The sequence below is a fragment of the Rhodamnia argentea genome, chromosome 1 (assembly GCF_020921035.1).
Source record: "Rhodamnia argentea isolate NSW1041297 chromosome 1, ASM2092103v1, whole genome shotgun sequence".
NCBI lineage: Eukaryota > Viridiplantae > Streptophyta > Magnoliopsida > Myrtales > Myrtaceae > Rhodamnia > Rhodamnia argentea.
This window is the reverse complement of record NC_063150.1, coordinates 20,480,443-20,552,531: the sequence shown is the minus strand read 5'-3', so window position 1 is coordinate 20,552,531 and position 72,089 is coordinate 20,480,443. Positions and strand designations below refer to the sequence as shown.

Sequence of the window (72,089 nt, the reverse complement as noted above, 5' to 3'; positions counted from 1 at the left end):
TGGAAATCCGAACTTGTGATTGAACACATTTCCTTCACAAATACACTTTGAAAATTTGTCTAGAATTCTTAAGTTTCTCCCCAGAACTTAGAATTGTCATCCTAATGATATTTGATTGAACTTTCTGCGGGTTCACTGGTGATCCCAAATCCTCGGAAAAGTTACATTTTAAAGATTTGATTAACTTGGATTTTCTGCGGGTCTTTTGGCATCCCCGGGTTCTCGGATCCCTAATTTGAAAATTTGAAATAGGGTTTGAGTTTCTGTAGGTACACTAGTCAACCTAGGTCCTCGGATGGCACCCTTTCGGACGGTGAGTAGCTTCCTAGATGAAAGCCGATTTGCATTTTAGAAAATTTGAAATAGGGTTTGGGCTTCTGTAGGTACACTAGTAAACCTAGGTCCTCAGATGGCACCCTTCCAGACGGTGAGTAGCTTCCTAGATGAAAGCCGATTTGCATTTTAGAAAATTTGAAATTGGGTTTGAGCTTCAGTAGGTACACTAGTAAACCTAGGTCCTCGGATGGCACCCTTCCGGACGGTGAGTAGCTTCCTAGATGAAAGCCGATCTGCATTTTAGAAAATTTGAAATAGGGTTTGAGCTTCTGTAGGTACACTAGTCAAGCTAGGTCCTCAGATGGCACCCTTTCGGACGGTGAGTAGCTTCCTAGATGAAAGCCGATCTGCATTTTAGAAAATTTGAAATAGGGTTTGAGCTTTTGTAGGTACACTAGTCAACCTAGGTCCTCAGATGGCACCCTTCCGGACGGTGAGTAGCTTCCTAGATGAAAGCCGATCTGTGTTTTAGATGGTGAGTCCCTTCATAGAGGATAGCCAATCTCTTTTGAATAAGTGAAACCCCTTTGTTACAAGGGTGAACCTCCCTTCCAGACGGTGAGTAGCTTCCTAGATGAAAGCCGATCTGTGTTTTAGATGGTGAGTCCCTTCATAGAGGATAGCCAATCTCTTTTGAATAGGTGAAACCCCTTTGTTACAAGGGTGAACCTCCCTTCCAGACGGTGAGTAGCTTCCTAGATAAAAGCCGATCTGTATTTTAGATGGTGAGTCCCTTCATAGAGGATAGCCAATCTCTTTTGAATAGGTGAAACCCCTTTGTTACAAGGGTGAACCTCCCTTCCAGATGGTGAGTAGCTTCGTAGATGAAAGCCGATCTGCGTTTTAGATGGTGAGTCCCTTCATAGAGGATAGCCAATCTCTTTTAAATAGGTGAAACCCCTTTGCTACAAGGGTGAACCTCCTTTCTAGACGGTGAGTAGCTTCCTAGATGAAAGCCGATCTGTGTTTTTTAGATGGTGAGTCCCCGCATAGAGGATAGCCAATCTCTTTTAAATAGGTGAAACCCCTTTGTTACAAGGGTGAACCTCCCTTTCAGACGGTGAGTAGCTTCCTAGATGAAAACCGATCTGCTTTTTTAAATGATGAATCCCCAGTGGATAGTCAAACCCATTTTGAATAGGTGAAACCCCTTTGTTACAAGGGTGAACCTCCCTTCTAAATCTTTCGACCACAACTCGACACCATACCGATGCTGACCGTTGCAAAATCACGCGAATCGTTCAAAGGTAATTCCATACACCGAATCTTTCAACCTCGGATCAACAAATCTCGGACCATAAACAGGTGAGCTACATGTAAGTCTCTCTCTTCTTATCTCTCTTTCATATAAAATGAGCATGAGCTCAAACAATTTCCCACGGAGTTAGAGCTTTAATGGCGGAGGTAAGGCAATTGAATGTTAAGATTAGTTTTCTTCAAATTTTTCCCCAACAGAGTCGATTAAGGATCCAGGTGTCACCTTGTCTTTGAAAGCAATCTCTAACCGAGATTACTTTCAAAGAGGGGCAACTGTTGACACCCGATTTTTAATCAATTTCTTTTAGTTTTATTTTCTAAAAAAATTCTCGAAAATTCATAAAAAATCAAAAAAATTAAAAAATAAACATTGGAAGCCTTGGCCAAGCATAATGAACCAATTTGGAACAAAAAATAAATTTTCATATTTTTCACATTTTTTAATATTTTCGAAAAATAGGAAAATATTAGAAAATTCATAAAGAATACGTTTCGAGGTCGCAAAAATACACAAAAATGTCCAATATTTTTATTTTAATTCCCTTTTTAATATTGACTTCAATAAAAATTGAAAATTGAATTCAATTTTGGGTGTTCCTTCACAACGCCTAAGGTTGAATTTGCATAAAAAATGCCAATTGAGTCTTTTTATTTGCAACTTTTGCACATTTTAGGTCTAGACATTCAATTGCAGTCCCTTTGAACTTCAATTTGATCAATTGCACCCTCAATTGCATGAATTGCGCGAATTAGACAAAATCCCCAAATTCTTTGCAATTTAGTCCCTCAATTTGCCAATTTTTGAAATTACTTTAAATTGAGAGACTATCGTGGTAAAATTGGACTGTCACCCTATGTTTTCATGCATTTAAAATCGATTGGCATAGGTCTCATAGTCCAATTTAATCGAATTGGCATCCAATTGAACTTTTCCCCAATTTGGACAAATAGAAAAATTTGGGGTTTTTGTGCAAATTGATGAGAACTTTTGGGCGAAATCACATTTTTATATAGAATTCAGGCCCTTAAGTCCAATTTTGAGGTTTAATTTCAAAAATTCCCAGTCAATTTTGGTTAATTTTGAAAATTTGGGAAAGTTCATCGTCTGAACCGGTTCGGGCCGGTCTGACCGCAGGTCGGACCGGTCGAACCGGTCCAAAGACATGTCTTCTTCCTCACGGAATGACTCGCGCGAATGAACAGTTCTTGGACGAATTTTGACGAACAAATTGGCAAGGCAATCGGTGATAATCGAGTCAATTAACCCGGGCGTTTTGTTCCTCAGGCGATTACGCGTCGATTGAGCCCGACTCCGAGGACAATGGTCGCCGGAGAAGCGCCGGCGGAGCAGTCAAACCTACGGCAACGCAGAAAGTCAACATTCAGCAAGTTAAGTGCAATTCGCGTGTAATTGACATCGCCGGAGTGCCAAACGGAGCTGGACGGAATTCTATTCCGTTCCGGTCTCCGTCCAACTCACTTCGCACGCTTGGGCACGTGCGAAGTGAGTCGGTGAACCATCACCGTGCGCGCCTAAAATTCAAAAGGGGAGTATAAAAGGAACGAGAAGATTCCGGACTAAGGGGAGGTTCATTTTGGCTCGCTCACCAACCGAATAGAGAGAGAAAGCGAGAGAGATAGAGAGAGAAGCTCTCGGGGACGCCATAGACGAAGCTTCGGACCGAAGCTTCATAACTTCGTCCCAGGCGATTCGTACCAAACAGAGGCCGCGGATCTTCACCGGAAGCTCGCCCGAGCTTAGAGGAATCCATCGCATCAGCTCAAGCCGCCAGAAACCTCCTGGATTGGTGAGTCATCTCTTCGATTGTCTCTCCGTGCGATCATGGCATATCACCACCTCATGTTCGATTTCTTAAATTGATGTGTGTCTTTTACTACTTGGACATCGCTAATCACGATCGCAACTCGTTTCTGCATTGACTTTGCTTAAACCACCCGAGTCGAGCCTCCAACTTATGCCGGTCCGGTCGGACTTCGGCCAAGCTATTCCGGACCTTGCGAGCTCGATCTGAGCTCGAGGTAAGTTTCCTTACCTCCTCTTCTGGCTTCTGTGTGATAGAATTTGATTGTTATGCTCTATATTACGTGATTGAAGTTTTGGATATCGCGACTATGCGTGATCCGATTCTCGCGATTCTGCGAATGAAATGGTTTGATCTTGAGATATGTTAATCTAGAAAGTGAGACGAGTAATATGGCGTTGGTTTGGTGTCATTCCGGCGAGATCTCACTGTCGGATCTCGCCGGAACGTTCTCAGCCGTTCATTAGGTGTCGTCGAGAGGTTGAAGAAGACGCTGACGTGGCATAGTCAACGGGTCAAAGATCCTAGGTGGCGATCGGTGATTGGTCCATGTCATCGCTAACTCGGCCTAGTCGTTGGCGCGAATAGGCCGAGTTAGCCCCGATCCGACGGCTAAGAAAAATAGATGAGTTTGATTTAGAACCGTCGGATCTGATTTTTGTATTTTTAGTTATTAGTATATTAGGCAGAAAAACAGAAAATGTAAAACTGCGTCGTTTAAGGTCGATGATGCGGCGTCGTTTTGGTATTAGACAAGACGAACGGCCCAGATTAGCTCTAGAATAGATCGTGACCGTTGAAAATCTTAATTGGTGCGACGTCGTTTCATGCGTTAAGGCCGAGTGCGTCGTCGTTTTAGTCATAGAAGGAATAGACGGCTAGGATTAGGTCTAGGTTAGATCGTGACCGTCCACGCTTTTAATGAATCCGGCGTCATTTAGGCATAAGTTGATTAGACGGTCCGGATTGGTTCCAATTTTAATCGTGACCATCCGTTAAATGGTTAGATACGTCGTCGTTTCATTTAGTATGGGTTCGACGGCTGAGATCAATCTTAGGTTTGATCCTGGCCGTCCGTTTATTTTTAGTATATTCGGATATTAGGAATTAGTATTAGAAAATCAAAAAAATATATATTAGAAATTAGAATACGGCACCGTATGGTGTTTTGAGCGGGACTGTGGGCGATCGGACCGGGTTGATCGGTCGTTGACCGGTTTGATTCAGTCCAAAATATTAATAAAAAATAATAAAAAATAAAAAAGAAATTTCCAAAAATCCAAAAAAATTGCAAAAATACTTAGAAAATTCATAAAAATTCCCAGATTTTCACAAAATTTTTTTAAAAATTTATAGATCGATTCGGGACTCATAAAGTCTGGATTGAAATTTTTCGTGACTTCGAGGGTCGATCTATATTGATCCGGAAAATTTCCAATATTTTTAGAAAATAAATAAAAAATTCAAAAATTAGAAAAATTAGAAAAATTCTAGAAAATCACAAAAAATGGGAAATGGCCACATTCAACTGGTTCGATCCCGATTTTGTGATTTTCGGGTCCCGAACTCCAAAAATGACCGTTCTACCCTTTTGGGCCTTCCGCTCCAAACTTTCGTCAAACCACCCCGAAACCCAAATTTTACTTTTGTGTGGGCCGATAGGGCCATTTTTAGACACATCGAACCTTGATTGATTGATTTGATTGCTTGTGATGATTTTGATTGCGCATTGAATTTTCCGAGTGTGAATGTTAAGATAGAAAATTCCCATCCGCATGAATACTTAGGATTATTAGGGCCTACCTCACCCGAAAGTCCATCTGCATGAATTCCTAGGTTAGAAAAACACTCGACGTCGGTAACCGAAAGGGCGTCAATATGAAATTTGGCGTAACCAAGTCCCCGGACCCACAAAAATCTCTGGTTTTCGTAGAACCGAACGGTTTCTCCCGACCGCTCGGTAAGGTTTTCCGATCGTACCTTCCAATAAACCGATCGGTGGCGACTCCAAATTGCATGTACACACTGCACATGCCACCCGACCACACTAAGGTCGATATTGATATTTGATAAATTTTATCCGACATCGCGATTCGAGTAATGGGTCTTGGGAGAGACCCGCGATCCTGAAAAGATCCCGCCGACAACCGGGGTCCTCACCAATAAAAAATTAAGGATCGGCTCGTTAACCCTCACTCACTTCCCGCGCGCATTCCGACGACAGAGGAAGGGTCGCGACATTTCCGAGGCCGACGAAGGTCATCGGCCATAGGCAAGGGCTAGAATGGCCTTCCTAGGTCTCGCCTCCCTCAAATCTGTCGAGAGCTCCCGAAATCTTGCTGTGATCAGCACAACAAGGGCATTGGGCAAGGGCCTATGGTTGACAAAGAGAAAAAGGATAAAAAAGAAAAATGCTAGAAAAGAAAAGAAAAAAAAAGGAGAAGAAATTAATAAAAATTGCAAAAATCATCTACATGAGTGCCGGTTGTGCCACGTAAGATGGCTGATGTCTACATTAGCGATTTCTACCCAAAAAGGTTAGAAATGATTATATTGACAAATCGTCAAAAAATTTAAAATTGAATTGGCCGTCGTATTATGGGTTTATGAATTTTTAGACATTTATACCTGCAGAGAAACAAAAATATTTGATCGTATGAACATCTTCTACAATTAAACTCATTCATCTTATGTTGAACCATCTTGATTTTCAGATACCGATCTAGATTCCATGAATTTGTTTAGTTCCGTGCTCCTTTCCGACGACTATCCCCCCTCTAATAGTTAGCTTAAGGATCTTGCTAATAAGCAGCTCCGGAACACTCTTCGGCCATCCTCCATATGAAAAGACATTCATTTGTAATGTATGCATTGATGATACACAGCACTGCAGTGACATTTTATTAAAAAATGACAAACTTTCCTTACTTGGGAAAGAAAAAACTCCACGGGTTCTTTAAGGAGGGGGAACGAGAAAGAGAGCGGGATCCACATTCTCTATGGATCCTCCGTGATAGTTATCCATAACCAAATGATTAACCAATATGAGAAGCGAAGATGGTAAAACATTCACTAAGCACTAATGTGTGTGCTTGCGTCTCTTTAATCTACTACACAAAAGGCGCACCCACTTGAATTTTCTAAACAAAGCTCCGGCTAAGATTGTCGCAACCTAAAAATTTAGGAAATTTCTAGGTTAATGGATTATCAGGTTAATTATTTAATTAACCTAACTCGGACTCTCCCAAGTCCATATCAAATCGCAACTTAAGGTTCAATTCATTAATATGTAATGTATTTTAATTTTGAAGCTGCCACTAATCATTTATGATAGGTCAACTAGAAACCTAAATAAAAAAGCGGAAGAACTATTTTATTCCTACGAACCGGAGATTAAGAGTTCGGAGACTTGATTACGCTAGATTACTCTAACGCCATTTTGGTATAATTTTATTTTATGAAAAATCATTTGAGAAGGCAACATTAATTGATTTTAACCTAAGTCACTAACAAAGGTTATCATGCAGGGGCACGATCAATTAATGAACATCCAGAAGTTAATATAATCAAGAGAGCATGCGCCACAAAAATATTGTTCTCACTTTTTGATTTTTTTTTATATGGATGCATGAAAAACTATACTACATACAATGCGTGAAATTATTCTAGGATGCAATGACATGGTTTAAATGCAAAGCTAGGCTAGATGACATGCAAATTAAATTAAACGAATGTATAAGTGAGACTACAACTAAATTAACTACGAGACATGTAAATTAATTAAAACCTAGATATGCAATTCTAATATGCAATTTAAACTAACATGCAACACAATATGACATGGTAGGAATGATGACATGGCATAGATGATTTGGCAAGGATGACATGGCATAGATGACGTGGCAAGGATGACATGGTAAGGATGAATAGTTTTTTATTATTATTTTCGGATGAATTTATTTCCTAAAATAGAACTATGCCAAAATAATTTTTATCTTACATATTTTGGAGTTTACATTGACCTAAACCCTAATATATTAAGATAGATTATTTTAAACATCAAATTCTATTTAAAAATGCAATTTCTATCCTAAAATGCAATCTAACCTAAATATTTTACAAAAAAGATTCGATATGCAGTTATCTACATGATGCAATTTTTGAGATATGGAATTTTTAAATAAGGAAAATGAATGAATGTAAATTTTTTTTAGAATTTTCGAGATTACATCATGCAATGGGTATATTCTAAAAAATACGACAATCAAGCAATTCAAATCAAATGGGGAAAGTGAATATGCTAATCAATGTCAATCAAGAAAGTGGATATATCAATCAAGTTTTGAAATATTTCGTGAATAGTTGAGTCAATCTTTAATTCGTAATCCTACGATTAATGATTGAACACAAATCCTTGCCTAATCGAGTATTCCATCAATACTCCTATAGATGGACGTTCTCAATCATATGGGAAGTTGCGGACCCCTAACCCTAGAGCTAAGTTGTGTATTTATAGAGTAAGAGAGCCCCCTAATCCTAGTTGACATAGAGTTGATTTTGGACCGTCGGATTAGAAACACTTCGTACGATTCAATAAGGACCGTTCGATCAAAAATTCTAATCTTGTGGAGTCCCAACGGGCCGAAACACTTCAAAAGTTCAGCCATGAGGGAAAAAGGCCAGCCGCAAATTGCGTCCCAGTGGGCTTACTCGTGCGACTTCGAGTTCAAATCGGATAATTAATCAAAGGCCCCAAAAATTTGAATGAATAAAATTGGGCCAATCAAATTTAAGAATGTGTCCAAAATCCATCGAAATTTCAGCACATATGTCTTTTGCATTGCTGCAATTTTACTAATAATTCAATTCCAAATTGCCTGACAAAATTAAGCGCAATTCCCCTGCCGCTAGTCTAAATATGCGAATGCAATGTATGCTAAAAAAAAATGTGCTATGCATGAAAATTAAATTAATTATTTTTGGCAAGAACTAAAGCTTAATTCTCATCATTTTTATGAATGATGATTGAAAAAGTTTATTCAAAATTTAGGTGTCAACAAATATATATGCTTGTAGAGATCAACATGTAGAAGTAACTGTACAGCTCGTGGAAGCAGCTCATAAAATTTCTTTTCTACACATAACCGCTAATCACACGTGATCATAAGCCTTTTGATAAAATTTGCCAATAAAATTCTTCCAACCAATTTTGATAGGAAATCTTTGACGTAACGGTCCGATCAGCATTACTCATCTTACGTGGTGCGAGAGGCATTGAAGTGGTTGATTTTTTTTCAATTTTTTGATTTTGTTTTCTCTGTTTCTTTATTCTTTTTTTCTCTATTTTCCTCCTCTGGTCGCCAATTGCTGCTAATAGGTGAGGGCTGTGATGCCCCCACTAGATCTGTGCAACGTGAGGACCGTGGCACCCTAATCGAATTTTGGCGTTGCGGCCCTTGCAGCCCTCGCCTATGGCTAGCAACCTTCGCCAACTAACCATGAGGTCCCGACGAAGGGAAATAGGAAAAATATAAAAATAAAATAATAGCAAAGAAAAAAATAAAAAGGAACAAAAAAATTCTCACAATTTAAAAAATTCTTTTATGTCGGCTTTGGCCATACTACGTAGACAGTTGGCATCCACATCGGTAATTACCGACCAAAATTGGCAGGAAGAACCACATTGGTAACTCACAAAAGGCTTAAGACTAAATTGATCAAATTGAAAATTGTGATTGGATTGACCACTATGCAAAAAGACTTAAGATTTTTGGGGCATAAGGACACATCAAGTGTTAATATTTGTGCACGGCGCTCATTTTGGTGCCAATATTTTTTTTAGATCACTTAAGTGCCAAATCGGAGAAAAAACGATCACTTTAGTGCCATCGGTGAGAAATTCCGGCGACGTCACCAGAGTTGGCACTTAAATAATCTTTTTCTAAAAAAAATTGACACTTAAAGTGTTCTAGTATCAAATCGAAAAAAAAAATGATTACTTTAGTGCCAATGGTAAGAAATTCTGGTGACTTCACTAGAGTTGGCACTTAAATAATTATTTTTAAAAAGAAATTCGTACTTAAGTGATTAAAAAAAAATATTGACAACTAAAAGTGAGCACGGTACACAAACATTGACACTTGATGTGTCCTTTTGCTAATTTTTTGGACAATTATTGCTACTGCTCAACCATATATGTGCAGTGACTTATGTTACCATGATTTGTGTCATAATAATATTCAAAATGCTTATTTATGGGAGAAAAGAAAAGAAAGAAGAAAATTCTTCCAGCAATTGGCCTACATAATAGCACTTGAAATTTTTCGACCAAAAAAGTTAGTACTTGAAATTCGATGCAGGGAGCATTGGGCTCAATCAATCAACTTGCAAGCTCAACTTTGTCATCGTCGGTTAATCCTACTAATGATGTAGGAAACATCGATTCTAAGGCACAACCGACAAGTTTGGACATGATCCTGTTGGCTAGTCAAGCCATATCGATCTCTATTCATACTAAAATAGGGTCAGGCTCTATCTTGTGTCGATTGGTTCATGATGTGGGAGCATCCGAATCATCGGAACATTCCTTGAGTTCTGTTATGGTTCTATTGACGGATCCATCGGTGTCGATGTGTATTCAAGCCTATGCTAATTTTGAGTTGCTAAGGTGGTTTGAAGGTGTCGATCTAGCAAAGGATGATTCGATTCAGTGGACAAGTTGTTCATATAGTGCTAAGATGTTGATTTGCAAGTTTATTATAAATTCTAAGTCTACTGATCAACTACCTTGCATAAAAGGCTAATATGGACTTATCTAGCAGTGTTCATTCAAGCAAAGGCATATCTTGGTTAAAGCTTGCTGCATGGGTCACGAATAAGTTGTCAACTCTTCCTTGCAAGATTGAGTTTTCGATACACTAAGAAAGTTGCCGATTTTGAAGAGGACCATCAAAATAACCATGAGGTGCTGTTCTAAGTCATTTCCTTGCTCATTTGATGATATTTTAAGATGGTTATTTGCTAAACCAGACTAATGGACCAATTTTGAAGGAAAGCAGCAAAGTTGAAGAGTAAAGGGTTCAAGTCTATATGTCATAATTGCATTCCTAGTTCCTAGGTTTTTATGGTCTAAATTGTGTTAATAGTCTAAAGGCTGTTCAAGATGATTCCTCTCACTATTTGATGACATTTTATGGTGTCTTTAGGGCTATCCTAGGCTGTTGCATGAATTAAAAGTCTTTTCATGTTTCAATATGTTTAGTTAATTATATTTAATTATTGAGACTTTTAATTTACAGCTTTTTATGAGACTTTAGTGTGGAGTTGTTTTTAAGAGTCTTAACTAGCTGAATTCTCAAGAGTTTGTCGATTTTGGGAATTCTAAGAGTCTTTTTTGTTCTATTTAGTTTTATCTCTATAAATAGAGGTGTAGTATTTATTGTAAGACACATGACTTTAATGAATGAGAATATTATAGATTTGCTTCTATTTTTAAGCATATCTTAGAGAGTGGATACTCATATTTCGATTTTTTTATCCTCGAAGATTGGATTACTCGGTGATGGTGAGCCAAGAGGCCCTTAATCATTGGCTGGTGATTCATCATTTACGCCTTGGTGGTGAGCTTCTCTATCCCGAAATTCTATGTCCTTGGCTAGTGGCTTGTCCTTTAGGTCATGATGGTGAACTTCGTTGATCGTGGTTTTGATCTTTGGCTAGTGGTGCATCCTTTGGATCTTGACCCGATCGTTTTCTATCATGCATTTAGCATATATCCATCCACAACCATCCCCACACACTCTAACCTATCGACACTTCGTACGACAATCACTCAAAACACTCTCACCCCCCTACCACATCAAATTCTAAGATGGAAATATAAAAATACACATTTGACTCTTGTACTTTTTGCATTTTTACCCAATATGGAAAGTGGTATCTATTGATGAACGGTTATAAAACGGCAGTTTGTTTTTCGAATACTGCACTTGAATTTGTAGATTGTGTTGAAATTCAGAGTCGCGAAGCACGTCTCGATCCTCAAGATGATCGAAGACTATCGAAGGTGAAAGATTCTCTTCACAAGAGAAATTTTCAAGGGAGGAGATGGATGGACTCTATAATTTACTATATTCACCATACTTTCACCTTACCGAAACGATTACAAGACTCGCCTTTATATAGGCATCTTACATGACTCTTGACATATTCTAGGTACATGAAAAGACACATCTAGATACATAGCAATAATTGCACATTGGAATACTAAAAGACTCTTGAGACACACGACAAATAATGACTCTTAAAAAACTACAAAACAATAATGACACTAAACACGCGCGTCGGATAGACGTCCATTGGAAACCAAAAAGTCTATCGACAACCATAAGAATACGAAGAGTCACGCTATTGAAGATTCAAGAGTAGGCAGTGATATCTTCAATACTCCCCCTCACCGACTACTCTCTCATATGACGGATCTCGGGACCATACCAAGCTGAGTTCTAAACTCATTGAACTTTGCTGCTCCAAGACCTTTGGTGAAGATATCAGCAACTTGATCACTTGTCTTGGTGTATTCCATTTTGTTCTCGCCCTGCAAGACATTCTCTCGCAGAAAATGATAGTGTACTTCCACATGTTTTGTTCTAGCATGAAAAATTGGATTTTCTGCCAAGCTTATAGCAAATAGATTATCACAAAACAATGTTATCGAATAATCTACCGATTGATGGAGATCCTTCAATAACCGCACTAGCCACGAACTCTCTTGAGCTGCCATTGCTACTGCTCTGTATTCAGCTTCTGTCGTTGATAGAGACACGGTCGGCTGTCTTTTACCGCACCAAGATACTACTGCTGATCCAATATTAAACGAGTATCCAGTAGTCGAGCGCCTTGTGTATTGATCTCCAGCAAAGTCGACATCGCAATAACCGACTAACTCACCCAATGAGACTTTCTTGTACAAAAGGCCAAAATCAAACGTCTTCTTTACATACCTCGGGCTACGCTTGGCTGCATCCAAATGAGGCTTTTGTGGCTTCTCCATAAATCAACTTACGACTCCCACTGCAAAAGCGATATCAGGTCGAGTTATGGTAAGGTAAATTAGACTACCTACCGGTTGCCCGTATGTGGTCGAATCTTCTAACTCTTGACCTTCATCAGCACACAGCTTTGCATTCCCATCCAACGGAGTAAATATAGGCTTGCAATCGAGCATCCCGAACTTCTCCAAGAGATCTCGTGCATACTTCTGTTGACATAGGAATAATCCTTCCTTTGTCCGATCAATCTCGAGTCCCAGAAAGTGTTTCAGCTCTTCAAGCTCCTTCATCTGAAAACGAACAGAGAGATTGGCTCTAATTCGACATATCTCATCTTCATCATCTCCAGTAATGATGAGATCATCCACATAAACCAACACAGCTGCTATCTTTCCATCTTCTGCCTTCACGAACAAGCTCGAATCTGCTGGGGCTACTGAATAACCGCTTTTTAATAAGAATTCCGCAATCTTCCCATACCATGCTCTCGGGGCTTGCTTCAAGCCGTACAATGCTTTCTTTAGCTTGCAGACATATTCTAGATGATTTTTGCTCTTGAAACCATCCGGCTGCTCCATGTATATTTCTCGATCAAGCTCTCCACGCAAAAAGGCATTCTTCACATCCATTTGCCATAGATTCCACGACTTGCTTGCTGCAAGTGCTAACAGAACTCAAACCGTAGTAACCTTTGCCACCGGACTAAAGGTTTCTTCATAATCGACGCTATACTTTTGTGAAAATCCTCAAGCGACTAGATGTGCTTTATACCTCTCTATCGATCCATCTGGTCGAGTTTTCAATTTATAAACCCATTTGCAAGATATAGGATGTACCTCTTCGGGTTTCGACACCAAGTCTCACGTCTCATTCTTCTTTAGTGCGAGGATCTCTTCCTCTATAGCCTTCCTCCACTCTGCATCCTTCGATGCTTCCTCATATGTTGACGGCTCCACTACGCCAACATCTTCGATCAATGCTGCATTGGCATACTTGGGGTTTGGCCTCCTCTACCTCCGTGATCTCCGAAATCGAGGCCCCTCTTCTTCAGGTTCCTCTACCTCACTTGGCCGAAACTCTTCTGTTACTATTCGATGCTCACCGGATGAACTTGTCGAACCTTGTGACCGTGCTTCGACATCCTTTTCGACATCTTTTGCGATAGGCTGATCCTCATCGTATTCTTTCAGCCTTTCTTGAAACTCTTCTTCGATATGCTGTGAATCCGGCAATTCGACAGCTTGAGATGACTACCATGACGATAATTCGTTGAACACCACATTCCTTGAAATATAGCACCTCCCTATTGTAGGATCACAGCACTTCCACCCTTTTCGTTGATCATCATAGCCCACGAAAATACATCGAACCGCCTTCTTATCGAATTTGCTGCGAAGGTGTTACGGCACAAATGCATAACATACACATCCAAAAACTCTGAAATGACTTACCACAGGCTTGCAATTCCATAACCTCTCGTATGGTGACATAGAACCAAGCCTTACTTGTGGTAATCTGTTAATCACATGAGCCGTTGTCTTCATACATTCGGCCCAAAATTTAGGTGGAACATTCTTCGCATGTAGCATGCTCCTACATGTCTCTGCTAGATGCTAATTCTTCTTTTCAGCAACTCCATTTTGCTGTGGCGTATACGGACAAGTAAACTGTTGACGTATCTTGTATTCTCACAAATATTTCGTGAATTCATTAGAAGTATACTCTCCCCCGTTATCAGTATGAAGGCAAAGAATCTTCTTGCCTACTTCACTTTCTACCTTCTCCTTAAACTCCTTAAATTTGATAAATGCCTCAAATTTATCTTTCATAAAATCAACCCAAACATACCTGGAGAAGTCATCGATAAATGTGATCATATACTTTGATCCACCAATAGACGATTGCTTTATTGGACCAAACACATCCGAGTGAATGAGCTCGAGAGGTGTATGAGCTTTGAATGATGATTCCTTGTAAGGAAGCTTATGTGCCTTTCCATACTAGCATCCGGCACAAACCACATCTTCTTGAACTTCCAACTCGGGGAGGCCCTTCAGCATATTCTTCCGCATTATCACTTTCAACTTGTGATAACTTACATGCCCAAGCCGCGCATGCCACAAATCAGGTGTATCATTCCTTCGGGTTTTGTTTACGTATGCCGTTTGAGCAGACATCACATAAATGGACTCCGGTTGACGTCCCTCCATGATTGGTCGACTAGTGGGCTTCACACTTCGGTACACCTTAACATTTTGTGGATCGAATATAACATAATTACCCGAGTCTATGAGCTGGGACACAGACAATAAATTTTTCTTCATCCCCGGCACACGATACACATTTTTGAATTCACCTCTTGTGAATTGAATCGAGAAGTTATCATCATCTCACCAATATGAGAAATTGGTAACCTCGAGCCGTCTGCAGTAATAATTACACATCCATCGGTATAATCAAGCGTATTCGACAGCTTGCTTTGATCTCCGGTCATGTGATTCAAACACCCCGAATCAACAATCCAATCAACATCATAATTAATCGTCTTATCACTTACAGTGATTAAAGCCATCGAATGGTTCAACTCGGTAATGGTCGAGGCAGCGAGCTCGTCTTGCACCTCCGTTGCAACAGACGCATGAAAATCCCATTCCACATTGTCATCAAAATCACTCATCTTTGATGGTGCTGCAACATTTCCTTCAACTCTCTTTGCTCGACAATCTCTAGCGAAATAACCTTCTTTGCCACAGGCATAACATTGTCCACTACGTCTTTTGTCATTGCCATAGCGATTCCTCCAAGCTCCCCCTGATTGAAGGCTCGTCTCTCTTGGACGCTTTTTCCATTCTCCACAAGCTGGCTGCTTTTACCTTTCGACATGACTTTTTCCCGGCTTGTCATCTCTATTGTCAGCACCGATTCTCCTCTGGCCCTTGAACCCTCTTTTACCACTGAAGAGGACACTCTCATCTCCCTTAATCGAAAGCTTAGACATTTAATTATCTAAAGTTTCTTGGTTGGCCCAAATATTCTCCAATTTGGTCAACGTCGGTTGAGTTGCCCATCCACAAATAGCCGTAACAATACCATTATACTCCGGCTTTAACCCGTGAATAATAATCCTTCTCATTCTCGTTTCGGAGATGGCATTATTTGGATCTAGCTTCGAAATTTCGTCACTAATAGACTTAACTTTGGAGAAATATTGACTCACCGTCATATTTTGATGTCACATTGACAACAGCTCGTTCTCCAACCTTTGCAATTTGGCATCATTTGACCTCGCGAACAACGCTGCCAAGTTATCCCATGCCTCCTTGGGAGTCTGCGCACTCTTTGTATGCTGCAATCGATCATCTTCAACAGTCACAAGAAGAGCGCAAAGAGCCTTACCCGCTTTGATGTTCCATCTCCTCGGCTCACCATCGTTTGTGGGTGCCGTGGTGTTGCTGCTGCCAACAATATCCCACAAATCTTGGCCCCGCAAATAAAACCGCATGCGAGTACTCCAATTATTATAATTGGAATTGTTGAGCTTCTCAATACTATTCGTCGAACTTGATGCGTCTGCCATTTGATCGGAGAAAACCGTCCGGCTTGGTCCCAATCAATTAATCACAGTCCCTAACCGTACTCCGGCGGAACTTCGACGTACTCCGGTCCTCGACCGCTTGCCCATGAACAATGGTCGCTGGCTACCGTCTTCACGAACCACGCTCCGAAAGACTCGATTCACGGTCCCCGATAACCGTGCTCTGATATCAAATATTGAAACTCGTAGTCGCGAAGCATGTCTCGATCCTCAAGATGATCGAAGACTATCGAAAGTGAAAGATTCTCTTCACAAGAGAAATTTTCAAGGGAGGAGATGGATGGACTCTATAATTTACTATATTCACCTTACTTTCACCTTACCGAGACGATTACAAGACTCGCCTTTATATAGGCATCTTACATGACTCTTGACATATCCTAGGTACATGAAAAGACACGTCTAGATACATAGCAATAATTACACATCGGAATACTAAAAGACTCTCGAGACACGCGACAAATAATGACTCTTAAAAAACTACAAAACAATAATGACACTAAATACGCGCGTATGATAGACGTCTATTGGAAACCGAAAAGTCTATCGACAACCATAAGAATACGAAGAGTCACGCTATTGAAGATTCTAGAGTAGGCAGTGATATCTTCAATAGATTGTACAATCAAATCCCTCTACTTATTCGTACCGACCATATTCGTGATGTTGAAATCTGGGTGCCATCTTGGAATGACAAACCATTTAAATTTGCTCATTTCAGTGGTGCAAGTTGATTTTCCATGGTGCTGATTGTTTTCCACATCATATTTTCGGCTTGTATCAGCAAACACGTCAGCTTTAGTTTTTCCTGAATCTTATATCCAGGTGTTGACACCATAAAATAATTCGGTTGTCAATAAGCACATGTCTAACACATGAATGAAAATCAACACGTGGTAGCACGTGGGTACAGGCAATCATGTGCATGGCACGTGAGATTCACTCCACATATGTCCACTAAATCGGCGAGTGTAGGGATTCACGTATGCTAATTGACATTGATATTCATCAAACCACATATTCAATTGTTGGAATACGATGACGAGTGATCCGCAGCCACTCATATGAGCATCGGCAACGAATATATATTGAAAGAACATTGAAATGCAGCTTTGAAACTAAAAATCGGCAAGATCAGTTGAGGCAGAAGCACACGTTTTTGGGGGGGAACAGTTCAAGCAAGATCATGAGACAACCATGGCTATAAGAAAGAAGGTTACGGACCACTAGAGTTGACACGCAAAAAGGAACCGTTTGAGAACATGGGTGCAGGATTTGTGGAAATGAAGGAGGCCACGTAATACCACCATTGCTATGAGAAAAGAGATCATGGAGCAATTCACACGCAGCAAGGACAACTGTTTGAGAACATGGATTCGAGACTTGTGGAACTGTGAGAATGCGAAGGCGATCAATGGAAGTTACGTGAAGAAACAAAACTGTTGAAACCTGTGAGAAGGCAGTAATCATGGGACCATTATAAATACAACTAGTCATCCATCAAGTGCTATCTCCCCTTTCTCGCACGAATCAAGCAAGCAAATTTATCTTAATCTTTACTTTACTGTATCGCATTTTATCTTTCATAGTTGTAGTTTTTAGATTCACATTGTCGATTAAATTTCGGCTTGTCTCTATCATGGGTACTATGTCGTCGATTAAACTCTAGCATAGTTTGTTCGAGTCTTTATTGCTAAATCTTGTCGTTGATTAAATTCCGGTCGGTTTGCATCTGTACATTCTTGGTCAATTTGAAGTGATTATTGTTCGTTTGCCTGTGATACTTCATGTTCAGAGTTAGCCCAAGGATCTCATCCCTTTTAATTAAAAATCAAAGAACTACTTTCGACAAAAAATACTTCTTTTTCGCCAAGGGAGACATTTCCGGTGAAACACCGGAGAGACATGATTGGCAAAAAGTGTTACGTGTTCATTCGATAAATTTATCAAGCTAGAAAATACACGACCTTCGCCCCATGTTGACATGGGCTCTCGATTGAGGTATGGTACCTACTATAGACTATAGCCCATGATCTCCCACGGGAATGTTGAGTCATAAAATGTAAGCATAAAAAATTCCTCGTTATCTTAATAAAGTAATTATTTTAATCGGGTGGCCCGCACAAAGAGGAATCCAAGTTGCAGGCCTCGGATTGGGATGATACACCTTAGCTTATGATGTGATAATGTTAATTCCTATTTGGGCCATTAACCTTTATAGCATTTCATTTTGTCACGCCATTGCGAGCTTTACGACCTTATAAATAACATCGTGCCTTCACTCTTAATCTTCACTCCAAAACCAAGACATGTCTCGCCTCACATACTTCCTAGTCCCCCTTGGAGTGGTGGCTTTCGCCGCCACCGCCACCGCCACCACGGATGCTTGTCGTAACTTGCGAGACAAGGGCAACAACCCCCACGACCACCCTCCTCATCATAACGCCCTGGAGGATGATCAGAGAGGTCCCAGCCATGTGGAGCCCCCTCGCAAGCTGACCCGGGGGACGGCCATGATCCACTGCATTCTAACGGTACTCATGTTTATGGATGCTGAACGTTTGTTTCCATATATAGCAGCTAGGTAATTACATAGAAAAGAGCTAAATTGCAATATTATGTTGTCAATTAATCAACCGCAGTGTCTTTCACTTAATTAAAGTGATAAGGCAAATAACATCATATGATCGGTGAGAGTTTACTCATTAAACGTAGGAGCAGTTTGCTTAAACTTATAGAATATTATAACAGAAGTTCAGATATTTTGTACAATTTAAAAAATATTTTGTTAAAAAAAGTTTCTCAGGATATTTATTGAGTAACTATTGGGGGAATTATTATAATTTTTTCGCTGAAATAACTGGTCTCATGAAATAATCAATCATGACGCGGAAAAGTAATCACTGTTTCCGGAAAATTTGTAATATTCATACGCTTATGCTTCCACGAGTATTGTATTTCTAACATCATGTGTCTTGAGTGCATCACTTGCCATGCCAGTGACCATTTGTCACGAAATTAAGTGTATGGAGTCCATGTAACTTGTGCTGTCCCTTGATTCACAAACAAAGGATTGAATAGGTACTCAAAATTTGGTTTCATTTGAATCTTGTTCCTCCCTAGGTGATCGTCGCCACACCATGGAGGGTGGAGAGCGAAAACCTCGGGAGGAGAAATGACCATCACATCACGACCATGACCTCGGTGGTGACCACGACCAGCCTCCTCATCGTCATGCCTTAGAGGATGATCATGATCATCCTGGCAAACAGAGGGGTGATGAGCGAAAGCCACCGGAAGAGAAAGGACGATCGTGTCACGACCACGACCACGACCACAACCACGACCACGACCACGGTGACGATCATGACCATCCTCCTCATTGTCATGTCCTAGAGGATGATCATCGTGAATGTCCTGATGAGCACAAGAGCGATGAGCGAAAGCCTCCGGAGGAGCAAGGACCATCACGTCACGACCACGACCAAGACCACCACGGCAACCATGACCACCCTCCTCCTCGTCATGCCCTAGAGGATGGTCGCAATAAGGGTCAATGCAATGCCTTGATTTTCGATTATTAAGGAGGGTTTTTTCTCCTCAAAGTACTGCATTATTTCAGAAAAAAAAAACACATATACTTAGGTACCTAAATCTGTGCATAACGCGAAATTAGACGCATAAATTTAGAAATGAAAGTACTTGATAATTAGACAATACGGTTTCCATAAATCACACAAAAATCGAAAATAAAAAAAAAAAAAAACTTAAAAGTGAGAACCCGAAAGGGCAGTGAAAATTTTATTAATAGGAATAATCCTTTGATTGAATGCCAGCAAATATTATACTGTGAAATTGTATTATTAGGAATAATCTTTTGATTGATACGGTCATCAATTCACTTTAAAGAGTGGATTGGAAAGGATGAATAATGGCAGATTTTTTTTACTTTCCTTGCAAAAGGTTGACTGAAAGCCTAAAACTCTCGGGTGTTCGGTATAATTCCTGCTCTTGCTTTTTGCTTTTTGCTCTCTTTTTTCGTTTGCTTTTAGAGTTTTAGATTCTGACTTCATTTATTATGGAACGCCTCAACTCTTCGAAAAGAATATATGCCTGTCCGCACTTCTGACAAGTTTGTTGTCAAGAAAATAAATTGTACAAATTTGTACAAGTACGACTAGTGAAATTAATTAATTCTTATTACATGGGACATGATGGTGTTGGTCCGAGGTAACCCTTTGTTTCATTGTCCTGAGTGGGGCTATTTTTTATTGTTATTTGTTCTTTCTCAGTCCAATCGTCTCCTCGAGGGAGAAGGAGAAGACGAGGAGTCAGCGAGTTGGAGTCAACTCTGATATTCTGCGAGCTCTGGGGATGATGCGCAGCTTCTTGATTTTCTTTTGAGTATGGTTGCAGAGAAAACCGAGGGATTCCATGGCGCTCTCTCTCTCTCTCTCTCTCTTTCAGCTCGACTCGGAATCTGAACGCGCGCCTCTCTATCCATGATTTTTTTCGAATATGATTCTCCCCTCTTTCCCACTTCAAACCCATACCCTCCATTCCTAAAAGCCAAATTTCTCTCTCTCTCTGTCTGTCTCTCAAGCATGATGAGAATATATTGGACCCAAGCAGAACTGCAGGCGGACTATTAAAGTGGGTATTCTTGATCATCATCTTCTCTTTGTTGTTCGCTTTGGTTTGTGCTTCTTCCACTTCGAAGGGAAGTCTTTTGGGTTGGGCAGAGAGAGATGGAAACATCTGTTCTGAACTCCATAATCGAGAGGCTTCTCAGTGTCAGAGGCAAGCCAGGGAAGCAAGTGCAGCTCTCAGAAGAAGAAATCAAGCAGCTCTGTTTCGTGTCCAGGGACGTCTTCATGAGCCAGCCCAATCTCTTGGAGCTTGAAGCACCCATCAAAGTTTGCGGTACTTTACTCTTCGCTCTAATTCCTGTATTATTCGAGTCTCTGGTTCGTTTTCAAGTTCAAGGACTGACTGCATGTTAGCAATCACTAGAGTCTGTCTTTTAAATTTAAGCATGCTTTAACATCATAATTGAGGAACAGGTATACCATGTTGTCCACGTTTCTTCTCCTTTTCTGTTGCTATATGTTCACGAAAACAGAAGTAGATGTTTCCCTGGATTGAATATCAGGGAAACAGATGGTATGTTAAACTGCTGGATTGAATGATGAGTTTGAGAGACAGTCCAAACTAGTTTCAGCTGTCTGGTATGTGAATTCCGTGGCAGGGGAAGTTTCCTGGCCTCGGTTGTTTTGAGTGGAAGAATATGTTTGCTAGCATTGATTACTTAACTCGAAATAGATTGGTGTGGGCGACGATTTGTTGAATGGAAGAATCAAGCAACAATTACTGAGCATGACGAACTGGGATACATAAATCATGGTCAGAAAAAATGGTAGTTCGCTGGGCCTGTCTTTTGATCCCCTGGTTCGAGTCCAACTCGTGACAAGGCCTTCTTCCATCATATCCCTTCGGAGTGAGGAGATGGTTGCACTTTCTGACATAAAGCAGATTTCTGGATGATGATTCTGAAAACATGGTCTCTTCAATTCCTTTTTCAGCGATAGCCACTTGTTGTGCTCTCTTTCCATATCACAGACTTATTGGCTGATCAATCCGTCTTTCTGCAAATGATTGGCACTCCGCATGGTCTGCTTTCAGTAAATGAGGCATCATTATGGTTTGTGTACCAGAATGTGATACAATATTGCTGTTTCATTTCCCAGTATGCTGTCCCAATGTTATTTTGTTGCTATGTATTCACATGTCGATTTCATCAGTCTTGAAACTATGAAGTTTTGCATTATTTGAACTGAAGGTCTGCTAGTGTCAGTAAAATATTTATGTCCGTCGTCTTTTTGTCCTTGGAAGATGAAAGGTTCGAACCATCTCATTCTCTAATAGCATCACTTGTACTGCTGTACTATCCTGCAGCTGACAATTCGCCTTACAGAAATTTGGTTCCAGCACCATAGATGATACGCATCTAATTACTGCGAAGTATGCCATTGGGTAATATCTCTTTTTGTCTAACAGGAGATATCCACGGCCAGTATAGTGATCTCCTAAGGATTTTTGAGTTCAGTGGACTCCCACCTCGTTCAAACTACTTGTTCCTGGGAGATTATGTTGATCGTGGACAGCAAAGCCTGGAAACAATTTGCCTTCTCCTCGCCTACAAAATCAAGTACCCACAAAACTTCTTCCTCTTGAGGGGAAACCATGAATGTGCATCTGTGAACCGCATTTACGGATTTTACGACGAGTGTAAACGGAGATTCAATGTCAAGCTCTGGAAGATATTCTCCGATTGTTTCAACTGCCTCCCTGTGGCAGCTCTTATTGACGATAAGATACTGTGCATGCATGGCGGACTCTCTCCTGATCTCAACAATTTGAACCAGATCAAAAGGTTACCTCGGCCCTCCGATGTTCCAGAGAAGGGTTTGCTATGCGATCTTCTCTGGTCCGATCCTGATAAGGACATTCGAGGGTGGGGGCCGAATGACAGGGGAGTCTCCTATTCATTTGGCCCTGACAGAGTGATGGATTTTCTCAGGAGGCTGGATCTTGACTTGATTTGCCGTGCTCACCAGGTTTGGGATTACTTTGAGCAAAAGAATAGTTAACCCTGGAATCGATTATTTCGAATTCAAGATGGTCGATATTCACTTGTACGATTCATTCACCTCATTATTGGCATGTCAGGTTGTTGAAGATGGGTATGAGTTTTTCGCCAACAAGCAACTCGTGACCATATTTTCGGCGCCTAATTATTGTGGGGAGTTTGATAATGCTGGTGCTGTGATGACAATTGATGAGAACCTTTTGTGCTCTTTCCAAATACTGAGTCCTACTGATAAGAAGCCGAGCATCGGGGGCACTGCGACAGCTAAATCTACTGCGTTTACAAATAAAGTCAAGGTTGGTGCAATCTTATGACTTGCTGAACCGTACTTTTATGGCCCTTTACCTTAGTCTGTGTTATAAAATTTCGGATTTTCAGTTTTATTTGTGATGAGTGAACAACAATAAAAGTGAAACAAAGCACTGGTTGATAATTCTTCACTGTCATTGTCGTAGACTATATAGAACAGAGGGAAAGAAGCTTCCTTTCTGATGATACATATTCCTGTTGCGAATAGTGAGGCATCAGGTATTTATAAGGTTTCTATAATTGACTTTTCTTTGAATGGCCTTGCAAGAAATACAGAAACATTGAGAAAGAAAGGAATAGGACTGTTTGAGATGGAATAAATTTGGTCATTGTCAGTGGGACATACATGAAAAATTGTGAAGAAGATGATGAGGTCACATCTTTGAAAAAAATGAAAATCAAGCTACGACGGCATTCCGAAAAGGGGAACGTCTACAAGAGATATGGCCTAATTGATCCATTTGTGCAGTCATTAGGGTCCGTTTTGCTTTGATTTGTTCGTGTAGATTGAAAAGCTTGTTGGTTCTGAAAGAGAGCTATACAAAATGTGTGTAGGCTGCAATATTTCACTATGAAAGTGCATCTAGTCCAAGATGGTAAAGCATTATGGACGACTAAAACTTTATAGTCTAAACACAAACTTGAACAAAAATCAAGTGTTCTAGGTGTCAACTTTCAATGCAGAATCATATTGGAAGGTCGATTACCTCTATCATTTTATCTACCTCATTCTATGGAATTTCTACAGATCTTATGATTGTCTTGGATGGTGGTAAATGCTCTGAATGAATCACATAACTGAAGAGTCTATTGATTACTGGTTAGGCTATCTTTAGCTAATTATTGGAACTGATCTTCGCAACTGTCGTAAACCAAATATTTGGTGTTGCAACCGATAACGATTTCTGAGTATTGGCATCGAAGGATGCCAACATGGCATTTTTTTGTGGGCCTTCACGCTCATCTTTTTATCGGTCTGTTTCTTTGTCGGTGTTTTACTTTTCTCACAGCAACATTTTTTGTTTCCTCAGCAGTCATTTCTTGGTACAAAAGCGTAAGTAACTGCTGGCCCTTAAATAATGGAAGATATAGAGAATCATTCGAAGTCTCTGGATAACGGATCTTGCATAGAGGATCATTTCTATTCAAGGGAAAGGTCACAACTTTGTCTTTGTGTTTAGTTCTTCCGATAAGAATGTCGAAAGATTTCTTCTGACGGCGGGAGGGTATATCTTCTTCTGCAATGTACAAAAAATTGAGTGAACGGCCAAGGATGGCTAATTGCAGAGTGATTCTGCTTGCTAAGGTTGTCCAAAGATTATGAAGCCGCATTGTTGAACTGCCGCTCCTTTTTGCTTGTTGAGAAAGAATTACTGCCTATACTTTACTAAGAGGACTTGATTGCTCTTGAAGGATTGATATCGAGGGGTTGAGGTATCAATCATTGGGTTCATAGTTTTAAGTGGATGATGTACATGCTTGCTTAATGTTTTCCAATGCCACCGTTTTCTTTTATTTATTTTTCATTTCCCGATGCGGCGGTATCACCTATGGTAATTCCATACAAATGAATTTTAGTAAGAGCAGTGTACCGGTGTTAGCATTCTCTTACCTGTGCGGTTTCCCTGCACGCGCGGTCTTAGGAATTTCTTCCCAAGTCGGCCTTTTACCACACACAAGGATCGTAGAGAGAAACTTTTTAGAGAGAAGCTAAAAATTTGTGTTACCTGTGAGGTGATACAAATAAGTAGAAGGAGATCCTTGAGAAAATTCTATCTCTCCAGCTATCAACTATCCTCATTAATTGCATGAAGGCTCTAGAATAGGGTACATATATGATATTGTCCGCCTTTTGAAATATTCTAGAGAACTTAAGAAATCCTAGAAGACTCGTCCGGTCTTTTCGAATCATTCACAGTCCTAGGGGTGTGCATGGTCCGGACCGGGCCGGTCCTGGTATGGAACCGGGGATCGGACCGGTAGTCCCGGTCCCCAAATTTTCGGGACCACGGATCGGATCGGGACCGGATAGGACCGGGACCGGCGGTCCGGTCCGGTCCCGGTCCTGGCCCAATGGGACCGCTAATATTAGCTACTTATAAAAATCTAACTCTTTGAATACAATATGCTTCAATTGCATGTTAATTTACAATCTATAGCCCCGGTTGAATAAAAAAAACAAGTCGGAATATCATCATCTTGCTATGGAAAATGACATCACGTTGATGCTCTAGAAGTAAGGCTTCTAAATAGAAAAATATGGAGGATCTTGAAAACAATGTAACTGCGTTACTACATGTAGTTTTGGCACAATAAAAGAAGATGAAAAGATTGAAGTAAATATAGGTAGTACAACATAGTTAGCCTGATACAGGAAAATTAGGTTAACTAGTTCATGTTAACTGGTTCTTTTTTTCTTTTTTATTATTGGATTATTTTATTTGAAGTGAAACATTTCTAATTATTTTTATAATTTTATGAATATATATATTTTGAACGGTCCGGTCCGGGCGGTCCGGACCGGTCCCATCCACCATGGACCTAGGGACCGGACCGCCCGGTCACCGGTTCCATTTATTGGGACCGGGGACCGGACTCCCCCCCTCAAGGACCGGACCAACTCGGCCGGTCCGGTCCGGTCCAATTTGCACACCCCTACACAATCCTTCATAATGTGGAAACCTCCGAACTTTGGAGGTTTAGCTCATATGTTTGGAAGGCAACATAAGTGTGCAATTTTCACATATAATGTTAGGACTTTGGAGTTTGAGGTGTGCACGGTAGCAATTCCGGTATCACATGTTATCCGGGAAAATTTCCAATAGCCCCCGATGGTCGTTCGACTTTCAAAGTGTTGTAAGGTTATGGTAGTTTTTGGATCAAAATGCCACGGGAAAGTCGCAAGAAGTGCACGTGCTAGGTACATGTTTGTCGGCCAGCCATTATTCTCAATGTTGGGGAATTTACGTGGGTTATTGGACTAAGTTGATCGAGTTCGTGATATATTTTGGAACAAAGTCTAGTCTTGGGAGGAAAATTTCGGGAAATTTGCAGGGTTAAATTGAGTTAAAGTGATCAAATTCATGGAGTGTTTTCGAACAAAATTTGGTCGAGAGGGAACTTCAACAAGCAACGGTGACTTCATAGGGATTGTTGGAATTTTCCCCCAGCTTATTTTGAAGGTTAACAGTGCTCGAGGAAATTGACAAAAAGTACTTGTTCATATACAAATACCGTTGGGAAAATTGATTGGTCCGACAAAAATTGGATAGTAATCCAAGATCGCCTATGTAATAGCTATTTTACCAAATTGCAAAGGAACAAGTAACACATGAATGTAGGTGCTTATCACCATCACTAAGAAGGCTCAAATGGTCACTATTTAAGGTTTTATGTAATTTATTTATGTAGTAACCATGATCTGCACAAGAGACTGTCGTGACCTAAAAAATTAATTTAGGTTAATGGATTATTAGGTTAATTAAATGAATTAACTAATCTAATACGGACTCTCCCAAGCTCTACCAATTCGCAACTTAGGTCTGATTTTTTTTAGGAGCCACCATTAATCTTTTTTGATAGGTAGATTAGATACCTAAATAAAGTACAGGAGAATACTTTATTTTCTGCTAATCAAAAATTTAAGGCTCGGGGATTTGATTATGTTAATTAATATTTTTAATTAACACCCTTTCGGTACCCAATTCCATGAAACATGTCTTCTTGATCGATGTTCGTGATTTAAATGTTTTTTATTTTATTTTATTTAAACATAAATTTGAACAAAATTAAATAAAAATACCCATAATATACCTTTATTTTCCGAGTTTTCTGATGAATCTTCTCATTCCCGAAGATCCGGGCTAGAACGAGATTTTATTCGCTACATTCTCGGAGATTCGAGCTAGTATGTGGATAATGGTATAAGATGTCATCATCCCTTCTCGCCAAAGCGCATAATACGAAATCTTATACTAAATTGCCGTCCCATCCCATAAGATCATGGTTAAGGCTTGCAATTTAATATTCCGAAGGGTCGGGCACAAGGGAGTATATATTATGGGCAGTTTTATTTAAAAATGTTCAAGCATTTATTGAATTTTTGAAAAAATCCCTAAAAGATTTCGAAACTTTCAAGGAGACAAGCTCCTATCCACAAATGATTGATATCTTTTATAAATTGGAAAGATTATAGCTTAGGATTTTCAAGATAATTGAGATAACTTCCAAATCTTAAAGATTTCTTCAATATTTTCGAAAATTTTGATTAGGCCATGAGATATTGTTATAATATTTCGAAAATATGTCGATATCTTACAAGATGTGATTGAAATTTAGATTACCTAAAAAATCCATCACCAGGAGACATGTAAAGGATCCAAAAAGATAAACATCATATCTCAAGATTCACTCGGACATTTCGAACATGCAAGATTAGGCAACAAAATTGTTCAAGGATATGCTCAAAGTGATTCGAAAATATATATTCTAGATTCTAGATTTCAAATTGAGTAACTATAATCTATCTGGAAAGCATGCAATATTCATCAAATATTCAATCACAAAAATACAATTTAGAATATCACAAGATGGAAGAATCACCTAATTTGAACTTTGAACCCAAGAAGATTGATGAACGAGCAAGGTTACTTGGAGAGCTAGTGGGATTTAGCACGGCCCGAAGAGTTCGGTGAAAAGAAAAAAAAAACAATTTTTGTAGCTCGTCAAGGCTTAATTTGCAGCAATAATTTGAGCACCAATTGTTTGAAAAAATCAACACCAAACAGAAAAGGAATCGCCCACAAAATAATAGGAAAATCGCCCTAAAAGCTACTGCAAAAACTGTACTGTTTAATAAGTAAAATTATCCAAGGCAACGTTGTTTTGGACTCATACAGCATCGAATTTGTTCCCCCAACAGCAACGAATTTGATCCCCAAACAGCATGTACATAGTGTGGAAACAACATTGAAACAACAATCAAATTGCACAGAAAACATGCTTGAAGTACTCATCAATTGTGCTCGAAGTTACCTTGATTCGTAGCGCAAAACTTGGATTGATTCGATGCGAAAACCCCTCTGGATAGCGGCTCAATTACCTTCCGAACAGCAGCAAATTCTGCACTGAGTAATTTGCACACGAACGAGGCTGGAAACAGCTTGGACAACAGCACCAAACACGCTTGATTGGTAGCCCAGTTGGGATGCTCGATCGTTGACGGAAGAGAAGGGTGGCCGGTGACACAAACGGAGAAATCGTTCGATTTAGACGCCTTCGGCAACCCAAGAGACACCTCTGAATTTTCTGCTCTCAAAGCTCTCTCTTGACGCCAAAAATTGTCCTCTCTCGCCCTCTATTTCCTCACGAATATTTCTGTGTATGAGTAGAAAAATTTTTGCCAACCCTTAACCCTAGGCATAAAGATGTATTTATAAAGAAAAATAGGGCTTTGAGTTGTAGGGTTTATTTAAACCGTTAGATCAAAAGCTCCAATTAGATGTCGATCGTTAGATCGAAAATTCTGATCTTCAAGAGTCCTATTGGACTTAGACTCTTACAATTTTCGGCCAAATGAATGAGGAGGGCGAAATGGGCTATTTTTCTATGTTTTATGGGCTCGTTTTGTGATTCCGGACTCACTTGGACCTTAACTAATAAAATGGGTAATTAATTAAGGCCTTTTTGCAATTTTAAGATCTCAAGCGGGCTGTTTTGAGTACAAAATTATAGTAAAAAACATTCTGCACCCTCTCTAGTGACTTTCGAGTCGATTTTAACTTGGTCATCCGTTGGAATCATGCTCAATTGACTCATGTCCGGCCCTAGCTGACATGACGTACTCTTGATCGACGAAAATTAAATATGCAATGCATGAAAATTTATTTTTTGTGAGAATTATGAATAACTCTCATTTTATGCTTATATGAATGATTTTCTAAAAATCAAAATTTAGATGTCAACAGCTGCCCCTCTTTGAGTGGAAGCTCGTAGAGGTTTCGCTTAAAAACCAAAGATTGAATCCTAAATTTTGCAAATGCAAGTGATAGTAATTTTTGGCAGGATTGAATCCCATTTTTTTTTATGTGAAATAAATGATGCATGAAATGCGAGACTGTAAATAACATGTGAAATCTGCACATAGATCGCATATAAGAATACCCGTTGTACTAAATACCTCATAATGCTGATGATCCTTTTAATTTTCAAGTTTCTGATGCAAGGATCTTAAGGTATTGTGCTCATCCGTTATCAGAGATTTCCCCCTAATGCGAGATGACGCAAGATATGTATGTCCTTCGAGATCACAAGAGCTATGTTGTTGCGAGTCGAAAAAAGTGAAATCAAGTTCACAAGAGCTACGTCGATGTGAGTTGAAAGAATGTCAAAATCGCCGATGCATATGTCTTCACGATTTGACAAAAGAGAACCAAAATCATAAGAACTACGTCGTTATGATTTGGTTTGGATCAAAATCATGGGTGCTTATGTCGTCATGATTTGATAAAGGGCTGAGAATCATAAGAGCTATGTCATTATGAGCCGACTAAAGGTCAAGATCACAGTGCATATGTCTTCGCGATTCGAGACCGAAATCATAAGAGCTACGTCGTTATGATTTGATAAGATGTCAAGATCGCCGATACATATGTCTACACGACCTGACAAGAGGCATATTGCCCGATTTGAACAATATTTGAGATGAGTACCACCGAATGGAATCGATAAGTACGAAAAGGGCATATTGCCCGAATTAAATCATGACAACTATGATCAGAAGAGTTGTTAATTTGAAAAGAGGTTCAGAAAATTTACCCGGGTTCTCCGAACAGATAATCACAAAATGAGGTAGATTACTTGTATCGTACCTATTTAATCACTTGAGATGAACATGATCAATTGTTAACACAACATGACACGTCCAAAAATTCTTGATTTTTTTTTTTTACGTTGCAAAGCTCCATAGGGATTTGTCGATAAGGAAATAAGTCCGATCCTTTTGACGAGTTTGATCAAATTGAATGAGGAACTGCAGTCAAAAAGGACTTCCACTCACTCTCATGAGAAAGATTTTGGAACCCGACCATTGAGATGGGTAAGAGAAAACACTCGAATCTGTCATGATCACATTTGACAAGGGTCCGGGTATTCTCGCAATCGGTATGACTAAACCAATCTATGAGGTCTTTTGCAAGGACCGTAATTCAGGTTTGGTCAAAGGGTTTATCAAAGGGGACTCGTATGAGTCATTTTTGGCTTTGAAATGAAATGAGATTCTTGTCAGCATGCATCGGGTTTACAAGTCAAGAACCCTACAAATTGAAGTAAAAATGATCTTGCTCGCACTTCTTTGAGCGATAGTCATAAGCAATTCAAAATCCTACTTTAACCCAAGTGCCCTAATCTGAAGAGACTTTTGGTAACGGTTGTAATGTAGGTTCAAGGTAGGCCTAGAAATGAAAGGCTTATTTGCAATAAAGGGTGCATAATGATGAGACTGGTAACCATCTTTTTGCTTAGAATGGTATTCTTGCGGACTCCCCGAGGAACATTCGAATGCGTCCAACCGAGACACCCCTTCATTCCAAAGATTTTCCCTGGAGTTTTTTCCTCTTTTCTTTTATAGGAAATGGCCCCCTTTGTTTAGGCCGCATTTCTCATTTTTTCTTTTTCCCTTTTCTTTTTTTTTTGGATTTTGGGATACTCAAAATTTTGCCCATTGTTTTCTCTTTCTTTCTCTTTTTGAGTGGTAAGCCTTTGCTTTTCTTACTCCCTTCTCTCGCCTCTCTTTTTTATTTTTATTTTTCAAGAGGAAGGAAGGGGTCTCGTCCAAGTCCTACATATTTTGCAAGCAAATCTTTCGAGTTCGAGTTTGCCCTAAGGCATTTTGCTCATTTGCTAGATGTTCCGAAATGATTCCTTGCTAGGATGATCACCAATTGGGTTACGAGAAATGAATCTGCCGCTCAAATTGGGTTTGCAAAGGGATAAATGTGTATGATGTGGGGAATGAAATGCTCTTCGTCATGTCTAAGGCACTTGGACTAATACAGAATTCGCATAAAATAAATATACTCAAAGATTGATGCAAGTGAGAGCAAGAAAATTTTACTCATTCCTTGATCCGAGAATTGCCCCGATGTGGGTTGTTCTTGACAGGGGCATGAAACAAAACACCGTTCAAAGGGGTTAAGCAAAGGGCAACCTTTAATGTTTGGATGGAGGAAATGAATGCCTCGTATCATCTTGGTCATTATACTTCTTGCGAGATAACTCTTTACCTTGTCGGTATGGAAACTTCTCTTTTAGTTGGGGGTTATGATATAGACGTGTATAGGAAATGGCTAGCCTTTCATCGTCCCGATATTCCTCATTCAAAATGATCGGTTCAGCAGAATCAAAGAAATTTCCTGATCGAAAACCTCCGACATTGAAGATTAACAATGCGAACAGAGACAATTCAAGTACATGTATAATGCATGAACACTAATTAGATAAATTGTAACTTGATTAATATGTTGGAGCAAATCAAGCATGATATTTCTTTACGGCCATAATTGACGGGGTTGGTAAAAACATGACCATTCATCTCGATCAAAATCAAAGCACCTCCTGGGAGTACCTTCTTCACAACATACGGGCCACCATAGTTTGGAGCAAACTTCCCTTCCGGAAGTGGAACAATGTGCAACAATTTTCGCAGGACAAGGTCACCAACCTGGAAGTGTCGAGGCTGAACCTTTTCGTTGAAGGATTTAGCAACCCTTTGCTGATAGCACTGGCCATGATATACGGCCCTAAGCCACTTTTCATCGATCAAATTTAACTGGTCCATCCTCTGTTGGATCCAATTAGCCTCGATCGGCTTGACTTGAGATCAGATTCGCAAGGAAGGAATCTCCACCTCAACTGGTAACACTACTTCCATCCCGTATATAAGAGAGTACGGGGTTACCCCAATAGATGTTTGGATCGAAGTCCGATACACCACAAGGGTAAACGGCAACCTCTCATGCCGGTCGCGATAATTCTCGGTTGTCTTAACTAAGATTTTCTTAATGTTCTTGTTGGTTACTTCCACCGCTCCGTTCATCTAGGGATGGTATGGTGAAGAGTTCGGATGATTGATCTTGAATTCCTTGAACGGATCATCGACTTGCTTGTTGTTCAAGTTTGAACCATTGTCGGTGATTATGGCTTCAGGTGAACAGTATCGTGCGTTAATGTCTCAACGGATGAATTTCACGACATTCCGAGCCGTGGATGCCAAGTATGATGTAGCTTCGATCCATTTAGAAAAATAGTCAATGGCGATAATAATAAATCGATGCCCGTTAGATGCTTTAGGATTAATAGGACCGAACACGTCAATGCCCCACATAAAAAATGGCCATGGTTCATACAATCGATGCGGCTCGTTCGGAGGAACGTTAATCATGTCACCATGAATCTGGCATTTATGACAGCTCCGGACATGTTGAATACAATCGCTCTCTAAGGTAAGCCAAGAATAGCCCAACCTCATGATCTTCTTGGCTAGCATGTGTCCGTTCATGTGCGGACCACAAATTCCTTTGTGCACTTTCATCATCAAACGGATCGCTTCGGTGGAATCTATACACCTTAGAAGGACCGAATCGAACGACCGTTTGTATAAACTCTCTCCGCTCGGAAAAATTTTTGAGGCCATCTTCTTTATGTACCTTTAGTCGGACGCGGTACTTTCATCCGGAAACTCCCGCTTCTGAACGTAAGTCTTGATATCGTGGTACCATGGCTTGCCGTCGGGTTCATCGGTCATAGCCATACAATATGCTGGCTTCCTTAGTACCTCGATCTTTAACGGCTCAACCTAAAGTCCATTAGTGACTTGTAACATTGAGGACAGGGTAGCCAAAGCATTGGTGAACCGATTGTAAGTTCTAGGCAAATACTCGAACAAGATATCGTGAAACTCCTCCACTAATTCATCCAGATACTCGTGGTAGGGCAACAATTTGGAGTCCCGGGTTTTCCATTTTCCAACTGTTTGGAGGATAATCAACGCCAATCCCCAAATACCTTGAGTCGAGTAACTCCCCTCTCGATTGCGGCTTGCAAGCCGAGGATGCACGCCTCATATTCTGCTATATTATTTGTGCAAGAGAATACCAATTTTGCTGCCACAGGATAATGCTAACCACCTGGAGATATTAGAACCGCGCATGTGCTCGACCCCAATAAATTGACAGCTCCGTCAAAATACATATTCCAGATGTAATCCTCCACCGACATGATTCGATCCTCAGAATGATAGGCATCATCATTTCACCCCGGATTTTTGGCTAGGACATCCGCTATGGCCCGTCCCTTAATTGACTTTTGAGACAAATATTAAATATCAAACTCGGAGATGAGGATTTGCCATTTGGCAAGTCTACCAATCAAGGCGGGTTGATTCAGCAAGTATTTGATAGGATCGCATTCTGTCACCAGAAGCACCTGGTAATGCAAGGTATATTGCTGAAGCCTGTGCAGTACCTAGACTAACGCCACACATGTTTTCTCCGCTTCGGAGTACTTCATTTCCGTAGCTGTGAATTTATTGTTTAGATAATAAATGACTTGTTCTTTTTCATCCTCCCGCCTCTCTTGGGCTAACATAGCACCCAAAGACTCACTATGGATTGTGAGGTAGAGGATTAAAGGTTGCCCCGGTGTTGGAGGAACAAGCACGGGTGGATTCATGAGATGTTGCTTCAGCTTTTCAAAAGCTTCGCGCATTCTTCTTTAACAGCTTGAGGAACGGCTTAGCAATCTTTGATAACCGAGAGATGAACCAAGCGATATAGTTTAGCCTACCCATCAAGTTTCGGACTTCTTTAATCGTCGTCGGCGGCTTAAGCTCACGGATAGCCTTGACTTTAGCTAGGTCGACTTCAATACCCTTACCGCTTACCACGAATCCGAACAGCTTGCCCGAGCTGGTCCCAAAGACACACTTGGCGGGGTTAAGGCGTAACTTGAACTTTCGGAGTCTATCGAACAATTTCTTTAGCATTTCAACGTGATCTTCTCTATGCTTTATCTTTGCTATCATGTCATCGACGTAAACCTCAATCTCATTATGCATCATGTCGTGGAAAAGGACAATCATGGCCCGTTGGTAAGTGGCCCCGGCGTTTCTGAGACCGAATGGCATCCCCCGGTAATGGATCATTTCCCATGGTATGGTGAAAGTGGTTTTCAACTTATCATTGACGTTCATCAGGATCCGATTGTATCTAGAGAAACCATCTATGAATGAAAATAATTCAAATCCTGTAGTACCGTTAACGAGTACGTCAATATGTGAGAGGGGAAAATCATCTTTAGGATCGGCCTTGTTCAAGTCTCAATAATCGACACAAACCCGAATGCAGCCGTCTTTCTTCATGACAAGGACTATGTTAGCGACCCAATCGGAATATTTTGTAGTCTCAATGAATCCTACGTCGAGAAGCTTCATGACCTCCTCTTTAAGCTGAAGGATCGATCGGCAAGCAATGTTCGACAATGGAACAGTCAAGACCGGGCATATCTGCATAGGACAAGACGAAAATGTCTTGGTAACCCTTCAGGAGCTTAATCAAGCGCTCGGACATCTCTTTGGAAAGGTTTGCCTCTATCTTAACCTCTTTCGGATTTTCCTCATCGCCCAAGTTGATTGATATAGTCTCCCCGTCGGTTAGAGGTTTAATTTTCTAATGAAGGCTTGATGGAACAGCCCCAGCATTATGAATCCAAGGAAGGCCTAGGAGAAGGTTAAAGGCCGAAGGAATATCTAGTACCTGGAAGAGAACGTCAAACAAATAAGGCCCAATCTGAATCTCCAAGTTGATCCGCCCTAGTACATCCTTCTTCACGCCATTGAATGACCGGACGGAAGTCTTGGGGCCGTCTGCAACCCGGCCAAGTTGATCCCAAGACGATTCAGTATGGCTAATGGACAAATATTCGATGCCGACCCGTTGTCGATAAGTACTCGAGCCACATGAATTTGCTTGTGTTTAACTGTTATGTGCAAAGCTTTGTTATGACCCGACCCCTCGAGTGGAATCTCATCGTCGGCGAATGCGACTTGATCCTTTAAAAGGATCGTTCATACAAAATTCTCCAGTTTGTCATGCTCAATATTTTCGGGTACATGAATTTGACCGAGTACCTTCATTAAGGACTCCCGATGCTTCTCGGATGATTGCGGGAGTTCAAGTAGGGACACTTGAGCTGGTGACTTCCGCAACCGGTCGACAACGCTATACTCACTTGCTTTGATCACGGCCAAGAATTCCTTAGCATCCTTCTCGGTAACTTGCTTTGTCAGCTGGTCATCGTTACAAGCATGTTCTGATCTTGTTATCGTGGCAAGATCATAGGACCAAGGAACCGCCTTATCACTAACGTATGGAAAATGCTGGGGTGAGGTAATGATGATTCCGAGTTCATCATCCGTTGCATCTTCCAAGGCGGGTATATGTGCCAACTCCGGGTCATTCTTGATCAAGTCGATCACATCGGCATTTTCCACCCGAGACTCTTGAAAAGTCCCGGGTTGGGTCAAAGCTACAAGCTCCCGATCCCAATCAATGATAATCCGGGATATAGTTGTCACCGTCTTGGCTTGACTTGTCCAGACTATGAATCCGTTCTTCATGAGACCGGAGACCTTTTCATTCAACCGATCGAGTGATATCAATTCACCGACCTTATAATATCCTGCCCTAATCGGAGCGTCAAGAATATCGGCTACTTCAACCTTAACAACACCAACCTGTCTAATTCCTAGCCCAAATACAATATTAACTTTACCCGAATGATCTAGCAAATGATTATTTTGGACATTCGGTTGTTTGTTTCCCTGGAACGAGAATGCCTTAGAATCGAGTAGATCTTGAATCCGATGCTTCAATACGAAACAGCCGTCGGTGTCATATCCAGGCTCCCCACAATGGTTATCACATTTCTTCGATGGATCATATCTCGGAAAGCTCGTGTTATTAGGTCGCAGAGGCTCGGAAGTCGGTAAACCTCTCTTACATAGAACCGCGAGTACCTACGACAAGGTTCTTGGTAGATGGGTAAACCGTCGAGGGGACCGTATATTCCCTCTTTGTCATTGCGCATCGAAATCAGCCTGCTGCTGATTAGGGATCCGTACGACCGACGTCTAGGTCGTAGCTTTTTGGCTATAGGTCATGTTAACATGTGGGACCGGCTCCTTGTCTTTCCTTACTACAAACATCTTGGTTGTCGTGGTGGCATCACCGTACCAACCTTTCTTCATGTCGTTCTCAACTTCTTAAGCCATTGTGATGAGATGGTTAAATGACGTGGCAGCGGATCCCAAAATTTGAGTTCTCATAACTTGTAGCAGGGTGGAAACAAACAATTTCATGAGCTCCCTTTCGGGAGGGACCGGTTTCAGCTAAGATGCCACGTTCCTCTACCTGGTGGCATACTGCTTGATCGTTTCACCTTTTTCAATCTCAAGTTGCTCAAGATCCTCTTTGGTGGTGAGCACGTCCAAGTTAAAGCTAAAATGTTTGACAAAAGTATTAGCTGCCTTCTCCCAATCATCCATCCGATAGATTTCGTAGTCCGTATACCATCTCATCACAGCTTCTTTTATACTAACTAGGAAAGTCTGAACCATTAGGGGGCCATTGGTCGCATGCTTGTTCATTCTTGCCTGGTACATCTGGAACTGCTGGACGGGGTTGGAAGTCCCATCATACTTCTCGAAGTTAGGCATCTTGAACTTCTCTGGCACCGTGATCTTTGAAAAGACAGACAGGTCAATCTGGGGTATGACGTGCATTCCTTCCACCTCACGGATCCGCTGCTCCATTTGGGCCAATAACTTGGCCATTTCATTGGACGGTCTCATAGTCACGGGGATGGCTTGGGAGATGAGAGCTGGTGATGGGGCGCTCGAGCTAGCGCCAGCAATGACAACATCCTCTAGCGGCTTGGTGTAACCAGGGACATGCTCGGAAGACTTCTTAGGATTGCTTGCAAGAGTGGTCAGAAAGACGACGTTTTGAAGTGTTGGACCGATCAGGTGTTTAGTAGAAGCAACAGTAGTGGCCATCATATGTTCTATCATCCGGCTCATCATACCCTCAAACTTTTGGTTCATAGCCTCGAATTGCTCCCGCAGAGCTTCCCGGACTGCGTTGTTGATTTCAGCATTGTATGCCATTTTCTTAGCCAGAGATCGGGTAACTCGTGGAGAACGCGTGATAGATTACCTGCAAAGAAGGGTCATATGATGAGTATAATGCGTGAGAGACGTCAAGTCGATCCATGGCTATACTAGACTCATGAGCACTTGACTCGTGACCCTGACCTGCAGGTTTCAACCTCGTCGGGTTTTAGGAAATTATTCATGAAAAATCATCCAATGGTGAAAATGGTGTGAAAATTTACCATCTTATAGCCAAGAGGCTGATAAACAACTTTTGTGTTGGACGATCGAGCTAGATATGAGCAGATCAAATCATTTTAATGTATCTTTACAAAAAATTACGTTCAGAAAACTGTTTCGTCTACCTGCTGTTAAAAGAACTAAGGGATCCCTTAAACTGAGAATTTAATTCCGAAATTTTGCAGGCTATTATTCGAGACAACAACCTACAACTTTCATGTTTGGTGCTTTAACAGAGGAAGCCGTTCATTGAGGGTAAATCGCGAAATGGTTATGGAGTCTGAAAATGTGTGAAATTCCAGCCTGCTCCATCCCGACTATTAATTCGATCTTAAATAGGAAATGCATCAGATCACCACAAAATTTTCCTACATGATAGATCAGAATCCTGTGAACATCTTTCATTTGAGATTCGAAGACTAAATCCATCTTGAAAAGGGTGTAAAAATTCGAAAACCTCCCGCAGGTCAGACTAAAACAGAACTGAATAACTGGACGAAAGTATGATCAAACCCAAAATTTGACAAAAATTCATAACATGAGACCTAGGAAAACAAGAAATAACATAATGATGTGACTCGACAAAAGCCTATCACTTCGAGGGCCCGGTTCCATTCTTCAATTGCTTTGGTTGGGAACCGACTTGAGCCTTCAGACGCTTGATTGTTTTCTGTGCCACGGCGATCTCTTCATGGGCCTCGACTAACGAACGCCTCAGCTCATTGTTTGTGTAACTGGTTGGAGTGACATCGGGAAGCTTCGGACACCAATCTTTGGGAATGGAATGTCACAACCGATATTCTCTGGTGGATCGGTAAGCTTCTTCAGCGGGCTCCAAAGGCTTCCTCGGAAAATTAAGCTTGATTGGTTGACTCGCGGCCCACAGGTAACGGGTGGTGACAACTGTTTACTCATGATCCATCATCAAGTCTTCAAGGTTCAGTTGGGTGCGGACGAACGGTAAAGGCGGAGGCATCTTCTGAATGCATTTGAACTGGCGAACAACTCGGGGTGGATAATACTCGGCTATCCCCGTAAAACCCATAAGGGGGACCAACGCGGCTAGAGGCAAGACGAGCCTCCTTATATTGGAACCAGCTAGCATGCCATCAGAGAGACTTAGCGGATGGAGCCCTCACAAGTTTTATACATTCAGAAAAATGATAGTCGGGGGTATTAGATTGCTTTTTTTTGTAAATAACCAATGGAGGTGCGAAGTTCTCAACAGGGGCCCTAAGGACTTTAGACTTGCCCCATGTAAAATTATTCGGAGAAATGACCGTTTCAGCCAGGATGGTATTCACAAAATTCCTTTCCTCAAAAAACCTATTGGACAAAGTGTGCTAGACGAGGAATTATAGAATTTTTATAATGAGGAAAAATGAGCAGACCAAAGAAAGCCAAGAAAAAGATCTTGCCCTTTTGCGGTGATCGAGCTTTGTTAAAGCAGTTGTGAGGAAAATGAAAGAGCAGTATCCATAATTTACTTTTAAAATTCTTTGCACGACAGATAGATCGACCACAAAAAATTCAGCTAGAACTTGTGAGGCATCCGCTTTTAGGTATGGGCTAATGAGTTCGGCGTCGAGAGACTTACCAATGAGCACGTTATACTCTTCCAATGTAGGGGTGAGCTCATGGTTACCGAGCAAGAAAATAGCCGTCCGAGGGACCCAATAGTGAGCAAGGGCCTGGATCATACCGATGCGAACATGAATATCAAGAAGATGAATGAGCTTCCCCTGTCGACTCTCCACGTAATGGCGTGTAACCTCATCAAGTTGTGGGAGCCAGTCAACCAAATCCTTCTTTGCCACCATGACAAGATGAATATTGTCGTGCCCCATGAAGTGATAGACTTACAAGACGACACACATAATAAGACAAGATGCCTAATAGCCATGGATTGACTCATAAAAAACGCATAGACGAAAAGATACTCATGATATCAAAGACAAGTAAGATGGCATATGCATGTTTTATTAGCCGGATTTTTAGAGCCTTCAAGAGTGAGCCTGACTTAACGATTTAAGCCGTGTTTTCGCCCTTTTAAGCTTAGGGAATGTTAAGAAAAACCCCTCGTGCCCGCAGATTCATGCCTGAACGGGGAATCTTAACACGATCGGGGTCAAGGGTAAGAACATCCATTCCTCCATCCTAAGGCCAGACAGATTCTTACGTCGACAGCATCCTAGGTGGTCTAACATTTTAAGGTCAAATGCAATGTCATGAATCATGCATAATGAGTATAATCCATCAGATCAAACATGTTATAAAAAGCATAAAAAATAATGACAAAAAATAACTACAAATAACTAAAAATACAAAGAAATGCCCGGAAACTCATCAAGATGATCCCGAATCGCTAAAATCCATCGTACCACATCGCTAACAGCGATGACTTATGTTCAAAACGCCGTTTCCGTGTGGCCCACAAAATTTGAGCTTATTCCGAGCTCGCCAACTACTAATTCGGTGTCGCTCGGCAAAACCGAACAGAGGGCAAAATGGCCCAAAAAAAATGATCCAATCACCACAAATAATCACAAACGACCAACTAAGACATATATCATGAAATCCACAGCTTAAATCCATAAATTTTAAATTCGTCTGAAAATTAATTAATGGTGAATTAATAAATTCCGAAAATTGAAGATCAATTTCCGATCATTGATTTGCAAGTTCTGTTCACCAATTAAATTTTTGAGCAAATTCATAAAGTCCCCAAAGGAGTCGCCAAGTTGTCGCAACCTAAAAAATTAATTTAGGTTAATGGATTATTAGGTTAATTAAGTGAATTAACTAACCTAATACGGCCTCTCCCAAGCCCTACTAATTCGCAACTTAGGTTTGATTTTTTTTAGGAACCGCCACTAAGCTTTTTTGGTAGGTAGATTAGATACCTAAATAAAGTACATGAGAATACTTTATTTTCTGCTAACTAGAAATTTAAGGCTCGGGGATTTGATTATGTTAATTAACATTTTTAATTAACACCCTTTCGGTACCCAATTCCATGAAACATGTCTTCTTGACCGATGTTCGTGATTTAAATGTTTTTTTTATTTTATTTAAACGTAAATTTGAACAAAATTAAATACAAATACCCATAATATACCTTTATTTTCCGAGTTTTCCGATGAATCTTCTCATTCCCGAAGATTCGGGCTAGAGCGAGATTTTATTCGCAACATTCTCGGAGATTCGAGCTAGTATGCGGATAATGGTATAAGATGTCATCATCCCTTCTCGCCAAAGGGCAGAATAAGAAATCTTATACTAAATTGCCGTCTCATCCCATAAGATCATGGTTAAGGCTTGCAATTTAATATTCCGAAGGGTCAAGCATAATGGAGCATATATTATGGGTAGTTTTATTTAAAAATGTTCAAACATTTATTGAATTTTTGAAAAAATCCCTAAAAGATTTCGAAACTTTCAAGGAGATAAACTCCTATCCACAAAGGATTGATATCTTTTATAAATTGGAAAGATTATCGCTTAGGATTTTCAAGATAATTGAGATAACTTCCAAATCTTAAAGATTTCTTCAATATTTTCAAAAATTTTAATTAGGCCATAAGATATTGTTCTAATATTTCGAAAATATGTCGATATCTTACAAGATGTGATTGAAATTCAGATTACCTAAAAAATCCATCACCAGGAGATATGTAAAGGATCCAAAAAGATAAACATCATATCTCAAGATTCACTCAGACATTTTGAACATGAAAGATTTGGCAACAAAATTGTTCAAGGATATGCTCATAGTGATTCGAAAATATATATTCTAGATTCAAGATTTCAAATTGAGTAACTATAATCTATCTGGAAAGCATGCAATATTCATCAAATATTCAATCACATAAATACGATTTAGAATATCACAAGATGGAAGAATCACTTAATTTGAACTTCGAACCCAAGAATATTGATGAACGAGCAAGGTTACTTGGACAGCTAGTGGGATTTAGCACGGCCCGAAGAGTTCGGTGAAAAGAAGAAAAACACAATTTTTGTAGCTCTTCAAGGCTTAATTTGCGGCAATAATTTGAGCACCAATTGTTTGAAAAAATCAGCACCAAACAGAAAAGGAATCGCCCACAAAATAATTGTAAAATCGCCCTAAAAGCTACTGCAAAAACTGTAAAATTTAATAAGTAAAATTATCCAAGGCAACTCTGTTTTGGACTCATACGGTAGCGAATTTGTTCCCCCGACAGCAACGAATTTGATCCCCAAACAGCATGTACATAGTGTGGAAACAACATTGAAACAACAATCAAATTGCACAGAAAACATGCTTGAAGTACTCATCAATTGTGCTCGAAGTTACCTTGATTCGTAGCGCAAAACTTGGATTGATTCGATGCGAAAACCCCTCTGGATAGCGGCTCAATTACCTTCCGAACAGCAGCAAATTCTGCACTGAGTAATTTGCACACGAATAGAGCTGGAAACAACTTGGACAATAGCACCAAACACGCTTGATTGGTAGCTCGGTTGGGATGCTCGATCGGTGATGGAAGAGAAGGGTGGCCAATGACACAAACGGAGAAACCATTCGATTTAGACGCCTTCGGCAACCCAAGAGACACCTCTGAATTTTCTGCTCTCAAAGCTCTCTCTGGATGCCAAAAATTTTCCTCTCTCGCCCTGTATTTCCTCATGAATATTTCTGTGTATGAGCAAAATTTTTTTTGCCAACCCCTTAACCCTAGGCATAAAGATGTATTTATAGAGAAAAGTAGGGTTTTAAGTTGTAGGGTTTATTTAAACCATTAGATCAAAAACTCCAATTAGATGTCGATCGTTAGATCGAAAATTTTGATCTTGAGAAGTCCTATTGGATTTAGACTCTTACAATTTTCGGCCAAATGAATGAGGAGGGTGAAATGGGCTATTTTTCAATGTTTTATGGGCTTATTTTGTGATTTCGGACTCACTTGAACCTTAATTAATAAAATGGGTAATTAATTAAGGCATTTTTGCAATTTTAAGATCTCAAACGGGCTGTTTTGAGTACAAAATTATAGTAAACAAATTTATGCACCCTCTCTAGTGACTTTTGAGTCGATTTTAACTCGGTCATCCGTTGGAATCATGCTCAATTGACTCATCTCTAGCCCTAGCTGACATGACGCACACTTGACTGACGAAAATTAAATATGCAATGCATAAAATTTTTTTTTTTGTGAGAATTATGAATAACTCTCATTTTATGCTTATATAAATGATTTTCTAAAAATCAAAATTTAGGTGCCAACAAAGACTTGTTGATTATGACTCCAAATTTCTATGTGTTGATACAATTTGTGACCATACTCGGTCGATTTCATGGGGGCCAAACGGTAAGGCTGCGTTTGGTCGTCCGTATAAAACTCGGGATAGGATATGTTTTATCTTATCCCATATTTGGTAGGTGTCACGGATAGCATAATGTCGGATATAGAGGGGATATAACCCGGATAAAAAAATCCGAGGGGAGGGGGTAGGATAAGGTCGGATAGGATTTCTTTTATCCGTCATATAAAAGCTAACTTTTAAAATGATGCCAACTTTCTTGTCTCATTTGTTTCTATTTTCATTTTATTTATTTATTTATTTGCAAAGAGGTTTGAAAATCTAACAAAATGTATATATTTTGAAGTTTTTTTTGTGTATGAGAACGTTATTTTTATAGTAATAAGATCGAAATATTTCATGGGCATCACGTAGGGGCATATATGTCATTTACATTGATATACAGTTCTACCAAATGCAAGATATGATAGGATATGAGAATATCTGACTTTAAATCCGCAGTTTACCAAACAATTGATAGGATATGGCCAAATCCCTAGATTTCTTATCCTATCCTATCCAATCCTATCCCGACCAGAAATCCCGACGACCAAACACACCCTAAGGGTTTAGAAGGACTATAGTGGATGACTCTTATAAAAATGAGGTGGGTTTTTTCTTTTTTCCACTTTCACAAATAGAGACTTGAGAGAATAATTCTATAAACGCGAGGTACACAGTTGATTGAAATATATTGAAACATCAAGCTCGGTTTTGTACGAAAACTCACTCCATCTCAACTATCAAATTACCCGGGTTCCACGTGGAGTGACAATAAGAACTGGCAGAGATAAAAAATGACTTCCCATGCTTTGGATGCACACATGAATTTTTGGGCTTGACCAAAGTTCAGAGAAGAAAAAGGTTTTAAAAAAAAATGGAACCAATATGGATCATCGGACATGGCCCGGCGTGAGCCCATTCTCGGCCCGACAATTGCGGGGTCCAAGATAACTCAGCCCACTGCTCCCTTTCATTTTATTTTTTGTCTGAAAAGTTTAAATTTTTTATTAAGAAGTAGATCGAGAATACATAAAATTTGCAGAAGAACACAGCAAATTCGAGAGGCTGAGGGGGGCATTAGAGACCCAATTCCAGGGTAGGGTTTTGTTACGATGGGCTTTGCCGACCCAATCCGCAATCCGATTACATTCGGTGATGGAATTTGTTCACGTGTGCCCGCTGCTCCTTGCCCCATACCATTATCAAGTTCAAGGCATGCACTTGTTTAATGTGGTTACGATAAGCACATGTAAATTCCTTTGGATATTTGAAAGAGGGAAAAAAATGGGAGATAGATATACCTTCATTGGCGATGCTTCTTTAACTCATTTTTAAAAATATTGGAAGAATGACTTACCTAATATCATAGCCATCGGACCGCGAAGATTTATATTATTACCCTTCTCGATTTCATTTTCCACAATCCATATTAGCGGTTTTTCTTTGTTAATTAAGGATGTGTTTGTTTCACGAAAAAATAAATAATTTTACAAAAAAAGTTTAAAAACTAATTGCTTGTATCACTTATAAAGATGAATGAAGGAAAAAAAAATTCTTCATCGACGAAAATGATTTGATATTAATTTTTGTTGTTTAAAAATATTAACATTGATTCCGATGACTTAGATTCTGAAGAAGATAAAAAACTTACACTCATTGTAAAGAAAATTAGCTGTTGTTTTTTGTGCTATATATGTGCGAATAGGTTGGTGGAGATGGATGAAAACAAAAATCATGTTGAGGAAGTAGACGATCTATCGTACTTCAATAAACTCAATGATTCAGACGAAGATGAAACTTTCTCAAAGTTCATGAGCCAAAGCCCTGTTGACTTTTCTGAACTCGAACAATACACGAATAATGAAATGTCTTCGATTCTCGAGCAAGAAATGGATGATTCTGTTGTTGTGCAATTCCCACCCGCATTGCCAATGTTGAGTAGAATGGAGTTACTTGCTAACTTCAAGAAACCACCAATTGTTGAGGTAAAAACCCACTCCAATCATATATAAGTCTACATAATCAAATGGGTTAATATCACGAAAAACTCCAAAATAGTATACCCGTGACAGATTTACGTCAAATTAATTTTTTGACCACAAAAATCCTCCAAACTGGTATTGTGACAAATTTATCCGCCGCTAATTTTCGTTAAATTGGGTTAATATCACAAAAATTCCAAACCGGTATATATGTGACAAAAAGAGAGTAAAAATCCTAAACTAATATACCCGTCAACTGCTACATGTTATCTATCTTGGTAATTTGACAGTAAAATTTAACAAAAATTAAGAAAGGGTAGATTTGTCACAAGTGCATCAATTTAAAAATTAGTTTGGGGTAAATTTATTACAAGTGTACTAATTTGGATTTATTACAAGTGTATAATTTGGAGTTGTTCATAATATCAACCCCAATCAAAATCTACTTGCTTATTGGGATTTTTACATCTCTCTCAACATATCTTGGATTTCATGAAGCTAAACTTCACACAAGCGAACTTGATTAATCCGAATGAGAGAAACCACCTCATGACTCATTGACCAACCACTTACGAAAATTTTAACCCTTTTGTAAAAAGTTCAACATTAAAGTTTAAGTAGATAGATAGTTGGAGACAACACGAATATAAGGGTCGTTGAAATCCTAGACACACAATGTGGAGTACTTTAAAACATCTCTTCGGCCATCTATGTATAGAGTGGAAAATCATCCTTTCTCACATTCAACCTTTTCATTTCCTATATTCTTCTAAACTTTAAACGATGAAGGAAAAGAACAGCTACTCTACTCTTTTTTCCTTTACCCGACATAATTGACGAAGAACGAGTGAGTTGAGAGTGGCTTATTGACATAAAACATTACATATCACTAGAACAAAAATTCATGCACATCATTTTTTGAGGATAGGAACACCTGTCATGTTTATCAAATTAAATGTACACTCAAATCTGCTTATTTAAATTAATCATGTTTATAAAAACTCAAGGAAGGATTTCATTCTCTTTCTTGACTTCCATTTTTTTCACGTTCCCTTTTCTATCCCACCCAAATACATAACACTTGACCTCTCTGACTTCGCACTTGTTTTGAAAACTTCACTTGTCGAAGCTAATCATCAGGTGATGACTTTTGGCTTTTCATTTATTTAAATGGCACATTTTCATACATGCTTTATGTTTTGGATCTAAGAAAATCAGCTATTGTTTTTTGTGCTATGTATGTGTGAATAGTTTGGTGGAGATGGACGAAAACAAAACTCATGTTGAGGAAGAACACGATCTATCATATTTTTATAAACTCAATGATTTAGTAGGAGACGAAATTTTCTCCAAGTTCATGAGTCAAAGCCTTGTTAAATTCTACCAACTCGAACAATAAAAGGATCATGAAATGTGTTCGATTCTCCAGTAAGAAATGGACGATTCGATTGTTGTGCACGTCCTACACACGTCGCCGATGCCGACCACAATAGAGCTGCCTACTGATTTCAAGAAGCCATGAAAGAAGCAATCAAAATATGCTGTCGAAGAATCAGCCGTCCCTAATCAAGGCGTTCAAAGAGGTACATGCTAATGCTTTTGTTTGATTCCATCATTTCATTTCATTTCTTACAAAGACGACAATATCCAAAAAAATATGGAATTACTTGCAACAACTTTTTTTTTTTGGGGGTCAAAGCAACACCTAGTTTGCTCTAGCATTTTATTAGTACCCATTATAGGCTCCTTCACTTACTTATAAGCACCGTTAGAAGTATAAAAAAAAAAAGTGCAAAAAAATGAAAACTTGTACTCCTGAATAAGAAGTCAATGAAAAAACAATTAGATGGAGTAGAAGAAAGGTGAGAGACGGAAATTATAATTTTATTGTTATCAGTTGAAAGACATTTTAAGCTTTTTTTGAACGACAGGAACAATTGGAAAACATTAGCAAATTAGACAACCGATTTAGATTTTAATAAAACACACATTTCGTACGTAAAATCATGGATTCTATGCTTATTTTTGTTCTGTCTTCCAGTGTCATGCTATCAAGTTGACAAAGATCTTAAATCTTGCAATTCTTGCTTTGGGGAATAGTAGATAATAAATTTTTAAATTCGCAGACTAATATCTGGTGGTAATATGTACTTTTGCATTTCATTTTATATGGGCTGACAAAAAAATTTAGGTGCTTAAGATAGTTGAGGTGAAAATCCACTCCAAACATATGTAACTCAACATAATCAAAATCCACTTGCTTATTGGCATTTTTACAGCTCTCTCAACATGTATGGGATTTCATGAAATTAAACTTCACATAAGCGAACTTGTTTATCCCAAATGAGAAATACCACCACATGACTTATTGACCAACCACTTAAGAAAATTTTAACCCTTTTGTAAATAGTTTAAATAAAAATTTAAGGTGATAGGTAGCTAGAGACAAGATGAATATAAGGGTCATCGAAATCCTAGACATACGATGTGGAGTACTTTAACACCTGTTCTCACACGCAAACCGGACTAAGAACAACAAGTAGAATTGACAAATGGGGAGTCGTCTCATATAAAACTTGAATAAAATCCTATGTATAAACAATACGTAGTGGGATACTACATGAATATAAGACATGTTAAAAGCCTATGTATGATCGATGTCAAATACTTTAACATCTTTGACCACACATTTTCTAAGTAATGTACAATTTTCATGCTTTTTGTGTGGTAACTTTCATTATATGGATAGGTTAAATCTTTTTCATTGGAGTTGAATTGGAAAAAAAATCTTTTCCCATTGTTATGTTCCATTTCTTATTATATTGAATTACCTCTCCTCAGTAATCCTATTTATATATGCTACATCATTTTTGACAATTCCTCTGAGAATTCGTTTTCAACTAGGTAATGTTCTACAATATGCTTCCTTCTCTTTTCCCAATTTATATTGAAAAAAAATGCGATTGAATCTTCTTGACTTCATGCTGAAGTGTGTCTTTCCATGAAATCCTATAGTTTAACCCAAATGTAGTGTCTCCTTCTTTTGTTTTCGAAATTTTGAAATAAAGCAGTGAAAATCATTTTCTTTTAATTTTTACTCCTAGAATTATGTTGAAGCGTGCATCTGCCACTAAATCGGAGAATATGAAAAGGCTGGAGTAATTTTGATGGAGTTTAAGGGGAAATATTTGCGAGTTCAAACGAGGGCAAGAGCTACACAGTTAACAATATTGGAGGTGATACTACGTTTCTCTGAGTTTAAGGAATTTGTTATCTACCTTTAGTTTCTAGACATGGTTTTATTTGAACTCTATATTTGGGATGAACTGACGGGCGTTTCAAGGTATTTGTCGATAATGAACATAAGAAAACCAAGGATTTGAACGATGAAAACACTGATTCGATGATGAATCGGATTCACCTGTAGTATAGTAAGAGATCCTTCGAGATTATTTAGTATTTACTTTAAGGTTTGATTCTACTTTCTTTATTGTTGAAGCCCTTTCAAACAATTTTCTCGGTATAAAAGGCTTGACGGTGGCAATGGTCATCGTCGACACCATCTTTGAGGAAACAGTTTTCGTTTTGCATGTATCGATGCCTTAAACATGATAAAATCTAACCATGACAAGCCTGCCCTTCCCATTCAATGCAAGATATTCTGCAGATTTGCTTCCTTATCTTCAGGTCTACATATAATCGATGTTTTCCTCACCCTCTCATCCTCATTTAAACCTCCAACGTTGTATTTAAAATATATGTACATAATTATGTATTAGTCAAAATGAGCAAGTCACAAGCATTCAGCTGAAGCACTTTCATGGTTTTTTGGGGCGTTATTGAGTGCTGTAGGAGGCGATGGGGCACTGCCTCAGTGCACGGCTGACGACGATCATTTGCCAGACAACTCATCAGGGAACAACGGCCTCACCAAGGGCTTGGGAGAACCTGCTGATCTGACACCAATTCATTGAGCACAAAAGTCGGGTACATGTTTGATTAGGCAATCGTGTTGCTGTCTCAGTTTCATTTCATGGATGTGTAGAACTTTTATGCGCCGGATTATAATTTTTCTATTTCCTTATGGTTTGGATTAATTTGCTGACCTTGACTGAACTATTTAGGGTTTTATGTGGGTAATCTATCGGGCAAGCATGATCCATGCTGGAGACTAGTTGATTGTAGCTTAAACCTTTTATGTGTTGATTCAACTAGTGACCGGACTAGATTGATTTCATGGCGGTCGATCAAGAACTTTTCACAGATAGAAATTTGTGAGAACAATTCTAAATTGTTATATGCGAGATATGCGTTTGACTGAAATATATTGAAACATCGGAAGCTCTCTCGTTCTAAACCATTGGATTATATAGATTTCACGTGGGGCGACAATATTTGATGTTGGAGTTAGAACTCACGTGCGATGCACACGTGAAATTTTTCAGTGTAAAAGTACCATGCAGGACAGGGAATCACGCGTACCGAGCATGTTTTCAGCTTGACCAAAGTTCAGGGAAGAAAAAGGGTTAAAGGAGTTGACCCAATTTGGGCCATCTGACGGGGGCCCGGCCCCAAGCCCTTTCTCAGCTTGACAATGGCAGGGTCTAGCATAACTCAATTCATTGCTCCTTGCCCTTTGTCATCAAGTTCAAGGCATACACATGCAATGAAATGATTATCCAAAAAATTATAAATTTATTGTACGGCAATTAATTATGTGCTTTTCAATTTTTTTCTATTTAAGGGTTAATATCACGAAGAATCCCAAATTAATACACCCGTGATAAATTACCCTAAACTAATTTTTTGACCGTGCAAAATCCCAATTGGTACACTTGCAATGAATTTATCCCACGTTAATTTTCATTTAATTTTATTGTCAAATTGCTGAGTTGGATAACATGTATGAGTCTTTTTTTTGTTTTAGTTGAAGACATGTAAGAGTTGACAGATTTATCGGTTTGAGGTTTTTACCCTCTATTTGTCACGAGTGTAGTGGTTTGGGCTTATTCGTAGTATTAACCCATTTTAATGGATACTAACGAAGGGTAAATTTTTCACAACTATACCAATTTGAGATTTTTAGTGGTCAAAAAATTAATTTAGGTTAATTTTTCACGGATGTACTAGTTTGGGATTTTTCGTGGTAAAAAATTGATTTGGGGTAAATTTATCATAATTGTATCAATTTGAAATTTTTCATGGTCAAAAAATTAGTTTGGGGTAAAATTCTCACGGATGCATCGGTTTGGGATTTTTATGATTAAAAAATTAATTTTTGATAAATTTATCACATGTATACCAATTTAGAATTTTTCTTGGTATTAACCCTCTATTTAATCCTAAACTTTTTTTTTTCATGTTTATCAATTTTATCCATCCAATCAATTTTGGTCGAAGATCACCGAAACCCGGTGGTCTAGTTAGCACCGCTCGCCTTACATGGCATGATCGGCGTTGACGTTGACTATTTTTGTAATTTCTTTATTAAATTTTCTAAATTTTCCCTTTTTTCCTTTCCTTTCCTTTTTCTTTCCTTTTTATTATTTCTCCACCAGTCGTTGATCGCCGGCTACATACGAGAGCCACGACACCCTCGCCCCGGCCTAGATCTATGTCGAGAACATCTAGCGAGCGCCGCGATGCCCTTGCTTGTGGGCGACGATAGATCGAGAAACAAGAAAAAGAAAAAGAAAAGAAAAGAAAAAAATAAAAAAATCATAACACAAAAAAATTGCAATAATCATCCATGTCGGCACCGGTTATCGGCACTTGCCATGTAGGACAGTTGACACTACTATATTGCCAAGTCAATAATCTTAAGCCAAAGCTGACCAAATTGACAACATTGAAAAATCGTGATAATGTTTAAGATTAAATTGGTAAAATTATAAGTTGAAGACTAAATTGACCTCTGTATGATAGGTTTAAGACTTTTTCACCCGGGCCCTCCATTCCTAAAAGCCAAATTTCTCTCTGTCTCTGTCTCTGTATCTCAAGCATGATGAGAATATATTGGACCCAAGCAGAGCTGCAGACGGACTATTAAAGCGAGTTGAAGTTAACTCTGACATTCTGCGAGCTCTAGGGATGATGCGCAGCTTCTTGATTTTCTTTTGAGTATGGTTGGTGAGAAAACAGAGGAATTCTATGGCTCTCTCTCTCTCTCTGCTCGACTCGGAATCTGAACGCGCGCCTCTCTATCCATGGTTTTTTTCGAATATGATTCTCCCCTCTTTCCCACTTCAAACCCAGGCCCTCCATTCCTAAAAGCCAAATTTCTCTCTCTCTCTCTCTGTCTCTGTCTCTCAAGCATGATGAGAATATATTGGACCCAAGCAGAACTGCAGGCGGACTATTAAAGTGGGTATTCTTGATCATCATCTTCTCTTTGTTGTTCGCTTTGGTTTGTGCTCCTTCCACTTCGAAGGGAAGTCTTTTGGGTTGGGCAGAGAGAGATGGAAACATCTGTTCTGAACTCCATAATCGAGAGGCTTCTCAGTGTCAGAGGCAAGCCAGGGAAGCAAGTGCAGCTCTCAGAGGAAGAAATCAAGCAGCTCTGTTTCGTGTCCAGGGACGTCTTCATGAGCCAGCCCAATCTCTTGGAGCTTGAAGCACCCATCAAAGTTTGCGGTACTTTACTCTTCGCTCTAATCCCTGTATTATTCGAGTCTGTGGTTCGTTTTCAAGTTCAAGGACTGACTGCATGTTAGCAATCACTAGAGTCTGTCTTTTAAATTTAAGCATGCTTTAACATCATAATTGAGGAACAGGTATATCATGTTGTCCACGTTTCTTCTCCTTTTCTGTTGCTATATGTTCACGAAACAGAAGTAGATGCTTCCTAGATTGAATATCAAGGAAACAGATGGTATGTTAAACTGCTGGATTGAATGATGAGTTTGAGAGACAGTCCAAACTAAGTTTCAGTTGTCTGGTATGTGAATTCCGTGGCAGGGGAAGTTCCCTGGCCTCAGTTGTTTTGAGTGGAAGAATATGTTTGCTTGCATTGATTGCTTAACTCGAAATAGATTGGTGTGGGCGACGATTTGTTGAATGGAAGAATCAAGCAACAATTACCGAGCGTGACGAACTGGGTTACATAAATCACGATCAGAAAAAATGGTAGTTCGCTGGGCCTGTCTTTTGATCCCCTGGTTCGAGTCCAGCTCGTGACAAGGCCTTTTTCCGTCATATCCCTTCGGAGTGAGGAGATGGTTGCACTTTCTGACATAGAGCAGATTTCTGGATGATGATTCTGAAAACATGGTCTCTTCAATTCCTTTTTCAACGATAGCCACTTGTTATGCTCTTTTTCCACATCACAGACTTATTGGCTGATCAATCCTTCTTTCTGCAAATGACTGGCACTCCGCATGGTCTGCTTTCAGTAAATGAGGCATCATTATGGTTTGTGTACCAGAATGTGATACAATATTGCCGTTTCATTTCCCAGTATGCTGTCCCAATGTCATTTTGTTGCTATGAACACATGTCAATTTCATCGGTCTTGAAACTATGAAGTTTTGCATTATTTGAACTGAAGGTCTGCTAGTGTCAGTAAAATATTTATGTCCGTCGTCTTTTTGTCCTTGGAAGATGAAAGGTTCGAACCATCTCATTCTCTAATAGCATCACTTGTACTGCTGTACTATCCTGCAGCTGACAATTCGCCTTACAGAAATTTGGTTCCAGCACCATAGATGATACACATCTAATTACTGCGAAGTATGCCATTGGGTAATATCTCTTTTTGTCTAACAGGAGATATCCACGGCCAGTATAGTGATCTCCTAAGGATTTTTGAGTTCAGTGGACTCCCACCTCGTTCAAACTACTTGTTCCTGGGAGATTATGTCGATCGTGGACAGCAAAGCCTGGAAACAATTTGCCTTCTCCTCGCCTACAAAATCAAGTACCCACAAAACTTCTTCCTCTTGAGGGGAAACCATGAATGTGCATCTGTGAACCGCATTCACGGATTTTACGACGAGTGTAAACGGAGATTCAATGTCAAGCTCTGGAAGATATTCAACGATTGTTTCAACTGCCTCCCTGTGGCAGCTCTTATTGATGATAAGATACTGTGCATGCACGGCGGACTCTCTCCTGATCTCAACAATTTGAACCAGATCAAAAGGTTACCTCGGCCCACCAATGTTCCAGAGAAGGGTTTGCTATGCGATCTTCTTTGGTCCGATCCTAATAAGGACATTCGAGGGTGGGGGCCGAACGACAGGGGAGTCTCCTATTATTTTGGCCCTGACAGAGTGATGGATTTTCTGAGGAGGCTGGATCTTGACTTGATTTGCCGTGGTCACGAGGTTTGGGATTGCTTTGAGCAAAAGAATAGTTAACCCTGGAATCGATTATTTCGAATTCAAGATGGTCGATATTCACTTGTACAATTTTTTCACCTCATTATTGGCATGTCAGGTTGTTGAAGATGGGTATGAGTTTTTTGCCAACAAGCAACTCGTGACCATATTTTCGGCGCCTAATTATTGTGGGGAGTTTAATGCTGGTGCTGTGATGACAATTGATGAGAACCGTTTGTGCTCTTTCCAAATACTGAGTCCTGCTGATAAGAATCCGAAATTCAGCATCGGGGGCACTGCGACGGCTAAATCTACTGCGTTTACAAATAAAGTCAAGGTTGGTGCAATCTTATGACTTGCTGAACCGTACTTTTATGGCCCTTTACCTTAGTCTGTGTTATAAAATTTCGGATTTTCAGTTTTATTTGTGACGAGTGAACAACGATAAAAGTGAAACAAAGCACTGGTTGATAATTCTTCACTGTCATTGTCGTAGAACATATAGAACAGAGGGAAAGAAGCTTCCTTTCTGATGATACATATTCCTGTGGCGAATAGCGAGGCATCAGGTATTTATAAGGTTTCTATAATTGACTTTTCTTTGAATGGCCTTGCAAGAAATACAGAAACATTCAGAAAGAAAGGAATAGGACTGTTTGAGATGGAGTAAATTTGGTCCTTGTCAGTGGGACATACATGAAAAATTGTGAAGAAGAAGATGAGGTCACATCTTTGACAAAAATGAAAATCAAGCTACGATGGCATTCCGAAAAGGGGAACGTCCACAAGAGATATGGCCTAATTGATCCATTTGTGCAGTCATTAGGGTCCATTTTGCTTTGATTTTGTCCGTGTAGATTGAAAAGCTTGTTGGTTCTGAAAGAGAGCTATAAAAAATGTGTGTAGGCTGCAATATTTCACTATGAAAGTGCATCTAGTCCGAGATGGTACAGCATTATGGACTAAAACTTTATAGTCTAAACACAAACTTGAACAAAAATCAAGTGTTCTAGGTGTCAACTTTCAATGCAGAATCATATTGGAAGGTCGATTACCTCTATCATTTTATCTACCTCGTTCTACGAAATTTCTACAGATCTTATGATTGTCTTGGATGGTGGTAAATGCTCTGAATGAATCACATAACTGAAGCATCTATTGATTACTGGTTAGACTAGCTTTAGCTAATTATTGGAACCGATCTGCGCAACTGTCGTAAACCAAATATTTGGTGTTGCAACCGATAATGATTTCTGAGTATTGGCATCGAAGAATGCCAACATGGCATTTTTTTGTGGGCCTTCACGCTCATCTTTTTATTGGTCTGTTTCTTTGTCTGTGTCTTACTTTTCTCACAGCAACATTTTTCGTTTCCTCGGCAGAAATTTCTTGGAACAAAAGCGTAAGTAACTGCTGTCCCTTAAATAATGGAAGATATAGACAATCATTCCAAGTCTCTGGATAACGGATCTTGCGTAGAGGATCATTTCTATTCGAGGGAAAGGTCACAACTTTGTCTCTGTGTTTAGTTCTTCCGATAAGAATGTCGAAAGATTTCTTCTGACGGCAGGAGGGTGTATCTTCTTCTGCAATGTACAAAAAATTGAGCGAACGGCCAAGGATGGCTAATTGCAGAGTGATGCTACTTGCTAAGGTTGTTCAAAGATTATGAAGCCGCATTGTTGAACTGCCGCTCCTTTTTGCTTGTTGAGAAAGAATTACTGCCTATACTTTACTAAGAGCACTTGATTGCTCTTGAAGGATTGATATCGAGGGGTTGAGGTATCAATCATTGGGTTCATAGTGTTAAGTGGATGATGTACATGCTTGCTTAATGTTTTCCAATGCCACCGTTTTCTTTTCTTTATTTTTCATTTCCCGATGCGGCGGTATCACCTATGGTAATTCCATACAAATGAATTTTAGTAAGAGCAGTGTACCAGTGTTAGCATTCTCTTACCTGTGCGGTTTCCCTGCCCATGCGGTCTTAGGAATTTCTTCCCAAGTCGGCCTTTTACCACACACAAGGATCGTAGAGAGAAACTTTTTAGAGAGAAGCTAAAAATTTGTGTTACCTGTGAGGTGATACAAATAAGTAGAAGGAGATCCTTAAGAAAATTCGATCTCTCCAGCTATCAACTATCCTCATTAATTGCATGAAGGCTCTAGAATAGGGTACATATATGATATTGTCTGCCTTTAGAAATATTCTAGAGAACTTAAGAAATCCTAGAAGACTCGTCCGGTCTTTTCGAATCATTCACAATCCTAGGGGTGTGCATGGTCGGAGCCGGGCCGGTCCCGGTATGGAACCGGGGACCGGACCGGTAGTCCCGATCCCCAAATTTTCAGGACCACGGACCGGACTGGGGCCGGACGGGATGGGGACCGACAATCCGGTCCGGTCCCGATCCTGGCCCAATGGGACCGCTAATGTTAGCTACTTATAAAAGTCTAACTCTTTGAATACAATATGCTTCAATTGCGTGTTAATTTACAATCTATAGCCTCGGTTGAATAAAAAAAACAAGTTGGAATATCATCATCTTGCTATGGAAAATGACATCACGTTGATGCTCTAGAAGTAAGGCTTCTAAATAGAAAAATATGGAGGATCTTGAAAACAATGTAACTGCGTTACTACATGTAGTTTTGGCACAATAAAAGAAGATGAAAAGATTGAGGTAAATATAGGTAGTACAACATAGTTAGCCCGATACGGGAAAATTAGGTTAACTAGTTCATGTTAACCGGTTCTTTTTTTCTTTTTTATTATTGGATTATTTTATTTGAAGTCAAACATTTCTAATTATTTTTATAATTTTATGAATCTCTATATATATTTTGAACGGTCCGATCCGGGCGGTCCGGACCGGTCCCATCCACCATGGACCCAAGGACCGGACCGCCCGGTCACCGGTTCCATTTATTGGGACCGGGGACCGGACTGTCCCCCTCAAGGACCGGACCAACCCGACCGGTCCGGTCCGGTCCCGGTTGTTGACACCTAATTTTGGCGATCCCATATTATTATTATTATTATTATTATTATTATTATTATTATTATTATTATTATCTGTTGAATAAGAATACGTCTAATTTATTTTTGTCTTATTGTAAAATAGAAAAAAAAAAAAACTTTATAAAATGATTTTTTTTAAAAGAAGAAAAAGAAAAAAAATCAGGTCGGGCCGGTTCTACTTAAGCCCGCGGGCCTTCTCTTTTTTCCCGCTCGGGCTTGCTCGGGAGTGGGCCCATTTTTCCTCATGCCTTTATCCCCTCAAGGCCGGCCCACTTTCTTTTCCTCCTCCTTTGCATGGGCTTGCCTAACATTCCTTGATTTTTCTTTTTCTTAGACCAACTCCCTTCCCTCTATTTTTACTTCTCACGTGGGCTTGGGCGGACAGCCCATCTTCCCTTCTTATTTCTCCTCAGCCCTCATCTCCCATTTGTTTTTATCAGCCCACTTGGCCCCTCACCCACTCACGTCATTCCCTCACAATCACCATACACTCACCTGCACACACTCACGTCACTTTCATTTTCACCGCACACCTCACGTGGTCTTTCACGAACCCACGTCTCCATCAACCGGATTTTACGCTCGTCCACACAAGCAAACTTGGGGAAGGAGGCAAAACTTGCATAAAAGAGGACCGAGAGGGCAGGCTGTGGGTTGGTGAGTTCACGACCAAAATGGAGAGGAAATAGAGAAAAAGGAAGAGAGAGCTGGAGAAGTGGGTTCCGCTCAAAAAAGAAAACAAAGAGAGAAAGTGAGGAAGAGGAAATAAAATGATGAAGTAAAGGGTGAGAGTAGACCGGTTGGACAGGCGAGCTTGAGTGCGATCGGTTCCGGGAAGAAGAGGGGGGATTCTTTTTATAAAAAAAAAAAAAGAAGAGACCTTGAGGTCCAAGGGAGCGCCGAGAAAAGGTTCTAAGAAATCCCGTGAAGTTTACTTCTCCTCATACCAAGTTTTCCCTTTTTGTGGTGTTTTGCCTCAGATATGATTGGCGTACTTTTGTCCATTTATGCCTCTTGTCCTCACGTGATGAATATCTTGATTGCTTTCTTTTAAACCTGGATGTTCCTATACCTACAATGAGCCCACGTCTTCACTCGTTAATGTATCCCGCTTCGCCGTAACGTGTCTGCGACCGAATCTTGTTGTCTTCCTCATACTTGTGCACGCTTTCGCCTATACTGTTGGTCGAGAGGTTGGTCTAGCCGCAGCTCGATTTCTCTTGCGTTGGTAGTAACTAGAGCAATTTCGAGTCGCCTTTGGAGGATGGTCGGCCATCGCGGGTCAGCCGCGTCGGTTCTTGAGAGGACTACGGATCGTAAAGGGTAGTTCGGATGAGACGCTCCTTGCCGCCGGCCTGTTGTCATCCGGAGAATCATTGCAGGTCTCGTTCTTGAAGGCCGAGTGAAATTCCAGTGCATGAGGAGGCTTGAACCATAAGAAGTGATTTGATGGGAGTTTGGGTTGGCGTTCGGGAGGCCATTGGTGAAGGTCTCCGACCCGCGAAGGGTTCCAACGAGGTTGGACCGGTTCAGAAAAAAGAAGAAGAAGTGGGGGTTCCAAAAAAAAGGAAAAAGAAGAGAGGGCAGCTCATGGAGTGAGGGTTGGTTCGGCGACCCCAAAAAGAGAGAGAACAGTGAGAGGTTTGAGGGAGATAAAGTGCAGGGATTCAAGGGAGTATCGAGAGAGTTCCCGTGAAATTTGGTGAAGTTCATTCTCTCTGTTTCGCTGCCCAAGTAAGCTTGTTTCTTGGTTCTTCCCCGTAGCATTTTACGCCAACCGAATTTGGCATTTTCTTGCCCATGTCTATATAATGTCTTCATGTGTGAATGTTATGCGTGTCCACCGTTGAGCTTGGTTGTTTTCTTATACCCACAAAAAGCCCCACGCCCCCACTAGTTCACTGCACTCCTATTCTTCGTGGGCGCGAAGGTAGAATGCACGACGAGGAAAGAACAAATAGCCGGTCGAGAGGGTTGTTGCTTTGAGCTCAATGTGGTGGAAGCTTGGACGACGTTACTTCTGCGGCCCGTGTAGATGAATGTGAGGTTCGACAACTAGGCGTTCGGACCGGCAATCGACCGGTGAGCGTCCCGTCCGGTAGAAAGACCAAGTGAGTTTGAGTCTAGTTGGCGCGAAGGCAACCTAAGGCGACGCAAGTCGGGCCTGAGGTGACGCGAGGATGAATAGAGGTGACTCGAGCTCGAGCTGAAGCATACGAACTCCGAACAGTGGACCGGCAATAGTGCGGGTGAACGATCTCCGGCGTTGCGGCGGCGAGGCAAGTGAAGGCTGGTGACGTTAGAGGAGCTACGTTGCCACTTGGGTCATAGAGAAGGGTGTCGGAATTGGGCAGAGCTGGTTGGCTTCCAGCAAGCCCAACAGCATGTCCTGGTAGAGGTATGGCGAACGAATCCCGGCGGTACGACAAGCGAGTCCCGACGGAAGGCTACGCGGGTGAATGAAGGCTGGTAGTGGCGTCATGCTTGGTCACGGTCGCAAGTGCGGTGGTGAGGCGAGCGAAGGTCGTTGGTGTTGAAGATGCTACGTCGCCGTCGGTGTTGCAGAAAAAAGGCGCCGCTTAGAGAAGATGATGAACAAGAATAGAAGGGCCATTTCACGTTTTTTTTTGTTGTCTGATGTTGGGCTGGCGTGGAAGGAAGTGGGGTCCGGTTTAGAAGAAATGAAGAGAGTCTTGTGGGCTGCTCGCATGGGCTGGTGAAGAGAGGAAGAAGAGGAAACTGGGCTGGTCGGATGGGCTAGTGAAGAATAAAGAAAAGATAATATTTTGGGCCTGATTTGTGTTGCTTCTCTAGTGGGCTGGCGTGGGCGAAATGAAGAAGGGCTGTTGGGCTGTCTTTGGCTTGGGTGTTGCGGGTTGGGCCGGAAGGAATTTAGGCCTAGTTCGGTCAAAAAGAAAAGTGGGCCCGAGCCCCTTTTTGCGGCCCGGGCCCGACTCCGGTTCCCTCTCCCGAGCCGGATCGGGCCGTAGACCTGGTCCAAGCCCGGATCCGAGAACCCGACCCGGGTCCAGCTTTCTTTAATAAAAATAATAAAATAAATAAAAATTCAAAAAATAATAAAAATTATAAAAAAATCAGAAAAATTTCAGAAAATTAGAAAAATGATTTACATGACCTTTTTACCATTAATGTGAATTTTAAGCCTTAAATTGGCATTGATTGAAGACCGATGTCCATCCGGGTCTGATAATCGTTGTAATTCGACGTTCGAGTCGAAATTGTTTGTTTAAATATCGCCATCATAGATTTGGTCTGCATGTGCTTATCCCGATCTTTATTTAGCATATTTATCCGATTTAGTGTTTATAACACTGTCTTTTGAAAAATTGCCCGTTAATCGCTTTCCCTATATGCTAGGTTAAGGATAAATAGGTAATTGCACGAAATGATAGAAAAACATTATGCATGATCATTTAGTACCTGGTTAGATACCCGATAAGTTTAAAATGATATGCAGAATGTGTGGTTACATTAGGGAATACCAATTGGTTAGGTACCGAAAGGGCGTTAATTATCTAGTTAGCGTAAACAAGTCCCGGAACTTAGAAGCTCTGGTTGCGTAGGAATCGAGATAACCCTCCCATGTTTCGATTGGTTTCTAGCCGACCCCAATAGGCTAGTGGTGACTCTTAATAGCATTTTAGTTTGCTAATCAGTAAAAGAAATCCAATGTCACGCGAGGTAGGATTTGGGAGAATTCACGCCATTGATCTATGGCAATACCTCTAAACCGCGCCGGACCCTCCGCGGGAGGCCGAAGGCGAGGTCGCGACACCGGTCCGGTACGAGCCGGTCCGGTCCAATTTGCACACCCCTACATAGTCCTTCATAGTGTGGAAACCTCTGAACTTTGGAGGTTTAGCTCATATGTTTGGAAGGCAACATAAGTGTGCAATTTTCACATATAATGTTAGGACTTTGGAGTTTGAGGCGTGCACGGTAGTAATTCTGGTATCGCATGTTATCTGGGAAAATTTCCAAGAGCCCCCGATGGTCGTTCGACTTTCAAAGTGTTGTAAGGTTATGGTAGTTTTTGGATCAAAATGCCGCGGGAAAGTCGCAAGAAGTGCACGTGCTAGGTACATGTTTGTCGGCCGGCCATTATTCTCAATGTTGGGGAATTTACGTGGGTTATTGGACTAAGTTGATCGAGTTCGTGATATATTTTGGAACAAAGTCTAGTCTCGGGAGGAAAATTTCAGGAAATTTGCGGGGTTAAATTGAGTTAAAGTGATCAAATTCATGGAGTGTTTTCGAACAAAATTTGGTCGAGAGGGAACTTCAACAAGCAACGGTGACTTCATAGGGATTGTTGGAATTTTCCCCCAGCTTATTTTGAAGGTTAACATTGCTCGAGGAAATTGACAAAAAGTATTTGTTCATATACAAATACCGTTGGGAAAATTGATTGGTCCGACAAAAATTGGACAGTAATCCAAGATCGCCTATGTAATAGCTATTTTGCCAAATTGCGAAGGAACAAGTAACACATGAATGTAGGTGCTTATCACCATCACTAAGAAGGCTCAAATGGTCACTATTTAAGGTTTTATGCAATTTATTTATGTAGTAACCATGATCCGCACAGAGACCTGTCGCGACCTAAAAAATTAATTTAGGTTAATGGATTATTAGGTTAATTAAATGAATTAACTAACCTAATACGGACTCTCCCAAGCCCTACCAATTCGCAACTTAGGTCTGATTTTTTTTAGGAGCCGCCACTAATCTTTTTTGGTAGATAGATTAGATACCTAAATAAAGTACAGGAGAATACTTTATTTTCTACTAATCAGAAATTTAAGGCTCGGGGATTTGATTATGTTAATTAACATTTTTAATTAACACCCTTTCGATACCCAATTCCATAAAACATGTCTTCTTGATCGATGTTCGTGATTTAAATGTTTTTTATTTTATTTTATTTAAACATAAATTTGAACAAAATTAAATAAAAATACCCATAATACGATGAATCTTCTCATTCCCGAACATCCGGGCTAGAACGAGATTTTATTCGCTACATTCTTGGAGAATCGAGCTAGTATGTGGATAATGGTATAAGATGTCATCATCCCTTCTCACCAAAGGGCATAATACGAAATCTTATACTAAATTACCGTCTCATCCCATAAGATCATAGTTAAGGCTTGCAATTTAATATTCCGAAAGGTCAAGCACAAGGGAGTATATATTATGGGCAGTTTTATTTAAAAATGTTCGAACATTTTTTGAATTTTCAAAAAAAATCCCTAAAAGATTTCGAAACTTTCAAGGAGTTAAGCTCCTATCCACAAAGGATTGATATCTTTTATAAATTGGAAAAATTATCGCTTAGGATTTTCAAGATAATTGAGATAACTTCCAAATCTTAAAGATTTCTTCAATATTTTCGAAAGTTTTGATTAGGCCATGAGATATTGTTCTAATATTTCAAAAATATGTCGATATCTTACAAGATGTGATTGAAATTTAGATTACCTAAAAAATCCATCACCAGGAGATATGTAAATGATCCAAAAAGATAAACATCATATCTCAAGATTCACTAAGACATTTCGAACACGCAAGATTAGGCAACAAAATTGTTCAAGGATATGCTCATAGTGATTCGAAAATATATATTCTAGATTCCAGATTTCAAATTAAGTAACTATAATCTATCTAGAAAGCATGCAATAGTCATCAAATATTCAATCACATAAATACAATTTAGAATATCACTAGATGGAAGAATCACCTAATTTGAACTTCGAACCCAAGAAGATTGTTGAATGAGCAGCGTTACTTGGACAGCTAGTGGGATTTAGCATGGCCTGAAGAGTTCGGTGAAAAGAAAAAAAAAACAATTTTTGTAGCTCGTCAAGGCTTAATTTGCAGCAATAATTTGAGCACCAATTGTTTGAAAAAATCAACACCAAACAGAAAAGGAATCGCCCACAAAATAATAGAAAAATCGCCCTAAAAGCTACTGCAAAAACTGTACTGTTTAATAAGTAAAATTATCCAAGGCAACGCTGTTTTGGACTCATACCGCAGCGAATTTGTTCCCCCAACAACAATGAATTTGATCCCCAAACAACATGTACATAGTGTGGAAACAGCATTGAAACAACAATCAAATTGCACAGAAAACATGCTTGAAGTACTCATCAATTGTGCTCGAAGTTACCTTGATTCGTAGCGCAAAAGTTGGACTGATTCGATGCGAAAACTCCTCTGGATAGCGGCTCAATTACCTTCCGAACAGCAGCAAATTCTGCACTGAGTAATCTGCACACGAATAGAGCTGGAAACAGCTTGGACAATAGCACCAAACACGCTTGATTGGTAGCTCGGTTGGGATGCTCGATCGGTGACGGAAGAGAAGGGTGGCCGGTGACACAAACGGAGAAACCGTTCGATTTAGACACCTTCGGCAACCCAAGAGACACCTCTGAATTTTCTGCTCTCAAAGCTCTCTCTTGATGCCAAAAATTTTCCTCTCTCGCCCTCTATTTCCTCACGAATATTTCTGTGTATGAGCAGAAAAAATTTTGCCGACCCCTTAACCCTAAGCATAAAGATGTATTTATAGAGAAAAGTAGGGCTTTGAGTTGTAGGGTTTATTTAAACCGTTAGATCAAAAGCTCCAATTAGATGTCGATCGTTAAATCGAAAATTCTGATCTTCAAGAGTCCTATTGGACTTAGACTCTTACAATTTTCGGCCAAATGAATGAGGAGGGCGAAATGGGCTATTTTTTAATGTTTTATGGGCTCGTTTTGTGATTTCGGACTCACTTGGACCTTAACTAATAAAATGGGTAATTAATTAAGGCGTTTTTGCAATTTTAAGATCTCAAACGGGCTGTTTTGAGTACAAAATTATAGTAAAAAACATTATGCACCCTCTCTAGTGACTTTCGAGTCGATTTTAACTTGGTCATCCGTTGGAATCATGCTCAATTGACTCATCTCTGGCCCTATCTAACATGAAGTACACTTGAGCGACGAAAATTAAATATGCAATACATGAAAATTTATTTTTTGTGAGAATTATGAATAACTCTCATTTTATGCTTATATGAATGATTTTCTAAAAATCAAAATTTAGGTGTCAACAAATGCCCCTCTTTGAGTGGAAGCTCATAGAGGTTTCGCTCAAAGACCAAAGATTGAATCCTAAATTTTGCAAATGCAAGTGATAGTAATTTTTGGCAGGATTGAATCCCATTTTTTTATGTGAAATAAATGATGCATGAAATGCGAGACTGTAAATAACATGTGAAATCCGCACATGGATCGCACATGAGAATACCTGTTGCACCAAATACCTCATAATGCTGATGATCCTTTTAATTTTCAAGTTTCTGATGCAAGGATCTTAAGGTATTGAGCTCATCCGTTATCAGAGATTTCCCCCTAATGCGAGATGACGCAAGATATGTATGTCCTTCGAGATCACAAGAGCTACGTTGTTGCGAGTAGAAAGAAGTGAAATCAAGTTCACAAAAGCTACGTCATTGTGAGTTGAAAGAATGTCAAAATCGCCAGTGCATATATCTTCACGATTCGACAAAAGGGAACCAAAATCATAAGAGCTACGTCGTTATGATTTGGCTTGGATCAAAATCATGGGTGCTTATGTCGTCATGATTTGATAAAGGGCTGAGAATCATAAGAGCTATGTCATTATGAGCCGACTAAAGGTCAAGATCACTAGTGCATATGTCTTCGTGATCTGAGACCGAAATCATAAGAGCTACATCGTTATGATTTGATAAGATGTCAAGATCGCTAGTGCATATGTCTACACGACTTGACAAGAGAGACATATTGCCTGATTTGAACAATATTTGAGAGGAGTACTACCGAATGGAATCGATAAGTACGAAAAGGGCATATTGCCTGAATTAAATCATAACAACTATCATTAGAAGAGTTGTTAATTTGAAAAGAGGTTCGGAAAACTTACCTGGGTTCTCCGAACGGTTAATCACAGAACGAGGTAGATTGCTTGTATCGTACCTATTTAATCACTTGAGATGAACATGATCAATTGTTAACACAACATGACACGTCCAAAAATTCTTGATTTTTTTTTTACGTTGCAAAGCTCCATAGGGATTTGTCGATAAGGAAATAAGTCCGATCCTTTTGACGAGTTTGATCAAATTGAATGAGGAACTGCAGTCAAAAAAGACTTCCGCTCACTCTCATGAGAAAGGTTTTGGAACCCGACCATTGATATGGGTAAGAGAAAACACTCGAACCTGTCATCATCACACTTGACAAGGGTCCGAGTATTCTCGCAATCAGTATGACCAGACCAATCTATGAGGTCTTTTGCAAGGACTGTAATTTAGGTTTGGTCAAAGGGTTTATCAAAGGGGACTCGTATGAGTCATTTTTGGCTTTGAAATGAAATGAGATTCTTGTCGGCATGCATCGGGTTTACAAGTCAAGAACCCCGCAAATTGAAGTAAAAATGATCTTGCTCGCACTTCTTCGAGCGATATTTATAAGCAATTCAAAATCCTACTTTAACCCAAGTGCCCTAATCTAAAGAAACTTTTGGTAACGGTTGTAATGTAGGTTCGGGGTAGGCCTAGAAATGAAAGGCTTATTTGCAACAAAGGGTGCATAATGATGAGACCGGTAACCATCTTTTTGCTTAGAATGGTATTCTTGTAGACTCCCCGAGGAACATTCGAATGTGTCCAACTGAGACACCCCTTCATTCCAAAGATTTTCCCGGGAGTTTTTTCCTCTTTTCTTTTACAGGAAATGGCCCTCTTTTTTTAGGCCACATTTCTCATTTTTTCTTTTTCCCTTTTCTTTTTCTTTTTTTTTGGATTTTGGGATACTCAAAATTTTGCCCATTGTTTTCTCTTTCTTTCTTTTTTTGAGTGGTAAGCCTTTGCTTTTCTTACTCCCTTCTCTCGCCTCTCTTTTTTATTTTTATTTTTCAAAAGGAAGGAAGGGGTCTCGTCTAGGTCCTACATATTTTGCAGGCAAATCTTTCGAGTTCGAGTTTGCCCCAAGGCATTTTGCTCATTTGCTAGATGTTCTGAAATGATTCCTTGCTAGGATGATCATCAATTGGGTTACGAGAAATGAATCTGCCGCTCAAATTGGGTTTGCAAAGGGATAAATGTGTATGATGTGGGGAATGAAATGCTCTTCGTCATGTCTAAGGCACTTGGACTAATACAGAATTCGCATACAATAAATATACTCAAAGATTGACGCAAGTGAGAGCAAGAAAATTTTACTCATTCCTTGATCCGAGAATTGCCCCGATGTGGGTTGTTCTTGATAGGGGCATGAAACAAAACGCCGTTCAAAGGGGTTAAGCAAAGGGCAACCTTTAATGTTTGGATGGAGGAAATGAATGCCTTGTACCATCTTGGTCATTATACTTCTTGCGAGATAACTCTTTACCTTGTCGGTATGGAAACTCTCTCTTTTCGTTGGGGGTTATGATATAGACGTGTATAGGAAATGGCTAGCCTTTCATCATCCCGATATTCCTCATTCAAAATGATCGGTTCAACAGAATCAAAGAAATTTCCTGATCGAAAACCTCCGACATTGAAGATTAACAATGCGAATAGAGACAATTCAAGTACATGTATAATGCATGAACACTCATTAGATGAATTGTAACTTGATTAAAATGTTGGAGCAAATCAAGCATATATTTCTTTACAGACTGAAATGACAGGGTTGGTAAAAACACGACCATTCATCTCGATCAAAATCAAAGCGCCTCCGGGGAGTACCTTCTTCACAACATACGGGCCACCATAGTTTGGAGCGAACTTCCCTTCTAGAAGTGGAACAATGTGCAACAATTTTCGCGGGACAAGGTTACCAACCTGGAAGTGTCGAAGCCGAACCTTTTCGTTGAAGGATTTAGCAACCCTTTGCTGATAGCACTGGCCATAACATACGGCCCTAAGCCGCTTTTCATCGATCAAATTTAACTGGTCCATCCTCCGTTGGATCCAATCGGCCTCGGTCGGCTTGACTTGAGATAGGATCCGCAAGGAAGGAATCTCCACCTCGACTAGTAACACTGCTTCCATCTCGTATACAAGAGAGTACGGGATTGCCCCAATAGATGTACGGATCGAAGTCCAATACGCCACAAGGGTAAACGGCAACCTCTCATGCCGGTCGCGATAATTCTCGGCTATCTTAACTAAGATTTTCTTAATATTCTTGTTCGTTGCTTCCACCGCCCCGTTCATCTAGGGACGATATGGCGAAGAGTTCAGATGATTGATCTTGAATTCCTTGAACAGATCATCGACACGCTTGTTGTTCAAGTTTGAAGCATTGTCGGTAATTATGGCTTCGAGCGAACCGTATCGCGCGTTAATGTCTCGACGGATGAATTTCACAACATTCCGAGCCGTGACTGCTAGGTATGATGTAGCTTCGATCCATTTAGAAAAATAGTCAATGGCAACAAGAATAAATCGATGCCCGTTAGATGCTTTAGGATTAATATGACCGATCACGTCGATGCCCCACATAGAAAATGGCCATGGTTCATACAACTGATGCAGCTCGTTCGGAGGAACATTAATCATGTCACCATGAATCTGGCATTTATGACAGCTCCGGACATGTTGAATACAATCGCTCTCTAAGGTAAGCCAGTAATAACCCAACCTCATGATCTTCTTGGTTAGCATGTGTCCGTTCATGTGCGGACCACAAATTCCTTCGTGCACTTTCATCATCGGGCGGAATGCTTCGGTGGAATCTATACACCTTAGAAGGACCGAATCGAACGACCATTTGTATAAACTCTCTCCGCTGAGAAAAAATTTCGAGGCCATCTTCTTTATGTACCTTTAGTCGGACGCGGTACTTTCCTCTGGAAACTCCCCGCTTCGAATGTAAGTCTTGATATCGTGGTACCATGGCTTGCCATCGGGTTCAACGGTCATAGCCATACAATATGATGGCTTCCTTAGTACCTCGATCTTTAATGGCTCAATCTAAAGTCCATTAGTGACTTGTAACATTGAGGACAAGGTAGCCAAAGCATTGGCAAACTGATTGTAAGTTCTAGGCAAATACTCGAACAAGATATCGTGAAACTCCTCCACTAATTCATCTAGATACTCATGGTAGGGCAGCGGTTTGGCGTCCCGGATTTTCCATTTTCCAACTGTTTGGAGGATAATCAACGCCGAATCCCCAAATACCTTGAGTCGAGTAACTCCCCTCTCGATCGCGGCTTGCAAGCCAAGGATGCACGCCTCATATTCTGCTATATTATTTGTGCAAGGGAATACCAATTTTGCTGCCACAGGATAATGCTGACCACCTGGAGATATTAGAACCGCGCCCGTGCTCGATCCCAATAAATTGACAGCTCCGTCAAAATACATATTCCGGATGTAATCCTCCACCGATATGATTCGATCCTCGGAATGATAGGCATCATCATTTCGCCCCGGATTTTCGGCTAGGACATCCGTTATGCCATGTCCCTTAATTGACTTTTGGGACAAATATTAAATATCAAACTCGGAGATGAGGATTTGCCATTTGGCAAGTCTACCAATCAAGGCGGGTTGATTCAGCAAGTATTTGATAGGATCGCATTCTGTCACTAGAAGCACCCGGTAATGCAAGGTATATTGCCGAAGCACATGCAGTACCTAAACTAACGCCACACATGTTTTCTACGCTTCGGAGTACTTCATTTCCGTAGCTGTGAATTTATTGTTTAGATAATAAATGACTCGTTCTTGTTCATCCTCCTGCCTCTCTTGGGCTAACATAGCACCCAAAGACTCACTATGGATTGTGAGGTAGAGGATTACAGGTTGCCCTATCGTTGGAGGAACAAGCACGGGTGGATTCATGAGATGTTGCTTCAGCTTTTCAAAAGCTTCTTCACATTCGCTATTCCATTCGACTAGCGCATTCTTCTTTAACAGCTTGAGGAACGGCTTAGCAGTCTTTGATAACCGAGAGATGAACCGAGTGATATAGTTTAGCCTACCAATCAAGTGTCGGACTTCTTTAATCGTCATCGGCGGCTTAAGCTCACAGATAGCCTTGACTTTAGCTGGGTCGACTTCAATACCCTTACTGCTTACCACGAATCCGAACAGCTTGCCCGAGCTGGTCTCAAAGACACACTTGGCGGGGTTAAGGCGTAACTTGAACTTTCGGAGTCCGTCGAACAATTTCTTTAGCGTTTCAACGTGATCTTCTCCATGCTTTATCTTTGCTATCATGTCATCGACGTAAACCTCAATCTCATTATGCATCATGTCGTGGAAAAGGGCAATCATGGCCCGTTGGTAAGTGGCCCCAAGCATTTCGAAACCGAACGGCATCACCCGGTAATGGAACATTTCCCATGGTGTGGTGAAAGTGGTTTTCAACTTATCATTGACGTTCATCGGGATCCGATTGTATCCAAAGAAACCATCTATGAATGAAAATAATTCAAACCCTGCAGGCTTGTCAACAAGTATGTCGATATGCGGGAGGGGAAAATCATCTTTAGGACTGGCCTTGTTCAAGTCTCGATAATCGACACAAACCCGAATGCAGCCGTCTTTCTTCATGACAGGGACTATGTTAGCGACCTAATCGGAATATTCTGTAGTCTCAATGAATCCTACGTCGAGAAGCTTCATGACCTCCTCTTTAAGCTTCTGCACCAATTCTAGTTGGGCCCTCCTTGACTTTTGCACCACCGGCTTAGCCGAAGGATCGATCGGCAAGCAATGTTCGACAATGGAACGGTTAAGACTGGGCATATCTACATAGGACAAGGCGAAAATGTCCTGGTAACCCTTCGGGAGCTTAATCAAGCGCTCAGAAATCTCTTTGGAAAGGTTTGCCTCTATCTTAACCTCTTTCGGGTTTTCCTCATCGACCAAGTTGATTGATATAGTCTCCTCGTCGATTAGAGGTTTAATTTTCTGATGAAGGCTCGATGGAACAGCCCCGGCATTATGAATCCAAGGAAGGCCTAGGAGAAGGTTAAAGGCCGAAGGAATATCCAGTACCTGGAAGAGAACGTCAAACAAATAAGACCCAATCTGAATCTCCAAGTTGATCTGCCCTAGCACATCCTTCTTCACGCCATCGAATGACCGGGACGAAGTCTTGGCCGTCTGCAACCCGGCCAAGTCGATCCCAAGACGATTCAATGTGGCTAATGGGCAAATATTCAGTGCCGACCCGTTGTCGATAAGTACTCGAGCCACATGAATTTGCTTGTGTTTAACTGTTATGTGCAAAGTTTTGTTATGACCCCGTCCCTCGAGCGGAATCTCATCATCAGCGAATGTGACTTGATCCTTTAAAAGGATCGTCCCTATAAAATTCTCCAGTTTGTCATGCTCAATATTTTCGGGTACATGAATTTGACCGAGTATCTTCATTAAGGACTCCCGATGCTTCTCAAATGATTGCGGGAGTTCAAGTATGGACACTTGAGCCGGTGACTTCCGCAACCGGTAGACAACGCTATACTCACTTACTTTGATCATGGCCAAGAATTCCTTAGCATCCTTCTCAGCAACTTGCTTAGTCAGCTGGTCATCGTTATAAGCATGTCCCGATCTTGTTATCGGGGCAAGATCATAGGACCAAGGAACCGCCTTATCACTAACGTATGGAAAATGCTAGGGTGAGGCAATGATGATTCCAAGTTCATCATCCGTTGCATCTTCCAAGGCGGGTATATCTGCCAACTACGGGTCATTCTTGATGAAGTCGGTCACATCGGCATTTTCCACCCGAGACTCTTGAAAGGTCCCGGGTTGGGTCAAAGTTGCAAGCTCCCGATCCCAATCAATGATAATCCGGGATATAGTTGTCACTGTCTCGGCTTGACTTGTCCAGACTATGAATCCGTTCTTCATGAGACCGGAGACCTTTTCATTCAACCGATCGAGTGATTTCAATTCACCGACCTTATAATATCCTGCCTTGATCGGAGCGTCAAGAATATCGGCTACTTCAACCTTAACAACACCAACTTGTCCGATTCCTAGCCCAAATACAATATTAACTTTACCTCGAATGATCGGCAAAGGATTATTCCGGACATTTGGCTGTTTGTTTCCCTGGAACGAGAATTCCTTAGAATCGAGTAGATCTTGAATCCGATGCTTCAATACGAAACAGCCGTCGATGTTATGTCCAGGCTCCCTACGGTGGTAATCACATTTCTTCGATGGATCATATCTCAAAGAGCTTGTGTTCTTGGGTCGCAGAGGCTCGGAAGTTAGTAAACCTTTCTTACATAGAACCGCGAGTACCTACGATAGGGTTCTTGGTAGATGGGTAAACCGTCGAGGGGACCGTAGATTCCCTCTTTGTCATTGCGCGTCGAAATCAGCCTGCTGCTGATTAGGGATCCGTACGACCGACATCTAGGTCGTGGGTTTTGGCTATAGGTCATGTTGACCTGTGGGATCGGCTTCTTATCTTTCCTTACTGCAAACATCTTGGTTGTCGTGGCGGCATTCTTGTACCAACCTTTCTTCATGTCGTTTTTAACTTCTTTAGCCATTGTGATGAGATGGCTAAATGACGTGGCAGCGGATCCCAAAATTCGAGTTCTCATAACTTGCGGTAGGGTGGAAACAAACAATTTCATGAGCTCCATTTCGGGAGGGACCGGTTGCAACTAAGATGCCACGTTCCTCCACCTGGTGGCATACTGCTTGATCGTTTCACCTTTTTTCATCTCAAGTTGCTCAAGATCTTCTTTGGTGGTGAGCATGTCCAAGTCAAAGCTAAAATGTTTGACAAAAGCATTAGCTGCCTTCTCCCAATCATCCATCCGATAGATCTCGTAGTTCATATACCATCTCATGGCAGCTTCTTTTAGACTAGCTTGGAAAGTCCGAACCATTAGGGGGCCGTTGGTCGCATGCTTGTTCATTTTTGCCTAGTACATCCGGAACCGCTGGACGGGGTTGGAAGTCCCATCATTCTTCTCGAAGTCATGCATGTTGACGCCTAAATTTTGATTAATCTATTTTTTGCATAAAAATTATAAAAAAATCATCTCACATATTTATTTTTAGCGTACATTGCATTGGCATATAATCGGGCAAGCGAAACACTTAATTTAGCATGCGTCTAGACTAGGCACGGGATGGAAAAATACACCGAGAAGATTTGAAACTTCAAGGACTGTATTGCAAATACTTAAAATTTCAGGGACCGTATTGCAAATACTTGGAACTTCGGGGACTGTATTGCAAATACCAAAAGAAGATGAAGAAGGGAAGATGATGAAGGGAAGATAATGAAAAGAAGATGAAGAAGGGAAGATGATGAAGGGAAGATAATGAAGGGAAGATGAAAATGGAAGGTGAAGAAATGAAGATGAAGAAGGGAAGATGAAAATGGAAGGTGAAGAAATGAAGATGAAGAAGAGAAGATGAAGATGGAAGGTGAAGAAATGAAGGTGAAGAATGAAGGATGAAGAACTTTGCCTATAAAAGAGAGAGCTCTTGAGAAGAGTTTTAGAAGGGGGAAGTGGAAGAGAATTGAGAGAGAGAGTAGAAGAGAATTGAGAGAGTTTTTTAGGAAGAGTGGAAGAGAATTGAGAGAGTTTTGAGAGAGTTTTTGAGAGGAATTTTTAGAGAGGAAAAAGAGAGTTCTTGAGAAAAATCAGAAGAGAAAATTCGAGAGTGAAGAAAAGTGTTTTAGTCGAGCATCATCTTCGACGAGTCCCGACACATATTTCGCCCCTCGCAACCCAACAAGGCCATTGCTTGCCATTTTCGACGACAGCCGCGTTCTTCCAGCTCTCGAGATCTTGAAGGGAACTATAACGTATATGTGAGTAAGATTTTGTGTAATAGAAGGTAATCCTTTCCATCTCGATCTACAAAAATGTAATCGTTTGGTTTGAATATTTGTTTGTTTATTTTAGACATGCCA

The 72,089-nt window shown here is 40.3% G+C and overlaps 1 protein-coding gene across 4 annotated transcripts; it reads left to right on the top strand.

Moving 5' to 3' along the window:
* The first annotated feature begins 20,533 nt into the window (after window positions 1-20,533).
* LOC115727340 (serine/threonine-protein phosphatase PP1 isozyme 3-like) lies at window positions 20,534-54,981 on the top strand. 4 transcript variants are annotated; one of them, XM_030657545.2, is made up of 4 exons: window positions 20,536-20,984; window positions 22,119-22,678; window positions 53,233-53,451; window positions 54,644-54,981. In XM_030657545.2, exons 1-4 carry the CDS (start codon window positions 20,810-20,812, stop codon window positions 54,653-54,655), a joined length of 966 nt encoding a protein of 321 aa, XP_030513405.1. In that variant the 5' UTR covers window positions 20,536-20,809; the 3' UTR covers window positions 54,656-54,981. The 4 variants fall into 4 exon arrangements, with proteins under 4 accessions (XP_048131300.1, XP_030513405.1, XP_030513403.1 ...); XM_030657543.2 differs by lacking the exons at window positions 53,233-53,451; window positions 54,644-54,981 and adding exons at window positions 22,791-23,006; window positions 24,054-24,407 and having other exon boundaries at window positions 20,539-20,984; XM_030657546.2 differs by lacking the exons at window positions 53,233-53,451; window positions 54,644-54,981 and adding exons at window positions 22,791-23,006; window positions 24,201-24,406 and having other exon boundaries at window positions 20,540-20,984.
* Window positions 54,982-72,089: the final 17,108 nt, after the last annotated feature.

Coding starts and splice junctions, on each gene's coding strand:
- LOC115727340 (XM_030657543.2), top strand. CDS start 20,810: ATGGAAACATCTGTTCTGAACTCCATAATCGAGAGGCTTCTCAGTGTC. Junction 20,985..22,118: donor AGCACCCATCAAAGTTTGCG/GTACTTTACTCT, acceptor TTTGTCTAACAG/GAGATATCCACGGCCAGTAT. Junction 22,679..22,790: donor TGATTTGCCGTGCTCACCAG/GTTTGGGATTAC, acceptor TTGGCATGTCAG/GTTGTTGAAGATGGGTATGA.